At 36.0% G+C, this 72089-nt stretch overlaps 1 protein-coding gene across 5 annotated transcripts; it reads left to right on the forward strand.

Moving 5' to 3' along the window:
* The first annotated feature begins 11097 nt into the window (after positions 1 to 11097).
* On the forward strand, positions 11098 to 46473 carry LOC149549295 (putative protein phosphatase 2C 26). Of its 5 annotated transcripts, none has more exons than XM_089792744.1 (12): positions 11098 to 11593; positions 15064 to 15115; positions 15341 to 15420; positions 15551 to 15629; positions 30588 to 30670; positions 32515 to 32594; positions 32718 to 32815; positions 44801 to 44939; positions 45041 to 45123; positions 45283 to 45331; positions 45451 to 46093; positions 46206 to 46473. In XM_089792744.1, the coding sequence occupies exons 1-11, from the start codon at positions 11385 to 11387 to the stop codon at positions 45654 to 45656; spliced, it is 1158 nt and encodes a 385-aa protein (XP_089648870.1). In that variant the 5' UTR covers positions 11098 to 11384; the 3' UTR covers positions 45657 to 46093; positions 46206 to 46473. The 5 variants fall into 5 exon arrangements, with proteins under 5 accessions (XP_089648870.1, XP_089648871.1, XP_089648869.1 ...); XM_089792745.1 differs by having other exon boundaries at positions 30600 to 30670; XM_089792743.1 differs by having other exon boundaries at positions 11126 to 11593; positions 30600 to 30670; positions 45277 to 45331.
* Positions 46474 to 72089: the final 25616 nt, after the last annotated feature.

Consider the following 72089-nt stretch of genomic DNA (forward strand, 5'->3'; position numbering starts at 1 on the left):
GATGCTGTGATAACCACACATGAGATTATTCATTCAATGGAAAAAAAATAAAAGACCTAGAATGGCCTTCAAGTTAGATATCTCCAAGGCTTATGATAAGGTTCAAAGTGGGAATTCTTCTATGATGTGCTCGAAAGAGTGGGATTCAATGACAAAGTCATAAATCTAATTAAGATGATGGTAGACTCGGTTCAGTTTTCTATTCTTTTAAATGGCTCTCCCTGGGGCAATTTTGGAGCGAAGAAAGGACTAAGACAAGGTGAACCACTATCGCCCTACCTTTTTATTATGGTTGCGGAGTTCTTGGGGAGGTCTTTCTCTAAACTAGTTAATATAGGATGAGTAAAAGGGATCAAGCCTACTACCACTACTGATACTAAAGTGCTGCAACAATTTGTTGATGATACTTTCCTTTTTAGAGAATCCTCGGTTATGGATGTTGAAGCTTGGAAGACTATTCTCAGTAATTATGAAGAAAGTTCAGGCCAGGAAGTTAATTACTATACAAGTAAGATCTATTTCTTTAATACTGATGCCTCATTACAGAGGAAGATAAGAAACATTTTAGGTTGTCAGTCTGCCAACCTCCCGGATACTTATCTTGGCCTACCCTTAACCATTAAGGAGGTAACTAATGACTTCTCAAATACAATAGTGGAAAGAATTCAAAAGAAGTTGGTAGGATGGAAAGGGAAAATATTAAGCAATGCTGGTAAATTACAATTGCTCTCGGTGGCTCTACAGGGCATTCTAATTTACTTCCTGTCCTTTTTAAAAATTAACCAAAATATGGCAGATAGAATTGAGAGAATACAGAGGAATTTCCTTTGGTCAGGGATGAAGGTAAAGAACAAATTGAGCCTAGTTAATTGGGATGAGCTTTTTAAGCCAAAGGAGAAAGGGAGGGTGGGAGTAAGAAGACTTTGTGATATGAATAAAGTCCTCCTTACGAAGATAGGCTAGAGATTGGGAGAAGATAATACGAACTGGGTTAATATAATGAAAGCTAAATATTTGTCAAATTCCCATTTCACTTGGAATCTCTTCAATAATGATCTTCCGAGAGGCTCTAAAATCTGGATGAATATTGTCAAAAGTAGAAGCTTACTAAGGGAAGGGACAAGGTGGATTGTGGGGAATGGGTGTAATATCAGATTCTAGGAGGATAATTGGATGGGGGGGAATCGCTGGTCTATAGCAAATTCAAAAGATTAATGGAGTTACTAAAGGAAGACATGGGAAGGAAGGTGGACGACTATATTGACCAGGGGAAGAAGTGGAAGAAACTATGTAAAGACACTTACTCCCAAGAAGATATGCAACTTCTTAAGGAGTTGGAAATGTTGTTAGCAGCACAAAGACCCCCAATCCTTATCCAGGAGGATACTAGAGTTTGGGACTTAACTTCTAGTGGCCAATTTATAGTCAAATCAGCATACAAACACCTCTTTAGTAAGGACTTCTTCCTACCATCATGGATTAAAGTTTGGATTAGTAATCTACTCCCTAAATTTTATTTTTTTTCTGGTGGACTGTTCAGCATAGTAAAATTCTAACTCTAGACAATCTGAAAAGAAGGGGCTTTTTTATCACGAACCGATGCTATCTCTGCAAAGAAAAGGAGGAGGGTATCTCTCACCTATTCCTTGAATGTCACTACGCCTTAAAGATTTGGGCTATGGTGCGGGAGAAATTTGGTCTGAATTGGGTTCTGAAGGACAACTTATGTCAATTTGTGGAGAATTGGAGTTCTCCCTTCTACCACCCAAAATTGGTTCTTCTGTGGAGAATTGTTCCACCATATATTTGCTATCATATATGGAAAGAAAGAAACAACAAAATATTCTGAGAGGTGGAAAAACTTGTGGAGATAGTTATGGGAATCATGGAGAAATTTCTGAAGGAAAATATAAGGGTAGCCAAATGTAAGTTACCGAAGGAAGAGCCAAGTAGACAAGAAGGGCAGATTGCTGAAAAATGGGGTTTTCAAGAGGATTTTTATTTTTTTGATAACTCAAAAGTGTTAAAGAGACAAAAAATGAGATGGAAACCACCAACCCTAACACAATTCAAACTAAACTTCGATGGTGCTACTAGAGGGGGTATAGGAGTGGTGGATGGAATGCTAAGAAATGGGAATGGCGATGCATTGTTAGTCTACTCTAGGAAGGTGGGGGGTGGAAGTAATAACTTAGTTGAAGTTGTGGCTCTACTTTGGGGTCTTCAGTTGATTAGTGAAATGCAAGTTAAGGAAATAACTATAGAAGGGGACTCCAAATTAATTATTGATATGGTTAATGGAGTGTCCCAACCGGGATGGAATATTCGAACCATCATCACGGACATTAGGTATATTTTAGAAGCAATGGAGAAGGTCCACCTACAGCACATCTACAGAGAAGGAAATAAGGTGGCCGATGCGGTAGCTACCATGGGTTTTGAATTAACGACAGTCACGTGCTGGAGAAATATGGAAAATCTTAATGAGGATATTATGTCCTTGATTCAAAAGGAAAGAGGGGGGAGTATCAACTAAGTATGCCTACAAAATTTAAAGTCGGGGCCAAATTCAGTAATTTCTTCCTTAGAAAGTTGAAATTTACTAAATTTAATAAAAGTTCCAGGGATATGAGGAGAAGATGTGGCCATACAAATGGAAAAATGAATGAATGTAGATTAAGGAGAGTGTCATTTCACCATTATGGTAACATATTGCGGAATTCAAATTACTTCCCCTTTGAAAGTACAAATAATATCATTATTTAGATTGTCAGAGATTTTAGTGGTGTAAAAATTATGATGTTAAACATGCAAGATTCTCATAGTGAATTTGCATGGGATTTTGAAGTGTCTCGAAAATGGGCTTGTAAAACTATTTCACTCTTTGCAGAGAGGTCTAGGGTTAATAGTATTAGCAGTGATATTGGAGACAAGGAGGTTTAGATGTGTATCACTGAGGTGGAGGAATTGAAAGAAGGTAGGGGAGATATGGGTGGTGACTTGAATAGGCTGGAGCCCACAAAAATTGAGAACTTCAAAGACAGGATGGCTACCCGGTTCTTGTCAAAGGAAGGGGGATTTCTGCCTTACGTGTAGGCAATGGTAGGGTATGACGAGAATTGTGCCCTCCAATTCGTTAATGGGTGGAATGATCGCAAGGTAACCATTAATGGCATTACTTTTCAAGTTAATGAGGAAGTATTTTCCATGGCCATTGGGCTATCTATGAAAGGAAAAAAATGGAGAAAGGTCACAAAAATGGCTAATGAGGCCAGTATGAGCAGCTTTTTGGTGGAAGGCAAAGAACTTGTGTGCTATAGAGGAGGATTTAAGAGGGATAGGCTACTAGCTCTATGGGACAATGTCTACCTTGTGCTCATGAGATATTTGACGTTGGAGGGTAGGTTTGGCATTTACTACTATTACCATTTTCCCCTCTTGAATCATTTTAGAATTAGGGATTTTATTTCTATCCTATTTTTTCTGCTACATTCTCTAGAGGATATGGTCAATGATGTTAGGGAGAAGAGGAAGAAAGGGAAAAACTTCACCATTATCCACCAAGGCCTGATTTTTTGCCTATACCAATTTCATTTTTCCCTTTGCCCCCCTAGGGTGGTGGTGGTTGACAACTAGCGCCACCACCAAAGTTCCCACCTGAGTACTAGTACTAGTACCAAAATTCATACCCTACGGCCTTCCCCCAATTGTGAAAATAAGAAAAAGAAGAAAGCCAAAGTGGTAGTGGAAAAAAAGGGTAGTAAAAAGATTAAATTTGAAAAATTGGTGGAGGTGGAAGAGGAGAACTTAGAGGAGGAGGGAGGTGGAAAGGGTAGGAGAAGTTCAAGAAGACTTGCCAAATCCCAAGCAAGGCATAAGCAAAAGTCTAATAGATTCAAGGTTGAAGAGGTAGAGGAGAGCTCTAAGAACAATGAAAGGGAGAGGGAGGAGGAGAATAACTTTGAATCCAAGAGAGAAAAAGGGAGAGAGGAGGTAGAAAAAAGTGAGAATTTTGCAAACAATTCTGTTGATAATGCCCAGATGTCTATTGGAAATAATTAGGTGTCGGCTGGAAATGCCATCACCACTGAGACTACCCATGTTTCGGCTAGCTTCACCTTGCAACCCATTACCTTTTGTGAAGATAGTAGCAAAATGGATACCTCCCCCATTACCATTTCCTCCCCAGTTAAGGAAAAACTCAAGGTTTTTACTAACCCAAAGCTTCTGCAGGATGATACCCAGGCGGAAAAAGCTAAAGAGGAAGTTTAAAAGGTGGGAACTGAAAACAAAGAGAAGGTCGAGGAGCAAAAGGAGTTGATTGCCCAATTGGATCAAAGGGTTAAAATTTTAAAGGAAGGATTCTCCACCTTCTCTAAATTTTCCCTAAAGGTCACTCATGTTGCTGCAACCACCCTCCAATCACTGGCACAGGAAAAAAAAAAGAAATAGGGATGGATATGGAGGATCATAAGCTCCTCTCTAAGTTTCTTGCCAATGATTGGGCTCGGGTTTTATTGGCTGGGAAGGGAAAAGAAAAAAATGAGAAATAAGTCTATAGTTTTAAGGGATCATTGGATCCTAGTTGTTTTATGTTTTTATGTTGTTACTTGGTTTGTTGGTATCCAGCTATTACTCAGACTTTGGTTGGCCTGATGTTTCCAACCATTTTTTTTTATGAACTTCAATAGTATGGTAAACTTTTTAGACTTCTACTATAGATTAGTTGTTTCTGTTCATAGTAGTATGTTGGTTAGTAGTTTGGGTAGAAATATTGTGGTTAAGTTACTCTTTTCTCTGTTTTTGCTTCAGTAATGTTCTTTGTTGGTATCTACTGGTGATGTGTTGGCTACCAGTCTTTTGGTTGTAAGGGCTGACCCCCTTGTTTTTGGTCGCTTTTAATTTCAAAAACAAAAACATATAATAGAATACTACAAATAAAATCAACACTACATTACATGATTTTGGAAAAATATCTTTTGTTAATTTCGAATGATTTTAAATTATATGAATTCAATCAATCATTGTTATATTTTTTTTATTAAATTAACAAAGAACTATTTTATTTTATTTTTAGTGTTTTCCTTCATTCATTTTTTTTTGAAGAACTATAAAATTTGCTATTCATATTTATTTGAAGAACTACAAAGTTTGTTATAGTAATTTAAATATAATATCAATATTAATAATAAATAATATTTATTTATAGCAATATAATTATATTTTAATTGTATTTATTGTTTATTTTATAATAAAGATATTTAAATATCAATATAGTTATTTCATTATTATCTATATTTTTATTAGTTATTTAATTCGTTCACAAGTGATGTCATCTAATTAAAAATGTTATTTTTATTTGTTTACTATAATTTTTTTAATTATTGAAATATTATTTTAATTAATTATATGTACATTGATTACTTTTAGTTTTAATTTATAGTTATGGTAAAAATTATTTTAACTTTTTAAGCATCAAATGTCAAATTTTATTTTCTATTTTAAAAAACAATTGAAAATTAAAAACTAAGTTATATTAGTTTTGATTTATTTGGATATAATACAATTTAATGTTTAATATCTATATTGTAATAATATGTATCTAAATTATTTACTATATTTATTTTAATATTATATATATATATATATATATATATAGTAATAGAAAAGAAAAATTATTAATTTTGAAATAAATAATATTATATTATAATACATATAAATAATAAACTATAATATTATAATATAAAAATATTAAATATTATTTCTAAAGACTATATATAAAATAAAATAATAAATAATAATAAATACGAGTAAAACAAGAAACATTAATAATAAAAACATATACATTAACAAGAGCTCTTTGCAAACTTTAGTCCCTGCCTTTTGGGATATCATCTTCGAACATTTATGTGAAATTTTAGTGTTCCAAGACTTTTACAGATGACTTTGTGCCTTTGTTGAGAATTATAATATATATCAATTTGTTATAGAGATTAAAATTTATAAAAACTACTCTGAAAAGAGTCTCTACTAGGTAGAGAATTTCTATAGAAAAGATGTTTGAAGTTGTCTAGAAGAGGATCATATGGGAGCACCTAAACCTAAGGGCTAGAGGGAGATGAAGCCGGGCATGAGCATTATATTGGACCATGAGCTTATATATTTCTCCTCTTCATGTTGACAAAAGCACATACTTGCCTCAATCTCCAAGATGCCTTGCAAAACAGGGCAACAAGTGTTGATAGCATGATCTCCAATGAGAACGTGTACAAGTCCTCCCAACACATCTACACATGCTCCTAATTTTAGTGCATTCAAAGGATAGCTTGGTGAAGATGATGAAGAAGGAGAAGAGGGAGATGACTGGTAATGGCGTGCTTTTGCTAAAGAACCCATGTTCATTGCCAAACACATCATACCCACTGCAACAAATACTACATCGTTTCTCATCTTCACCTCGAGAGAAAATGAAAAGGGAAGAAACACAAGGCAAACAAGAACCAAACAGAGCTACTACAAGTTTAGTCTTATAGGAGGAAGTCCCTGTTTTGGGTTTTATAGCCGCCCTGGTCTTGATTTCAATGATGAAAATTTGCTCGCTTGTGAAGAATTTTCCAAGCTCATGCTCTACATGTGATATAGTGTTTGGCCAACTTGTATTATTACATTTAATATAAGAACTTGAACTTGACAACTTAAACTAATGGCAATTAAGCCCTGTAACCCTTGTGCAACTTACAATCATTTGTGGAAGCCATAGTAAGACACTACCTACTCTAAATATGTAAAATGAGCACAGCTAGATGAGCATGAACACCAGATGAAGCCGAGCAGGAGCAGACATAACCAGACAATTTGCACCATAAGTGGCTAGCCAAATGACCAAGACAAAGTAGAAAAATGTAGAGGCACAAAAATTCAGATCGACCAAGAAATAAACAGGAATAGAGAAGAGAAACATAATGATTAACATGAAGGGAAAGAAAACTAGAGCATTTGCAATGATGTGGGAGGAAACCCTATAAGCCCTGCTTTTAGAATCTCGCACTCTTGTTCTTCAGCGCTCTCAGATCTGTAAAAAAATGGACACTAAGCAGACAAATGGTTAGATTCTTTCAAGGCAAAGGCAGGGAATGTTCAAGACAGTGGGAGTGAATGTTTAGAAAAATATTATTTGGAAAAGGATGCCAATAAAGTTTTTAAGAATTCTAGATCATTCTAAAGACTTTCTTCTACTCGGGCAGCTGACAGCTTCTTTATTTATGTTCAATATTAATTTTTGGTAAAAGATGAAAATCCCCAGGAAAATGCACTTCACCAATCAGAAATTTTGAATTTGCAGTTTATAATCACATTTTTTTAATCACATAGCAATAACCTTTGAAAATGGAGCACGCTGCAAAGGGAAAATAAAAAGAGGGGGTAAAAAAAAAATATTAGTTGCCTGCCTTTAAAAGGCGGGGACTAATAATAAACTGAAAAAGTAAAACTGCAATCAAACTTTCCCGCATCTAGATCTTTAAATTTTAAGTTTTAAAGTTTTCACGTTGGTGGCTAATAGCACTTTGTTTGTGAGCCTAGTTAAAGTTTCTTTTGTTTCATTCGTCAGCATTATCGTGGGTCACATTCCATGAACGCATGTTATATTGTGTGATCATACATATCATTTTCTATGTCAAATTTATACTATCCATGTCACTTTTTGTGTCAAGAAATAGCGCCAACTTAGGAGGGTCGGTAGTTATGGGTAAAGTAAAGTAGATGAACTTAGGGAATTAAAAGCATTAGTATTTATAAATTTAATTTATTTTGTAGATATTATAATTTGTTGAATAAAGTTAAATGTGCAAATGGTGAAGGTATCTAGAGAATATTCTCTATTATCATTTTGAAATTTAAATGTTTCATTTTACTGTTATAGATGCTCTTTTGGGATTTTTTTTTTTGAAACTTAGTTTTTTGTAAGAAACTTTAAGGGGGAATTCCAATGGTTTAATGGGTAATGTTTCAACTTAGGTAGGTGATGTTAGAGGTTTTATTGATGTGTTTAAAGTGTGTTAGCTGAAGTCTTTTTAGTATTATTTAACTATATTTTGATAAATCCATTATATTTATTTGACAAATTTAAATGCAACTATAGAAACCATATCATTTGATCATCAAATTTGATTTCAATAACTTGAGGAAATATATCCATAATCTAATTTGAACTTCTTCATGCATCAACATACCTATAATAAAATCAATCATCTTGCATTCAGAATTGAAATCTAGGGTTACCAAAGGTTGAATTGCGAAACAACCAGAGTTCTATATTCATACTATTCCAAGCAATTACAAGAGATGTGCAATGAAATCTATTTGCCATCTTCTCTTTTCTACTATCCAATGTATATATAAGCATCATAATTCTTCATATTACAATAACATCTACATCATGCAATTGAAATCCAATAGGTCTCAATAGAGATACAATTTTTTTATTTACAAAGGTAACAAGATACATTGAAAATCATCACAAGAAGAAGTCTCTAACAAGATTGAAGGAACACTACCAAGGCTCCAATTTTTGAGATGCTCCATCATAAGGAACTATCCAAAAAATCTACAATTATACAAGGGCAACCATGGAGATTTCACCTCCCATCTTAGGCCCTGATAGGCCACCCACCAAGCTAGAAGAACTAGTAACCGACCAGATGACATTTAGAATCCAAACACAATGACATAACTCAACATACAATTCCCATCAAAGGTATGCACAACAAGTTTCACAGTGAACCTATGATTAGGGAGAAGGTGGATTTTTCCAGGTAGGAGAAGTCAATGAAAAATGCAAATCATATGCCTCTTCCAAGGCTACCAAATCACATAAACTTCAATTTCTTTCTCTCCTTATTTCACCAAAACAAACTCAGTTTTGCATTGACAAGCAAGGGCCCATAACACCTTGCTTCCTCCCTCTTCTCAACATGAGAAGATACTTTACACTGACTTGGAGTCCAACTAAACCCTTCCCCAGTACATGACCACTTCTCCCCTATCCAAGGGTGAGTAATGCCAACATTCCCTTTACGGTTTTCCCAACAAAATAAAGAGAAAAAAACATGAAATGAAGTAAGTAAAACCCACAATACCCATCCCTCACATGATACAAAATACAAACATGCTACAATATGCAAGAAATTTACACATACAAGTAATGAACAAACGAACCTAACCATGGCAACAGAGAACCTACATTCACAAAGGTTATGTCAATAATGAGTATTGAGGTGAGCTAAATCCTCTCCTTTTTGCAATTCCAAACTTGACTTCTCTAAATGTAGATAATGGGTGAACAACCCTCCATTCTTCAAAATGGCCACTGAATATCTTCTAAACTTATCTACCCAAAATAACAATAACTCTAATCTTGACTTTAAGCCTCCTATGGTCTTCCCACTTGCCCCTTCCATCAAGACAACTCTTTTGCAAGAGTGTAAACTTGGGTAACTTCATGGAGATGGTTTATTTTTGCACAAAAGAGAAATTGAGATATTTTAAGGATAACAAATGTTGGTAAGAAGTTCTAGAAGGGTGGAAAAGATTCCCAAACCATACACATACCACTTGGGGACTTGAATAACATTAAATTTGGCTTCTAGGATCAATTTATGACATATACAAGTGGCTTGAAATATTTGATCTCCAAAATCCTAAGGACGCAAGCTTTCCACTAAACCCTAATTAAATCAGTCTTAGGTTAACGGGTTACATTGCTAACCCTAATTGACATGTTAGTACACATGCATATAACGAGTGTCAAATGACACCATAAGATTTACTTTAACATAACATTTGACACGTCACAAAATACAAAATGATACACATACATTCAGATTACGATACACATTAAACACTTGACAACGAGGTTCAAATCACTTTATTGGATTCAAGCTTGGTCTCACAGTTTGCACATAGGGTCAATTATTGTTTCTCTGATTAATTCCATGGTTAAATTTCCTGCACACTTAATGTGAATATTAGTAGTTCGATAAAATCACATTCATATATTTAAACCGATTTTGCATAATCACATTTGATCAAAATATTAAAACTTTCATTTAAATAACTTTCCTCATTTCTGCATATAGATTTAACATCACTAGTTGCATAGTTAAAATATTGACATATTTATAAGCCTGAATCATTTACTGAAATACACCATCATAATTCATGCATATACATAAAACATCAAATAACATAATTAAGCATTTTAAAGCAAAACATCACACAACATAAATAATATAGATCATGTCCAGTTTATCAAATAATGTCTCAAACATATCGAGTCATAATGTGTCAAAATAAAATGTATCAGATGTGCTATGATGAATCGGGGTGAGGCCTCACAACAATAGAAATGGAGAAAACACAAAAAATCCAAAAAATGTGAAAGGAAGCCAACAATATATGTTAAAAAATGTGATAAATACAAGTGTCAAAAATAGAACCAATTGCATTCATGGCGAAGTTGTAGGATGGTGTTGCGCTCAAGTTTTAGTCCCAAATAGATAGAAGATTCCAAAAAATACAAGATATAAAGGGATGAAAGATGACACAATTGTGAGGAGGTACACATAGTAAATGGTATATGCATTCATAAGAGAAAGTAGGGTGGTAGAGTTACGAGAGGCGATGTCTATTAATTGTGGTAGGACGTTGTAGTGTAAGGTGCTGACGATAATTTATAGTGATGGTGATAGTGGGTTTGGTGGTCATGTACATATCCCATTTAAAGCATCAATCTTTTTCAACATTTCTAAAAAATGAGCTCACTGACTAGACATAGATGAATCATCGACATAAATTTTGATTTGGAGTTGCTAACTAGATAAAACACCAATTTTTTTAAAATTTAAAAGTCTGACCCATCTTAGCCCTAAATATTAGAACACACTATGATTCCTATCCTTATATTGTGAATTTTGCCACTACACCATAGGAATATAATTTGTATGCAAGCAAGAACCTACAATATTTTTAAATCTATGAAAAGTTTAAATTTTTATATATAAGATTGTTGAAAAGTGAGCCGACTTAAAATAGTTGCATAAGAGAGCTCATTGCCAACAGCAAATTTGATCTTCTAATCTGATTTTGAATAACAACAGTTTACACGTTAGATTGTTGCATAAGAGAGCTCATTTCCAACAGCAAAATCTTCTTATCTGATTTCGAACTGCAATTCGACATTCGCATATTCTTAAAACCCAAAATACATCATCTTCTGAATTACGATTCGACATTCGCATAATCTTAAAACCCAAAATACATCATCTTCTTCTTTATAATTCGGAATCATGTTTCCAGACCTTTTGCGTTTGAAGCAGTAATTTCTAATGGCCATGGCGATGACAATGCCGATGGCCTTGGGGAACCTCAGGAATCTAAATTCACGTCAATTGACACACTTTTCTCGTGCGAGTTCATTCTTTTTCCCGTCCATTTGTCCTATGGTCCAAAAAAGGACACAATGCAACGGGAAAATTTGCAGTACTTTTCCTGCTGCTTCTGCTTCTGCTTCACAGGAGAATTGTGCCAATGAAAGGTATCCCGCCTTTGATAGAATCTTACTCTTTAAGAGGCATGATATTTCCACAGTCCATAATTGCCTTATTTTTTGGTCTGCAATTATCTTTTCAGGGTTTCTTTGTCGTGCGAATTTGTTTCCATTGCTATGCACATTTTCTCGTAATTCTTGTTACTTTTCATTTTCCGCTTTTAGAAATTTTAGAAAAAATTTAACGCGTTGTTCAAATTGTGACAAGTTCTACAAGATAAAATTATTAAATTACCGAAATTTATGAAATCTCCTAGTTTTCCTGAAAGGAAATTAGGAGCAGCTGTTTTTGCTTTGTTATTATTAGAATTATATTTGATAATTAATTGGCCATTGCTCGATCAGTTTCTATGTAAATTCTTAATAAGCAATTTTTTCCCTAAACTGTCTATTAAATCTAAAGAAATAGTTCCGTACAAAATACTCAGAAATTTAATTTAGTGACGTAAGATATCGGATAGGGCGACAGGAACTGTGATGCCTTCCAAATCAGAGCATGGAAGTAAATGATTACGCCTATTGCTATATTGTATATAAAATTAGTCACCTGGAGATCCTGTTACAGGTAGATAGCCGGGGACAGGCTCCTCGTCACTAAATTAAAGCTGTAGCGCAACTTATCTGAATTTGAATTAAACTCGAGTCCACAGTAAAGTCAAAACTTATGTGTAAAATCTATGTCTTGAGATTCAAACTCCATTAAAAAGAGCATTCTATCTCCTTTAAATGGTGTTACCTATATGAATTTGTCTGGTCAAAACTTTTATTCAATTCCGAATTGTGTTACTAATTTTATTTTTATTAGAATCCAAATCGGCCATTTAATCTTGAGGATTGGAGGCATGCAGTGCTGAACACGTTGAAGCTGATTCAAAAAGACGATAATCCTTGGAAGACGGCATCTACTCTTGATTCTGATTTGTTCAAGGGTCTATGACAATACACATCCTTATGTCCCATGTTTCTTTGGCACAATTAAGTGAAGAGAACCATATGGAGATGTAGACGGAAAAATGTCTCCTTGATTAAACAATCGTTTTTAAAGATTTATGGTGGGGGTTGTATAGCAACGCCTGTCTATGAAATAGAAATTACTACAAACAAATCATAATACATCAAAGCTACATAACACACCTTTGAGAATATTGGGCCTACCCAAACCTATAGAAGCAAAACAAATGCTACTATGATTTGCCAAAAGCCCAAAATAACCCTCCTAGCCTGATTGATACACAGAAGCAACACAAGCAAATTACAACCAAGAGAGACAATATAAAATTTACTACACTACTCTATATTAGTCCCTTTAACTAGGAAATACATGTCTTGTGTTAACCATTTCTTCAACCAAGGGCATATTGACATCCCTATTCATCCCTCTTAAATGACTAATAAGAGAAGGAAAGTGTACACTACAACATATCATTGATCACCACTGAGAATAAGGAATAGATGACCCACAAATGAAAATAATCATGTAATCATTGCCTATGTCCTATGTTTGAACAACTCCAATACTGGTGAATACGCAATGTAGATAGAGAACGACCAACATCTTCTCAATATGCACATAGGATCCTTATCTTAGATTGCAATTCATCTTTAAGAAGGGGAATACTTTGACAACGCCGTGAATATACAACTTCCACTTCTAGCTTTGCTTGCATGGTTAAATACTATGTTGACATGCTAGAGGTTTGGTTAGGTAGGAACATTTGAAGAAGCCTGAAACACACTTCTGCATTTGGAACATAGCGAGCCAGATTGGAGATAAAATTTCCACAAACTGCTGCCTTTGAGTAGTGACCATTCACCAATGCTTATTTCCCCTAGATAGACTTCACAAACCCTAGAGATGTTTGGGCTTCAATAGGAAAATATGCATTGTAAATGGGGGGCTTGAAATGTATGCTTGCGATAATTGATTCCTATCTCGATGCACCAATGACTGGCTCTACATCCCACCCAAGTAAGCAGCACAAAGATTGGGAGCAAGCTAACTATTCCAATATATTGTAGTCACTACCTTTGCAAAGAAACAAAAATTCCAACATCTCTAACCTTCAAAATACTGCAAATCTTTGTTGTTCACATAGAGATGTTAATGCACAATCAAATTCTCAAGAAAATTCTTGGGCTTGTGCATCATCATTTTCAGAAACTGCATAGCTGTGGGGCACATGTATAGGCTGGGCAGAATATGTCCATGTGTTGGGATCGAAATGCTTGGGTGGAAATTGCTCTTCTCTTGGGATCAAAATACTCAGGCCGAGATTGCTTGATTGTGGGGCTTGTTCATAAACCAAGGTGGTAATTGATGAGTTCTTGGGCTCCTTCCAACCTTGGGCAGAAATTGCCCACTTGTTGGGCTCTATCAACATGGAGTTGAGTGGAAATTGTTCATGTTGTTGAGCTCCTGATTTTGACAATTCGAACAATATCACCTTCTTGGGCAAGCACTCCCAAGTGCTTAAGCGGTAAATGTGATGTTGTTGGGCGCAACTGTTTGAGTGAATATTGCACTAGTCTTGGGCTCAATGCTCAAACTTGAGTGGACATTGCTATTTCTTGGGGCTTGATGACAAGCAGGTAAATGCCCAGCTGCGGGCCTCACGAATTTCTGTATTCGCATAGGAGTTGGGCTCATACATCATCTTATCGGAAATTGTCTTGTGTTTGGGCTCGACCCTCCTGATTTTGAAGTTGGTTTGAAGTTCATCTAAGTGTTGAAAAGCATAATGAAGGCTGGTTTATATCAGATTTGGTTCCAACTTGCTAACTTTACCAGCAAGTCCCCTCGCTTCGTAAATCCCCCTAATCAATCTCTAACCTTGCTTTGGTTGCCATGTGGTATTGATTGGAAACTCGACATCCCTTATGGTGGTGTGATCAATTCAAGACCTCTTAGATTTTCCAAACACTTCATATTCGTGCTTTCTCCAATTCAAGAGCCTTAACTAAGGATTTGGCATTTGATCTTCAATTGTAAACTCTTAGCTCCAACAAGGTTTCGACTCTCACCCACGACAAACGCTTTCCTTCGTCCTTGCACCTAAGACCACTCTAAGACCTTGACATGCCACTATGACCTCGAAAGGATGCCATACTGCCATCAAGACTACTAAGCTTCTGGCTGCTAAAGCAAAAAAAGGGGCTTCCCATTTGCAATGGGGTGATGGTGTGAAAACCTCACAACACATAGTAGTATGTTGATAATGTCAACTTAATTGAAGTTTAAAGAAATTACACCTGAGTTTTCCAAAATGTGGATGTCGACTTGATTGAACAACAATTACACCTGAGGTTTCTCAGATGTTAATGTGGTTTATTTTTCGAAATAAGACAATCAATTGAACTTAACTGCCAACTGTATATTTCACTTATGGTTTACAATGTCCTATTAAAACATTTAGAGTTATACAACGGAATTTAAGAACTAATGGATATACTGATCACAGGTTGGAGCTTTCATTTGTTGTTGGCACGCAGCTCATTCCACATCCTGATAAGGTGCCATGTACTTTTCTTTACATGTAAAATTTCCTGTGTAGCTGTTAAATGATTTAAGTGCTACTATGTTGATCTATGAAGACTTATTAGAAAAAAGTTATCACGTATCTCTGATTTGGACAGACTATATAGGAGTTTGTTTAGATAATGCCATCACTCATTGCTTGCATGATATCGTCCTCGAGGGACCAACATTTACTTATTTTCAAATTGTCCACGAACCAGGCTGATAAAGGTGGAGAGGATGCACTATTTGTTAGTAGCTATAATGGGGGCGTTCTTGCCGTTGCTGATGGTGTTTCTGGGTGAGATTTACTGTTTAAACAGATCTGTAATATTTAATATACATTTTTGTTCTCTGTCTGTTGTTCAAAATTTACTTTTTAGTTTATTTTTTCAGAATATTGACCAGTCGTCGATGATTTTTCATGGCAGTTGGGCTGATGAAAATGTAGATCCAGCTGTCTTTCCTAAGGAGCTAATGGCTAACATATCATATAGCCTTGATGATGAGGTACAATCCCACATTCATCTCTGTGGTCTTGTTAGTACCAATATCAGTACCTCTATGAAATTTTTTTTCTCATGTCAGATTTGTAGACAGTATTGCTGTTATGCTAGTCAGGTTATCCTCTCATTCAATCTGTTATAAGTGATGATCTAGTTTGTCTACTTAGTACTAAGAGTGTTTGCAGATCATTCTTGAATAGGGAATGTAAAAGTATGTTTAGCCAAACTTTCTAAGGTCAAAAAGTCCACCACAAAACATTAGATGATACATTGACAAAGACTGAAAGGTGAGGACAATGTGAGAAAATTATTTACAAGGTTTCTTTAACACTACATTCAAGGAAAAAAAGGACATACGTGAGAAAGGGTAGAATGTGAATGACAATGCCACAAGGGAAAATTATTCAAATGGAAATTTTGGTCGAAAATGGCAACTAAGGTGGCAATGGCTTCAGAAAACTGCAACCAGCAAAAAATATTAATAGATGTCATTCCAAAGCGGTGAAGCTTAAGAGGTTTGAGGCAAAAAGTTGAAGATGAAGCAAGGATAAGTGTGCTGTGCTTTTCAAGTTTTCAAGTATCATAATTGGCATAACATAGTGAATTAATTGAATAAGGAATTGTAAAAGTACAATGACTCAAGGAATGACATTCTTTTTTAAGATGGGATTGTAGATGTGCAATGAGTCAATGAATTGCATTTTTTTCAAGAATGAAGTTGTATAATTTTCTTGTGGTTGTACCAACATGTAGTGGCACTATAAGTGACTGGATTGGAGAAGAAAACACAAGAAGTTGGAACCAAATTTCACTTGTGTCAAAGCCAATGCAAAATCATGATTTAAGTGGTTGGAAAATTTGTGACTAACAAATGTAAGTTTGACATATTGCCATTCATAATTGCAAACCAGTTGGTAGTGAGATTATAAAAGCACAAGCTATGTTGTGTTTCTTTTGTGGCAATGCCACTCTAAAATGGTCACTAAGTTGCAATCAGAACTTGAAACCATGAAAGGAAATAAAATTAAAGTTTAAATGGTGCTTTCCTAGTGGTAATGCTTTTGTAAATGGCGAATCACTTGACAATATCTTGAGAACATGATAAGGAGTTAAGTTGGCCAATGATAAATCTAAATGCCCATTTCCCTTTTCGAAAGCAAGAAAGCACATAAAGTTCCATGGTGCCCTTATCCTAAAATAAAACAAAATTTGAAGCATATCAAGCCTATATGTGAAATGTCCTCTCGTTTTAATCACTAAGAGACCTTTGCTTCAGTTGTTAAGAGCAGAGGACAATCCTATAGCATTGTTTTTGTGGGTTTTGGAAGGCAGAATTAAGGCACCAAAATGGAGGTTGTTCAAATTTGAATTGTCATAGTCAAGCTTAATTCTGAATTACATGCAATTGCTGCTATTTTGCAAGATATCCTAGGTTGCTGCTGTCACATACTGATTAAAACTGATTTTTTATGTTAAGATGGTAAAATGGGACAAGTGTAGTATATGTAATTAGTTTCCAAGCATATATGGATTAGGGCATTTGAGTTCTTTGACTTGAGTTCAACTGATTCTTACTATTTGTTGGCTAATTTTTTTATAAGTCACTAGGACTACAATTAACAAAATGGTAACTTTAGGCAATGATGTAGTGAGATAAATCTCTCCTCTCAGCAATAGGGGAGATTCCCTTCTTACTGTAAGAGGCTACAACAAAAACCTGACTGAAATTGACAAATGGACGGTTCTCTGAATCATTTCCTCTTTTTCCAGGAATGATTTCATGGTAACAACAACTACTTCCAAATTAACAAAAGGAATCTACTGCTACAGTAATACCATTGGCTTAGTAGTTGACGTAAGAACAACATTTAAGACAGTAGTTATAACTTAATTTGTTTGGTTGAAAATAAGAATGCAAAGTATCTTACGATCAATCCTTTTGAAGAATAGAGTGAATAACTAACAAGGTGCAAAGTCTCTTGCTAGCTATCCAAATTGAAATAATATACTAGAAACTAAAGCACAAAGGTTTTAGTCCCTAGTACTTGTAGCCACTAATAAACTATAACAATCCCATTTCCATAAGCTCAAAGTCTCCAGGTTGCAAAACCGAACACTCAAATGCTTCACAGATGCAGATTATAAATTGGAACAAAGATAAATTGATCAATGCAGCTTAAGAAAACATTGACCAATTTCAAGCCTCACAACCAAAGTTTGAGAAAACTGCTTATTTATTCAATTCAAAAAGTTTTGTATCTAGAAACACAAAGTTTTTGAGTTACAAACATCAGCATAGCCTTCTTGTATAAAGCAAAAGATGATTATTTAGATGAGCTCTCTCCTTTATATAAAAAAAGAAGAGAGAGAAAGGTGGATAGGAAAGGGGAAACCCTTAATCACCTTGACTTATTCTACTAACAAACTTATAGCTAACTGACTTATTCTAAGTTGCACGTCTAATGTTGTTGCAACTTGATTACATGAAGCATGTATACATGTGCATGTTTCCTGTATTTACAAAGTACATTGCTTCTACATGTAATTTGTCAAACCTATTTCTGTCTCTACAAAACATAAGAAAGAAGTGCTCAAGGCACTTAGAAAATTCATCACAACGTAGCCATGAACTCATTGAATTTGTGCAACGATTCTTGCAAGCTGTCGCATCTAGTTCTCCTGTGCTTCGTGCAACAATTGACAACTTGCGGATGACATTTGGGTTCTTTGCAGTAACATTGATACACTCCTTAATCTTGCTTTGGAGATCATGAAGTGAGAATCTATAGCTTGTGAGGGTATCAATCTCTCCAAAATCAAAGTCCTCCGCCCCAAGCTGTAAGCGAATAACTTCCTCAAACTCTGTTCTGAGAACTCCCTCATCAACAAATTCTCCATCTTCAGTGGTCATTGCACATGTGAGCTGCTGAAAACCATTGCTGATCACGTGCTCTTGGTCTTGTAAACATTTCACTGTTGCTTCACCTTCAACCACTAGGCTTTGCAACATTTTCTCCCTGTTGTCCATCAGATGCAAGGTGTTGTAGTACATCTCTACTGAAGAGAAAATACCGCAATTATGCAAAACATCTGATTCAACTTCACTCATAGGCCTCCACTCATTCAGGTCCACATCAAGAGACCTAAGGTGATAAAATGAACTAAGAAGGTCCTTCAACCTAGCTGAAATGTCTCTTCCATATTTGAGTATTCAAAAGCAATCTTTGATCACATCATCCTCTTGGGTCACTAGATGATCACGCTAGTTGTTGATGGCGTTGGCTTTCTTTGCAATTTGCACTGCATGTTCTGAAGATTCAACTTTCAAAGAAGAAGCCTTCATCTTTTCAACAATGTCCTGTAGTCTGACATTCTCCATCTCAAGCTTGCTCTTCCTTTTCCACAGCTTACAATTCTTTTGTGTGAGCATACTAAGAGCATCATTGCATCTTGCTGACAAGCCTAGTGAGATTGTTTTTCAAGTTCAATGGTGGTGAACTTGTACTTGCTGACAAGCCTAGTGAGATTGTTTTTCAAGTTCAATGGCGGTGAACTTGTAATCACTTGTTTGCATCAATTCTGTTGGCTTTTCAACCAGAGGCTCAACTACTTCTATCCCTTGGCAGCAGTGGTAATTAGAATGGACACTGAATCAACCTATGAAACTGTAGCTACAATAGGTGGGGTCTCAACCATAATCACTACAGGAGTTGGGTTGCTATGTGTGAGCTCTGTGATGAATTGCTTGAATTGTGTCGATGAAGTACCCATCAATGCCTTGGAGAGAACCACAACATTGGGGATAGACTTGGCGTATGCATTAAACACACTCTAAAATCTATGATATTGCTCCACGGTTAGGACTACAAGAGCAACCGAAGAGATAGGCTTAGCCGGTGTGATCAGAGTTGGATCTTCATGGAATGGTGCCTGCTCATTGGATCTTCGTGGAATGGTGCCTAGAAGGAAAAGTGTCCATGGCAGCATGCAAGGCTGAATCTACCAAAGCTCTTGTAGAAGAATTAATGACATGTTTTTAAGGAGGAATAACACATGCATTTGCAATTGCATGTTTTGTTGGGTTTAAACTCCCCACCTATATGCATTTTAACACTAACTCAAGTTAATAGACACATCAATAAACTTTACAAATGCAATACCACGTGGGTTTGGATTCAAATTCCCCACTTATAAACACTAAAATTAAAAAAACATGCTATTGCCTTAAAAAGGTCCACTTAAATGATTTTGGGACATATATTTATTGGCGTGTGGGGTTTTAATAGGTGTTTAGCATGTTGATATATGCTTTGAGTGATAAAAACCCCACCTTCATGCATTTTAGTGTCTCATGTAATTGAATTTAATAAAAACTATAGTTTTTGATAAAGTAACATGAAAATAGACTTAAAAAGGCTATTTTTCATAAAACATTAAAAACTATGGTCAAATCAACTCGAGCAAGCAAAAAATTTTAAATGGGTGTCAAAATCCACTTTAAATATTAAATACAATTTTATTTCATGCAATTACCAAAAAAATGCTCACTTTTGGAAGTGGTTTTTAATGACGATGTGTTGTTGGCCTGAAAACCCCACCTTTTCCTTTATTACTTAAGTTGGACAACTCCATTTGTTTCAAGCAGGATTACAAGGGCTATGATCGTAAGGCAAAAACAAGACTCAAAACTATTTACAACAATAACAAAATATGATTCTAATGAGAGATTGATAGAGGATAAACATGCTCGAACAGCCGGTGAGATAATAACAAGGAAACTTCCTCAATGTGTTCCTCCAAGAAATACTGATTACTATTTATTAAGCAATCACTAAGTGATCTACCCAAGCTCTGTAGTATAATATGTAGATAGATATATTCTCGAACAAAGAATAATGCATAAAGAAGAGCCTCTTGACCCATGGTCCTAAATATCAATGGTACCGTCGATGCTTTGACGAAACTGACAATCTTTTTAAGACAAAGTGGTAAAGAAGAGAGTTGCAATATTTGTAAGTCCATTGCGGTGAGGGTGGGCAATGGTATGCCACCACCCATTATCTCCCTCCGTGCAAGTTCGAAGGTGCCAACTTAGCTTGAAATTGTTGGTCAAGGAATTCAAATCCGAACTTTGATCAGTAATATAATGGGAATGCAAATATATATATTATATGTATGCATGTATGTATATGTATATGTATATATTAGTATGTATACGCATATATGTATATATACATATTTATGTGTACATGTATATTTTATGCTCCTTGCTTGTATATATATCCATATATATTTATATAACCATGAAATTATCATTATATTGTTGATTGAATAGTTAAGTTTTTTTCATTATAAGATTAAGTTGTATATCCAATCCTTTATATATTTTTAGTAAAATTTCTCTTCAAATGTTTGATTAGATATCTAAATAATAGGATTAAACAAGATAAGGATCGCGTTAACTAGACCAATTGGATGATTGACAATTTACGACGATTGACTTGGCTATATGGCTCTAGAGTAACCAAACACTTAAGGTAAACTTATCTCTTGGCTCTTAACAAAGGTGGCAACTTCGGCCTTTCCATGTGTGCGCCTCTCTCCTTGATGATACTCTCCCTTCTCTTTTGCACAATGATCCAACCTCCTTCATCCACTTAGACACACAAAGTTAGACATAATCTTTTAACCATACAAGGCATTTATGTAGCAAAACATTAGATGCTAGCATTTCCATCATAAATTCCATTAATCTATCAACAAATATGTACAATATATTTCAAATAACGACATCACATCTCTAATCATGAAAGTTCAATAGTAATATAAAAAGTTCATGAAGGAGAGACATAACACTTTCAACAAACTTCCTAATGTTGCAAAGCATAAATAGTTTGTTGACATTGTTTGAAGTTGATATTTGTGTGGCAATTATGGATAGACTCACGATATTCAAGGAAGGTTGATGGAGAGAAGATTACCAAGACAATTTTGACATTGTCTTTGCAAAGAGAGTTGTAGAGATTGTTAACGTAACCTTAAACCTTAATTTAAATTTCAAACTGAGTCCTCTATTTCTAAATTTAATATGTATGTACTTTAATTATAAATCTGTATCTTGAATTTGTGTGTGCTTTGAGGTGTGAGCCCTTGGTAGGATTGTGCTTGGCTTATGGACATTGAAACCCAATTGGGTGCATTTATGAGGCGATGAATAGGGCCAAAGAAGCCACCCAAACAATTATCGAGGGGATAAAGATAGATTTGATCTTATTTTGTAGACATTACTAAAGGTGGAGTTGATCATTGATCTAAATGGAACAATCTACTCGTCCAGCCCATTCATGTAGTGTGGTATAATTCCAATCCATGTTATGGAGGGCCTTCCAGCATGCATTAAGAGGGTGGAAATTGAGTTTGAGTTGAGAGACCTGATTATTATAGAGTTGTAGAATTACAAGCAAGCTAGGGGAAATCCCTTTTCTTCAATACTAGGTATTTGAGGGACATCCATCTAAACATAGGTCATAAAAATTGGGGTCTATAGATATCTCATAAGTTACAAAATACAATTATTAATAAAATATTGCTTTCTTACAAACTTTTGAATATAGGTGTTTGATGAGAATATGGAGGTGGTATTCTTCCAATTTTTCAAGAATTTTTCTCAAACCTTGCAGTGCTTCTAGCTACAGGTGCAATTGGAGTTTTCTCAATGTCATTTACATTAAAAAATATAATAAGTTGACTCTGATGCTCCAATGACCTAATTTTTGTGCAATACAACCTTTAGTTTCAGTCAAAAAGTGTGGATAATCTAGAGGAACTTAGTGATTGGATTGTGCAAGATGAGGAGTCTTGAATATAGAGGACAAGAGCACTGATAATTAGAGGTAGTCTATGGAGAATATGGCTACAGTAGTAGCAAGAGAGTTTGGAGTGGATGACATCAATGTTGTAGAATTGGAGACATCATCATCTAGTAGTAGGGTGGAGCCATAAGTGTCACCTTCTAGGCCAAACAAGGAGCTACAACCAGGACAACTAAGTACAAAGTACTCCCCCAATTTTCCACTAAACAAGGAAGAGGAAATTGTAAAATCTTGTAATTTGTAACTTGTCTAGAAATGCAATTTAAGATAATATTTTTCAAAGAAAATCATCGTAAATAAATTCATAATAGTTATCAACTAGCTACTATATCTGCATGATGATGTGATTTTGTATTCTATTTGTATTCAAATCTAATAGAACTTCCCCAATGTTTTATAGACTTGTTGGATTCATTTGGTAAATAACGATTGCACAAATTTTGTGTTTTAAAAGAAATTTAAGTAATTTTTTATGCTGACTAGTTTTGCTGAGTTTTTTGTCAAGTCAGAAATCTCTTGTAATGTCGTCGTGTTTAGCAAGTTTTTGCAATTGGCTAGGTTAGTTCACCATCGCGACCCTCGTGAGCTGGTAGTAGGATTTGAGGGTCTCAGTTATGTGGTTATAGGCTTTCCAACAGCCTATGGTGTTTTGGTTCCGTCTGACGGACTTACTATTTATAGTAAGTCAATTTGTTGGTTCCGATGTGCTCAGTTGAGTTAGAAGAGTTGAGTGATGCTCTCAGTTTTTATTTCAAGCTTCTAGTTTGGGCTCCAAGAATCTTGGAGGGAACGTCTATTTTTAGTAAGTCACCCCATCAAGTTCATTCATCTTCTTTCATCATTAAGATCACTTTGGTGTTGTTAGATTTCGATTCTGATGCTTCTTCAATTCTTTTCGCAAGATCGGTGAATTATTATTATTATTCATCTAAATACACTAAGGTTGCTATTTTTGTTGGTGTTTAATATTGGTCACCTCAATCTCATAGCTCGTTAGAACCGGGATGAAATGTTTTAAATCATGGGCGCAAGAAACAGTGGCCTCGAGTGTCAAAATATTGAGTTATGGTGGAAAAGGTCATTTTTGGGAGCCAAAAGTAATTAATAATTATATTATATGGCACTTTGTTATATTTTAATATTGTATTGAGGAAGCTTGTGAAGTTGCATTTGGGAAACTTTGTGCCATTTGGAAATTATAAATATGAGCCCATTTGATGAGTAAAGCATCCGATTGTTTGATTATCTTATTTTGTTTTGTCGTCTTTGTGATGTTCTCTAAGGTTATTTCCTTTGCCCTTGCTGAAGTATAAGGGTTTGAAGCTTATTGCGGTTTTCCACTACTGAGGTATAGTGGAATTGGTTGATTTGCAAATCTGAATTAATGTAACTCTCTTACTGTAACTACTGTGGCTGAGAGGTATTCAGTTGCTGAAGAATTTGGTGAAGAAGTTTGATTTCAGAATGCTCATTTCTTTCTCTGTTTGGACACCCAGTTATTTCATACTGTTTGGGCTTTGATATCATTTGCCACTAAGGCACCTGCTGCTGCCTTTTGATGCCCAGCTTTCCAGTGTTTGGGCTTTGTTTTGGTGCCTAGCTTGTTGGCACTTTAATGCCCTTATCATCTGCTATTGGCGTAAGATTATCAGTGGTTTTGAAGGGTTCAATTTCCCTTATCGGGCTGCATTTGACAAACAACCTGGTTTGGATTTGGACTAGCAAATTAGGGCAGGCCTGTGTGCTGCTAACAGGCGTCTTTCATCTGCATATCGCTGCCCAGATTTTCAAGCAATCTGCTGCTGCAAGTCGTCCATGAGATGAGAATATACCAGGTTCATTTTCATTTGTTAAAAAAAAAGATTATTATTAATGTGTTGTGAGATTTTCACACATTGCCCCAAATCTTGGGGACTCCCCCTTTTTTTAATCACCTTAGCAAATTTTTGGATTGCACTAAAAAAATTTGAGTTTTGAAAATTTCACGCCTTGGCACCTTCAGGACAAATATGGGGAGGCTTAGCTTATTTTCACCTGGTTTCAACTTGATTTTCCAGAGCTATCAATTTTATCCCTAGGCCAAATAATTTTCTAAGTTAATTTCAACTTGGCAGGATAAAATTGTGAATTTTGTACTTAGACGTTTTCTTTTGAAAATTTGGTTTTAATTGTGTAAATTTGGATGATTTTCAAAAGGGAAATTTTAATTAGACTTAAGTTTTTGGAAAATCTCAAATTTTTCTTTGGTGAAAATTTTAATTTGTTGAAATGAGGCTAAATTGCAAAAAATCAATTTTTGGTTCTAGATGCAATTTTATTTTATTTTTATTTTAGCTTGGCAAAATCGATTTGGTAGAAAATTGCAAAAAATTGGCTTTAATTGGATTAATTTGCCTTGAAAGCTTTCAATTTTTAATGAATTTGGTAATTTAATATTGAAAAAATGGCTTTTGATTAGCCAAAATCCAAATTTAATGACGTATTAATTACTAAATCCTCATTAAACGGAAATATTTAACTCCCTCAAGGCCATTTAATTTCGTTTTGCAATTTGGAGCTAATTGGCAAATTTAAAAGTGCAATTTTCTTTTGGCAAAATTAATTTTTTTTGAGCTAAGTATTTAATTGGGGGCCTTAACTTGGATTTAATTTTTGTTTTTTTTCCTCCTCCAGGACCAGGTCGACCAGCTTAGAGGGAAAGGAAATTAGGTATAAAGGAGACCCCAACTCCCATTTCTTCTTCACAATTCATTTCTTCCTCTCTATCCTTGGGCAAATTTCCTTGGGAGCAGATTTTTCCAGACTTGGTGAGTTTGTGGAAGGCAGTTTTCTTGCATTTGTTGGGCAAATTTCCTTAGGAGCAAATTTGATGCTTAGGCGATTTTGTTCGAAAGCAGATTCCTCTCCATTCTTGGACGATTTTGCTTGCATTTAGCCATTTCCATGCTTGGGCGAATTAAGGACTGCATTTTCTTGGCGATTTTGTTGAGACAAGGGATGCATATGGAAGTTTGAATTTTGTTTGTTGAGCAAGTGTTGGATAGTTTTAGAAGTTTAAATTTCTAATTTGCAAAGGGATTTGAAATTCTTGAAAGTCATATCCTAGGTTCCGAAAAGTCGTTGTAAGATTATTGGTTAAGGTGAATTTTCATCATCTAGAGTTGCAAGGGGTGCTTAAGCTGACATCCATCTTTCGTTCTAGTCTAAGGATTGCTCCGCTTGGTTCTTCTTGCCTTCTGGTCCACCACTCTACCATCCCGTAATAGGGCGACGAGCATGGAGGATGGTAGTGCAAGTAGGAATCCCAAGCGAGCAAACACTAAGAAAGACAAAGAGGATATGATGCCCAAAACTTCCTTCTTCTTGAAAATGAAGAGAATAACCGACACCAATATCGGTACAATGGACATGATACGGATGAGGGACAGACTGAAGGAAGGACAATCCCCCTTGGCAAAAAGGATATACAAGAGCGGAATTGTACACGCAGCGGCTTTTCCTCCCACATTGCCCTGTCCAGAATTGATTGTGGAATGTGCATCCAGATTTGATCTAAACAGTAATTCCATCATTTTTGATGAAGGGAAGAGAGTGTTGGCCAGCATTGGCGAACAAGCAATCGAAGAAACATTCAACATTCCCCAGTACAAGGGCATGACGATTGTGATGATGGACCAAGCAACTAAATTATTTCAAGATAACCAAGAGGCCTATTACACGCATCTAAAGCAGAATTGGATACGCGAGGGAAGGAAAGGAGTTAACAGATCATCGAGGCTCACAATGGCAGATCTCAAACCAGAATATGGTGATCTCGTTGTTCTGCTCAGTCGGATCATGGGCCTAGCTCGAGGGATGAAATTTGAAAACTGGATGTACTTCTTCATTGATGAGATTGAGAAAGGGAAAAGAAGGTTTGATTGGGCCAAGATCATAAGCGAGAACTTAGAATTGCAACTCGAAACCGTGCAAAACCAAAGGCAATTCTACATGGGCTCCTATCTGTTCTACCTAATTGCTAGATTGTACAAGAGTCCGGGACTTAAGGCCTTAGGAAAAGTTGGCAGTGGACCGGGACAATATTTGGTACATGAATGCTATTTGCAGCTCCATTTGCACAATAACAAGGATAACAAGATATTTTGCAATGCCTTCGCCATGAAGACAGTAAGGGTATTACAAGGGACACCTGCTAAGAGACTTTCATCGGAAGCAGAAGCAAGAATTAAGAAGTTTGGGAGTTGGTTCATCCAATTTCTGCAGTTTACATACATTAGAGTGGCAGGAAGTATAGTTTGTCCCAAGAGGCTTCCAAGGTACCCACCCGACAAGGTAGTTTTGTTAGAATTGGCTAGGCAACTTGAGCACTATGATAGAATAATGAGAAACGAAGAGAAAACAGGCATTTCATTCTCAATCGTAATTGGCAATGATAGTTGCCCAAATCAGGCCTCCTTTGAAGCCGCAGAGAAGGAATTGGAATGGTATCATCTAGGATGGTACAGAGCAAGGCAAGGGTTTGACCCTAATGGTCGTATCAAGGCATCTCATGGAAACGAATTTGAGCATGTTCCCACCATAGAAGACTTTTGGGAGATGACTTTCATGTGAGAAAGCTAGCTTTCTCAAGGCTGACGGTGAACATGATGAGGGCTATTAGATGGAGACGCCTCAATATTCCGGATCCACTGGAGGATGATGGAAATGTGTTGAGAGAAGACTATGATACAGTAGAAGGAACAAAATTGAATCTAGTGGATTGGGATGACCATCAGGATCCTTCCTTGGAAGCAGTCACAAGGGTAGTGGATTTACATACCGAGTTGTGGTATAATGAAGGACTAAGGAAGCTACAAAGACAAAGGATTCCCCTTACCTATGAGATGATGAAACCAAAAGAGAGACGAGCAGAATTAGTCGGACAAAAGAATGAAGGAAATAGCCGACAACAGGAAATGATTAGAAATAGCAAGAAGAAAGTTTTGGAGATAGAGAAGGGCAAAGAACATCCAGCGCCTCCAGCCAAGAGACAGCATGCAGCGCCATCAAGAGAGAGTATAATTGAGGCTAGAGGCCAAGAGGTCAATTCAAATGATAAAGGGGTCATGGTGGAGGTGAGCTCTGATTCGGAATCAAGTGGCTATAGTGAAAGCACCGAGTACTCCCCTCTCTTGGAGAACCAGCAAGGAAATGAATGGAAGAAACTAGTAGAGAAGAAGATGGACCAATCGACATCGAGGCAATAAGTCAGGAACCCGAGGCCGTTGGTGATGCTTTGTTAGTCGAACCAAATCCAGATTTGGGGAGATGCACTGCACTACTATGGTTAAGACAAATGCTTATGCCAAGAGGCGTGGTGATAACGACCCATACAGCTGAGGACATCCAAGGGTTAATGGAAAAGGGTGATAGCGAGAACCAAAAACAAATGGAAAGAACAGTGGCAAGGGTAATCAGGAGCGATAATGATGATCACCGAAAGGTTCAGATTGCTATTCCAACAGTCAACAAGGCAATGAATGAGATTGTGGCCCAAGAATATGAGATAGTGGACATAACTTGGGAAGGAATACAGATGATATGGAGTGTGAGGAGGTCCAGGAAGGTATAGCATCAATCAGAGAAAGGTTAAGGAAGGCAAATGAAAGGATAGTAAAGTTGGAGGCTGAGAACAAATATTGGAGAGATAGCCAGCCCATCCAACAGCTGCACCAGGCAGCCCTTCCTGAAGACAGCGGGAGCAATTCAAGAGAGATATCAGCTCAGCTACATGAAGTCAGGGATTGGATCCATGATACAATCCAAGATGGGCGAAATTTCTTGCCTTCCTTCATCTCGACATTCCAGTCATTAGTGGCCATTAGAGACAAGTTCAGGTTATTCGAAGAGGAGTGGAAAGGTTTCCTTCCCATCAAAGATTTGGCTATTCCTAGGCTACAAGCGTTCATTGGGCTACCAGAGGCATATTTGCAAAGGGCCAAATTGGTTGATGAGAGAGGATTGAGTATAGTTGAATCTTGGTTTGTTGCATTGACTACCAGATTTAGAACACTTGAGGAGATACATAATGAGATTGCACGACACAGTCCAAGCGTCGACACTTTTATTTCAACCATGATGAGCGACGTTGGGGTGGCACTTGATTTTGAGGATATTCGAGAAGAAGATATCAATGAGACAGATTTTGGATCAAGATTGGATGAGTTAGGAAAGGTTGCTATTAAGAAAAAACATTTGGGCACCCTTTCCTCTCTTAGCGCTTTTATTGAATTTGCAAAGGAATATGAGAAGGATCACGAAAAGATACTACAAGCAGCGAACAATGTGGCGAAGTCAATGAAACTCAAGGTGAAGCACACACCTTGTCCTCCTATGGAAGAAGTTAACGAAAGGCTAGCTAAGTTCATTGCCTTAGCTAAGAAAATGAAAGAAAAGGGAAGATTTATATTAGAAGATCATTTGATGTAAGCCCAAGTGGCAAATTTCCCCTTTCTTCTAGAATAGGACAAGTGTCTATTTCTGATTGGCCACCATTTTGGTGCCTTCTCGTTGGTCGCCACTTTTTGCACTTTTTTCATTGGTCCATTGATGAGGTGGCGTCTTCTCATTGGCCGATGGGGTGGCAACCCTAATTGGGGTTTTGAGGATCCAATCTGGATCGTTGATCTTGTTTTGATCTCCACCGTTCGTTGTATTTTTGGCCCTATAAAAGGCCATTTTCTCTCATTTGTAAAGTGTTGGACAAATTGTTGCGAAGATAATACCAAAATTGCTCTCTTTTTCATTGTTGCGATTTGCATGTTGATTAAGAACATTGGGTGTTATTGCATGTTTTCTACTTTCACTTAGTTAGATTTCCTTTCAAGTTGTTAAAGTTGGTTGCATTTGAAGTTGTTTAAGTGAAGTTAAAGTAGATGGATAGTTGTATGGTAGCATTGGTAAATGTTTGATAGGGATCAATACTAGGCCACTAGCATCCTAGCGGCTGGTTGGGAAGCTTTGTGTGGTAAACTAGTTTATTATTCCTTCGAATCATTGCACCTGTGGAAGTGAGGCCGCTGGTCAGCTCTCATTAGGTTCGATCTCCGTCCATTTGCTAACCTTCCATTCATAGGAGTAGAATAGTGAGTAGCCGGATAGTCGAAGTTTAGAGAAGGAAGTTAGGGAAGTTAGTCAAATATCATAACACATCCATTCACCTTCCACCACCACCGCTTTCTGTCAACATCACCATTGGCAGACACATCCTCCACCATCGTCACCATCAACATTATCTGCCTCCGCACGTTTCACAAACTGAGCCACCATCACCTTCATCCCACCAAAGTCCAAGTCATCCTCAACAATTTACGTAAGGCCGCCTACATGATTACCAGCAAATCACATCGATAAAACTGAGCGAGTATCCAACGGTGTAAGGAACATTGGAGTTATACTCATGTCTCATGAGTAATAACTTTTCAAGAGAGGAGTTGCATGTTTGATATCCCATATTGAATATTCAATTGCTAATATGTTATGTAAGTGATACAAAACTCGCATCAACATAATGCAGCACTCAAATTTGATACATCCTAAATTGTAATTGATCTTTATCTCAGAGTTAGGAAATTAATTGCAATTGTTGCTTCCGTATCAGTTCTTTCATTTCATGTTTATTTGCAAAAAACTCTTGAATTGAGCACAAACCACTGAGAAACCACATATCTAATTTGTCAGAGTTTGTTTGCCAAGTGTTTGACAAAATGTCAAACCATTGAAATGTGAAAGAAATTGATGCTTGATTTAGCTATAACCAAACAGGGTTATTACTTTCTGGTCCACTGAGTTTGAGTTGAGCCCAAGAATGTGAACTATGTTTTCAAGCGCCATTGATATGTTTGTTTTCGTAGATGTTGGTATATTTTATTTCTTCTTCAACATGGCTAGCTTGTGCTTTGTAACTCTACGAACCCTTTTGTTTTTTAGATACCTGAAAAGGTCATTGTTGCTGCTTCATTTATGTGTTTTCTTTTTAATAAAACTTTGGAGATTTAAGTTATATAGGAGAGCTTGAATCTGTTATTTACTTATTAGCAAGTTTTAAAAAGTTCATTAAACAGGTGAATGGCGATCCCCAATCTCTACTGCAAAAGGCACATGCAAAAACCTGTTCGACTGGTTCAGCTACAGTGTAAGTTTTGCCAGTTCTGTAATCTGTTTTGCCTACATGTATAATTTCTTCATCTTAGCTAACATTCATGTCAATTTTAAGTGCATAACAATGGCATATTAATATTGCATTAACCTAGAACACTTCCAAAATTTAGAAGACAAGTCTATGGTGCTTGAGAAAAAAAGAGTAAAATGTTGGTATCAGGTCAGTGAGATACCAATCAGTTTTCTACACCAGGAAGTCCACCTTAGTTCTCTTTTTTAAGCTACAGTTCATGTTGGTCTCCTTTTGGTAAGCTTTCAAGGAAACAAACAATTAGGGAAATCAGAACGGAGTGCTTTATCTATTTATCTATAGTATTCATCTACCAATTACATAAATTTTGGGAATCAAAAGATGTTTGATGCAACTCTAGATTTTGTATGTTAATGTGGAAACCATCAAAATTTGAATGAATCCTTTTGTGTAATATGATATTCCTTGAGCACAATTTTATTTACACTCAAATGCAGTCAAAATTCTTATATATTATAGCTAAGTTACCAGATTATCTCCAGCAATCCTCAAAGTCTGGTTCGATTCTGTCCAATGTCTGGTCCTTGTCAAATTCTCCTGCAGAGCCACAAATTTGCTGCAAGTTTTGTCAGAGGAACGTGGGCAGAATTTGCAGCAGATTTTGAAGAATTAGCCCAATTGCCAAACCTGGGCTAAATTTGGTCTCAAAACATTTTCTTAGACTTTTTCAATGTGCTTTTTTATAGAGGAAATCCAAATTGACAATAGGTGACATCCAAACTGACGATCGTAGAGGAATCTCTTTAAAAATGATATGATGTCTTTGAATCCAGGGCTTAAAATTTGAATGTCAACTTTTGATCTAACTTGGTTAGAACTTAGAAATTCTCTAATTGATACAAAATAAAAATTCAGATAACTGCACTTATCTTTTGACAATTTCTTTCATTCTCAAACTGTCCCCTTCATATGGAAATATGTTCCATGCACATGACCAAGCAAGTGTATCATATTGTATGTATGGCTAAATGATGCAATTAATATCCTATTGAACTGAAACATAGATATGGCGGTGTATTTTGCTATGTTGCTTTACTACTAGCATAGTGCTGTATAGACTTATTTGTTGTTGCATATATATACACAGACATACATATTTTTAAAAAAATATAAGTTTTTGTATGGATGAACCCAAAACAAATCTTGAACCTGCACCCGTACTGGAATCCAAACTGTCAACTTAGTATTATAGTGAAACATACAGAGAAAGGAATTTTGACAACATTACAGCAACGTGTGTGGACCTTTTGAGTTTATCTGGAATATAAATAATAGGCATGAACTCTGGAGTTTATGGGTGGTTTAAATTCTATGTTGCAAACTATGATATTGTGTTTGAGCATAAAATCTCCTTGTTTCAAATTATAGGATTTCATTGAGCCAACATTTTCATTGAAAACTTACAAGCTTCTTAGCGCTTCAAGTTTATATTGCTGTAGCCACCTATAGACTTTCATGATGATATAATCTTCTGATATCTTCCATGCACACTTTAAGAAGATCTGAAATTTTGAAGCACTCCAACTGATGCCATCTCTATTAGGTAGGTTATTGTGTTGTTGATGGGTTATATATGTCATAACATGTTTGTTTCACTCCCAAGAATTGTTTCATCCCAAGGCAGATTATTTTCCAACTTTACGACTGTTACAGGAAATGTGATTCATGCTCTAGGATTGTTATGACTTTTATTTGTATCCTGTTTCTTTCTCAATTTAACTGCTGAAGGTTTCATTCCAATTTTGTGTCATTTTGTGGTTTTCTTATGATTTTGCCCGCAATGCTAGAATTGTTGCAATGATGGAGAAACATGGGACACTTAAAATTGCAAATGTTGGAGATTGTGGACTGCGGATCTTTCGAAAAGGTATTGAATTTGGAAACAAAAATGTTATTTCAAGAATTTGCTTAATAGCTATTTGGAAATACTTAAGAGAGCTCAACCATTGTTGATATTCTTCTGCATATAATAGATGTTAGGATTTTGCAGGCCAGGTAATATTTGCTACATCTCCACAAGAACATTACTTTGATTGCCCTTTCCAGTTGAGCTCTGAGATTGTTGGCCAGACATATAAAGATGCAATGGTGTGTTACTTTTTACCTTGGCTTGCATGATATGCTAGGCAATCCTAGGTTGAGTCCAATTATTAACTTCTATTTTAGTAATATTTCTAGTCTTTTCATCATTAGAAGCTGCGCTTATGTTCCTATTGCATATTGAATGGAAAGCATAAATTTTCTTAAATAATGATAAAGTACAAATGATTCTCAACTGTGAAATCTATTGTTCTTCCAAAATAATTTTAAAAAATGAAGTGTTATTTTTTTGTTCTTGTAAATGTTGTTTATAGTTTTCTTGGCCTACTCAATATTATATATCTAGAAATGTTTATTTATTTTTGATAAAAATTGAGAAGCATATTTTGTTGAGAACAATTGATCTATTTTGCATGACATTATTTATTTTTAGTGATTTTATGACTCAAAATTTAATCCTTCTTGTTCCTGTGATAGTTAGCAGTCAGGAAGTTATATTTACTTATCATTTTCATTGTTGATTTAGAATGGCTCAATTTGAGTGATCCTAAAAGTTAATAGTTTTTGAGCCTTGGAACCAAAGTTGCTTGGAAGTGGATAAAATTGTTTACATGGACATGGTATCAGTTACAGATACGGATTTTTTTTTCAAGATTGCAGTGAGCCTCAAATAAGATAAAAATGTAAGACTTTATCAATTATATCAATCATATTGATATTAGTTAATCAATAAATTAATGTCTTGAGCTATATTATATTGTGTGGTAATTACTTATAATTTAAAATAAAATCAATTTATTAATTAATAACTACATATAAACTAGTGAATTACAATAATATTAAATAATCAAGTAATGAAATAAAATTATTTAATAAAAAATATATAATACATGAATGACATTTATAAAGGCAAAACATGATAGGATAAAGGGTTGCGACGTGACAAGACCTTTCCCCACACACACACATATATATATATATATAAAGAAAAACAATAACAAGATAGGGGGCAGCAGAAAAGATCGAAGCCATTCACCTTGAATATAACAGGAACTCACCACTAACAAAGAAGCCAAAAAACATTCAACGTGAATAGCGTGAACAAAACAAAATAAAGAGGAAGGAAGATAATTATACACTATCATCTCCATATAGCCATTCCCTTCAAACAAGGACTAAGTCAAGTTAGTTATGAGATTAATTACAACATAACATTCATTATAAATTAGAAAGTACAAGAAGGCACATATAAAGTGGGACCACCAAATACAAAGGAAGGCCTAATAAACCCGAAATTATAGGAGGTAAGAGATTTGAGGTATGTGATGTTGAAATTAATGAATTTTATTAATTAGAAAAATTAGATTTATTAAAGGGTTATTATTAAATTTCCTTTTTACATTATTTAAGGATATGTATAAACATATATTAAAGAATAATACATGGATATTATTAAAGAATGAAATCATGATACATGTAGAGTTAATTGAATTTGTTATAAGAAATCAATATAATATTTTATTGGGAGAGATTGACTCAAATGCTAATAGTGTTAGCATGAGGGGGAAATAATCTCCATCTGAACGATACATCCATATGGTCTCTATAATGTTGGTATGTGAGATTAATGATCTCCATCTGACCAACATTCTTGAGAATTAAGGGATCTCTATAATGTTGGTATGTGAGATTGAGGATCTCCATCTGACTAACATGCTTGAGAATTAAGGAATCTCTATAATGTTGGTATGTGAGATTGAGGATCTCCATCCGCCTAACATGCCTGAGAATTAAGGAATCTCCATAATATTGGTAAATGAGATAAATAATCTCTGTCTGACCAACATGCTTGAGATTTCATCATCTCTATAATGTTGGTATGTGAGATTCACATAATCTCCATCTGACCAACACGCTCGAGATTGATGTGTTAGAATATTCTGATGATGTCAACATATGCATATGTGAATCTTAAAGGGTGTACTCTAGAGAAGATGGTTAGATAACCAAGGGTTAGGAAACCTGATCTAGTGACGTCTTTAAGGTTTGGATTAAGTTAGAGGGAAGAATAGTATAATAAGACATGTTATTGTTTTAATTCTATTGATTTTGTAGGTATTATTGTCCCAAATCAAACCCTAAATAGAAGGGGACATTACAAAGATCCCCTGTAGATTCAACAAGTCCACAAATATGCATATGCTCAATCATTAATAAATTCATAGCACATATTAGGATATATAACATAACTGCAAAAAAATTGTGATGTGAATATCAGGATTTAACTATGTGATTTTGAGTCAAACTCGATGACCCGTGTTTCATGAGTAGTGATTCAACATGAATCCATCTCTTATGAGAATAAATGGAACATTTAGCACTCATTGGATCTAGGTGATGCTCACAAGGGTGAAGCACCGAGACTTCCCGGGAGGTCACCCATCCCAGTACTACTCCAGCCTGAGCGCACTTAACTACAGAGTTTCCTCCATAGTTAAATCCAAAGCTTGCAACCCCATTTGCAAAACCTTCACCAAGTGTTGTGCCTTGCAAAAAAATTATTGATATATTTTTGTATTTTGTTTTATACTAGTTGTCCAAGTGGATGGTATGGGTTTGTTCATATGGCGATTGTTTCCTTGGATTGTTGGTATGGTTAATTTAATTAATATACAAGTTAATGTCTAATCAGTACAAAATACAATTAATAATTGTTATTTAGCTCTTCAATGAGAGTATTACTGTCATCACTTAGTTCATTTGAAGCGTAAACAACTATAGTGTGAAACCCACTAGCTACATCTTGCATACGAGCCTGCTCATTATCTAAAGCATTTGTCGAAGGGTGTAGAAAATAAACATGGCATTTCCAATTTAGGAAAAAATTATTATGTTGATTTCAAACCAAGGCCAATGATAAATTTTTGATTCAATTCCCATAGTTATGGTATCATGTTGGCCAAAAGATTCCCAAAGGTAATATCTGATGAAGTTTATGACGCCTTCAAAAGAGAGGAAGTTGACTAAATAAGAATTCTCAACCTTAATAAAAAAAGAACTATGGTTACGAGTTTTAATATTCAGATTTCTCAACACGTAGAAGATTAGGAGATAGCTTAAGTAGAAGTTAGAATTGAATAAATTAGGAGATTACAATGATGATAAGAGTTGATATTTATAAATGATATTATTAATATAATATAATAATCCTGTATTTTATTTAAAATCATTTATTTGCTATAGCAATTTAAATAAAATTTAACTTATTAAAGTTGAAAAGGGGAGAAGTAAAAATTCCCTTCAAGGAAATATAATGCTGAACCTCAAGTTCCAGTTAAACCTAGTAATAGGAAACAATAAATGCTTATCCTAAGACATAATGACCTTGGTCGCCTAGGTTGCATTAACTCTATGATGTCAGAGCCCAACCCTTTGGATTTTGTCTTCAGACATGACCATTCAACATCCCCTTTTTCGTGGTGGTACCTTCTCCCCTTTGTAATGGCCACGATACTCCTACGTCCAATTTCAAAACAAGTAGTTAGACCAATTCACTATTTTAACAAAGCATTAATAACTTTTGACTTACATAGTTTCAACATGTATTACATCATAAGATCATGCAATTTCATAATTTATAAGAAATAATCATTTTTTCTCTCTAAGCATTTCATATGATGAAATCCATTGTTTCTATGTGAACCATTTGGGGCATGAAATGAAACCATTCTTTGCGATTAAAAACTATCTAGGCACAATTCGAACAATACCACTAGTTTTTATTTACAAAACCACTTAGGGCGTCAAAACCATTGTTTAAACAAATAAGTAAAACCACTTAGGGCTTCAAAACAATTGTTGAAGCAAATAAGTAAAACCACTTAGGACAGAAAAATCATGTGAAAGTTAATATAGTAGTTCAAAAAGGGGTGTGACATACCTTTCCCTTATGAGTCATCATCCTCAATGAACAAGAAAAACAAATTTGATTGAATATTTACATTATCTCAACATTAAGGTTCATTCTAATCTAATTGACTATAGATATTGAAAAGAAAGCAAAATTGCCGATGGATTTTGTCATAATCTTCCCATGTTGCACTTTCTTCTAAATACTGGTCCCATTGGACCTTGTATTGCTTTACTTCCTTATTGCATATGTGAAGCCTACGTGCCTTGAGCGCCTTGATGGGCTCGACCATGACCACCCTTGGGTTTTGTATCTACAAGGATTTCCAATCAATCATATTGGAGAAAGCTGACATATACTTTTTAAGATAATACACATTAAATACATTGGGCATCCCAAACATAGCTGGGGGTTGAGCAATTTTGTAAGCGTTTGGGTTAACAATCCTTAAAATTTCATATCTAGGCGCAAGTTTAGAAGATTTTGCAAATGTAATGACACTCTTTTAAGGCTTCACCCTTAGGAGCACTTTCTCTCCCACTACAAAATGTCAGGGTATTTGTTTAGCATCAACATAACATTTTTGCCGATTAGTAGCCTTGAACATTCTCTGTCGGATCAATTGGATCTGTTGCTCCATTTTAATAACATTTTCGGGCTTAGCACTATCCTATCTTCCAGCTTGTCCCAAGTGATAGGAGTTCTACACGTCCTGCCGTATAATGCTTTAAAAGGAGCTTTTTTAATGGAAGACTGATAGGTATTGTTATAAGGAAATTCTAATAACAGTAAGTAGTTGTAGTAACCCCAACCAGTTATAACTTCGTCAAACACCAATTTTTTCGCTGGTGCAATTGTTTGACATTTCATCAAACACTTTGCAAGCAAGCTTTGATACCATTGTAATAACCTGTGCAATTTTGATTTTCAAGCTCTAATACCACTATAGTAACCCCAACCAATTATAACTTCCTCAAACACCAATTTTTTTCTCTAGTTCAGTTGTTTGAAATTTTGTCAAACATTTTGCAAGCAAGCTCTGATACCACTGTAATAACCCCAACTAGTTATAACTTCATCAAATGCCAAATTCTTCTCTAATTCAATTGTATTTCATCGAACACTTTGCAAGCAAGCTCTGATTTTTATTTCCAAACTGTTAACCTGAGAATTTTGTCAAACACTTCGCTATATATATATATATATATGCCAAACTTTAATTCATACGCTTGCAAAACTTCAAACAACCAACAACAAATGTTTTGGTATTTTTTGAAACATAGAGCATTGACTATAAATGAGAAAATATGCATCTACATCAATATGACATTAGGGCAACAAATTCTAATGTAAAACTCTGATATAAATGAGATTACAAATGATTTCTAAATTCTTACACATGCCTTAAAATATTCAAATCTATCCTCCATGCAATACAAATGAAATAGATAGGAACCTAGAAAACTACTCAAGGAAATCTGGATTTTACTATAGTGAGTTCCTCTAGCAACGACACTGTAGTGAATTACTATAGCAGATCACTGTAGCAGTGTTACTATAGCAGCGTTACTGTAGCAATATCCAACTTATTCCTTCAATTTTACTCCACGAATTTGGCCCTAGGCCACAAATTTGACACAGTAAAAAGATTGATCTGTCTTCTCCAACAATAGCAGCCCCTTGAAGGATCTTTCAGCAATATGCTCGAATAGAACACCTGTATGATGTCCTCCCAATACCAAATTCATTGGGTATTTCACTAGCTCAAATGGAGCCAAACAAAAGAACTATGTTCTCTAGTGGCAAATGTCAAAACCCTTGGCTCCACACAACTCATCAAATGTAAATGACAATAATTGGATGATAAGAAAAGAGCCTCTCATGCCCTTTTATTCTTTCCTTGTGGGAACTCACTTACTTTTGACATTCCAAGCAACTGGGAAAGGATTTTGTTGCATCTCTTTTCACGCCTTCCAAAAGTATAAGGGTTTGACATCAACTAAGAGTTTAGTATCCCTTGTATGTTCGGAATAAGGAGCCGAATGAATATCCTTCTAGATCAAGTTCCTTAATTTAATAAAATCTGGAATATACATTTGCCCTTCAAATATGAGCAATCCATCTAACTTCAAGCAGAACCTGTCATATCTGTGGTCTTGAGGATTCACTCGTAATGCTTCCTTAACCTGGTTATTATACTTGTCATTCACAAAATTCAAAAGAACCTATTGTCTAAACTTTGTTTGGATTGATGCTATTGCTGATATATGACGCTTGCAACTTAGAGCATCCGCTACCCAATTTTCTTTTCCTCTTCTGTAGTTGATTTCAGAGTCATAGTCAGATAGCGATTCTAACCATCTTCTCTGAAGAACATTTAGGCTAGGTTAGGTGAAGATATATTTTAACCCTTGGTGGTCTGATCTAAGCTCAAATGTTTTCCCCATCAAATAATGTCGCCATTTCTGCAGAGTGTGCACTATAACAGCTAACTCAAGATTCGTGAGGAGCTTAGTTCAATTTGTACTTCTTGAGTTTCCACAACAAATACACAATCACTCTACCATCCTGCATTAATATGGCTCCTAACCCTTTCCCAGGCGCATTAGTCACTAAAAGAAATTGCCCTTCAGGATCTAACACTTTCAAAATTGGTGTTGTGGTCAATTTCTCCTTAAGAGATCAAAAGCTTGTTGACATTTGCTAGACCATCCAAATCTTTTCCCTTTACGTTGTAAGGAAGTAATAGGATAAGCAATATGTAAGAAATTAAGAACAAACTTTTTATAATAACCAGCTAACCCCATAAAACATTGACCTCTTGAACATTCCTAGGACAGGCCATTCTGCTATTGCCATAATTTTTTATTGATCCACTACTATTCCTTTCTTGGAAATTATGTGACCTAGATATTGAATCTCTTTCTAGAAGAAAGCACATTTGGATAGATTCCCAAATTTATTGATGTTCCTAAAGTCGTAGTACAAAATGGAGGTGTTGAAGATATTCCTCCTTATTTTTTTGAATATATCAATATATCATCAAGGAACAACAAGGACAAACTTATCCAAACACTTGTGAAACACAATGTTCATAAGGTTCATGAAAGCGGCAGGAGCATTGGTTAACCCAAATGGAAGAACTGTAAAACTCGTACTGACCATAACAAGTTCAGAATGTTGTCTTATGAATATCCTCATCTTTCAATCTTAGTTGATGATAACTCAACCGTAGATCTATTTCGGAAACAATTGTGGCTCCATACATTTGATCAAAAAGATCATCAATGCGGGGTAAGGGGTACTTTTTGATAGACACTTTGTTCAACATCCTGTAATCGATGTAGAGTCTAAGAGTTTGTCCTTCTTAACAAAAATAACTGGTTCTCTCCAAGGTGAAATACTTGGTCTAATTAGGCCTTTATCCAATAGTTCTTGTAATTGAGCCTTTAGCTCAACTAGCTTTACAATAGTCATTCAGTAGGGCACTTTGGAGAGGTCCAATTGTGGGTACTAAATCTATGAAGTCAAAACACCTATTTTGGAGGCAAACCTGGTAGTTCCTCGAGAAATACAACTTTGAAGTCCCTTAGGTAGGGGTACTAGTTTTCAAAAGACTCTTTTATTTCATTTTTTCTTTGTTTTAGTATTGAATTACATATAGCCATAATGATATATGATTTATGCAGGTTTCTCAAGTTCTTCCATCTTGACTACAAAGAGATGACACCCCTCCTTCTCACTGCACCTTAGTTAAGATGCAGTGAGTTGCCTCAACTTATCATCTCGTTTAATTCCTTACATAGACACAACATTACCCAGATCATCTAAACATTCAACTATTTTGCTAAAACAATCCACTCTAGCCCTATGTTGCCACAACTATTTCATGCCTAACATAATATCGTAGGACTCTAGGGGTGCAATAGACAGATTTATTTTTGTTGCAAAGTTAGGGAGTTCTACTCTAGCCTTAACAAACAGTGCTCTACCTGAGCTCTAGATTGGTTTGCATGCTCAACAGACCATGCATTCTTCATAAATCCAGTCCTTTTTGGGAACCAAGGATGTCGGGGGATATGAAATTTTCCAAAGCCCCCGTATCTATCAAGATGGACATTGGATTACCATACAATATACCTGTCACTTCCATTAGTGTGATCTGGAAATCGGCTTGCATGTTGTCCACTGCAGCGTGAATCCTTTGTTGGAAGGTCGTTTGCTGATTCAGAAGAGGATTCCTCTTTATCTGTCCACCTTGATTCTTGGTGGGACATTGGTTGGCATAGTTCTTTCCATTGCAGGTAAAACATCCTCCTGGTGGACCCTTCTTTTTAGATGCCTTTGACATTGAATCAATTGTCTCTTTGTTTCCAACAGATCCTTTATTGTTATTATGGTTATCCTTTCTATCTCCTTTATACTTGTTATCTCCCTTGTGGAAGGTCTCCTCTTTGTCTGATTTTCGTTTAAAGGTTTGGGAAGTTTGTGGCCATTCCCTTTCCCACGACTCTTTTCTCTGATGGAGTGGTCCCTCTTTAACTTGAGTTCTTGCCACACTGCTTTCTCATAAGCCTCTGTTGTAGTGGCTGGGGCTAACACATCCACCGGTCCCCCTATCTTGTTGTTTAATGATTTAATCCCATAATATACTTTGAGAGTCAGTAAGTCTCATTGTCTTAAAGCTTAGAAATGTACTTCAATAACCTATTAAATTGCTCTGTATATTCATTGATTGACATATCTCCCTGTTTAAGCTCTTGAAATTTATATAATTTCCGCTTATAAAAGAGTTGAGGCAGTGACCACTTCCTGAGTTCAACAAGCATCGACCATGTAACACTGGTTTGTTTGAGTTTTATTTCAGCCTTTTTACTTTCCCACCAACTGGCTGCCTCTCCGGTTAACTGGTAGGAATCCCATACAACCTTTTGAACCTCAGTGTAGTTCCTTATTTCAAAATACTTTTCCATCCCAATGAGCCATGCTCCAGCAACATCACTAGGCACCAATCCATCATACTAGGGAGGTTTGACCTTTTTCATGTCTCCGGATATGATTCTTAACCTTGGGTTATTTTTTGAACTATGAGCTTCTCTATGGTTACACTCATCCCTTGTAGATGTTGATTGATAAGACTGATCAATTCTTGTTCTTGGTCTAGACTTCGATTCTTCTCGTTCGGTATCCTCTATACTTCTCAGTTTTTCTTCCAAGTTCTCGAGTCTAGCCTGGCCTTCCTTCATCATTAGCAATAGCTAATCTAATTTTCTTGAGGGTGAACTAGGTGGCTCATCTCTGTTTTCTACCATTTTGAATAATTTGGGACAAAAGATAAAGATAAGATAAGATAACTTTTTAATGTCCAACAAGAGACCACCAAAGGGGCCAGGGGACTTAGAGTTACAACCAATAAACAACCAGCAAAAGGAACACCAAATGCCTAGGAGAAAGAAAACAACCAAGAAACTGAAAGGAAGAGCAAGAACAAACAACATATGAGAGTTACGTTATAACACTCTAGTTCTAACTATGTTCAAACCACTTGCTTGGGAGGTTTCACGTTAAATGGCAGCCTATGTGCTGAAGAATGCACAACGGGTAGTTCAAGCTTGCTACCGCTGTGCACAAAGGTTGCCGATCCTAATTTTCTTGCCTCTGGTATAATATATGAACCTAGAACATTAATATTCTACACTGCTCAGAATGGATAAAATACTCTGTGAGTCCTATGCATTGGAACTAGGAATGAGAAAAAGAACCAAATTCTTATAAACTATGTTGCTTCTAAGATTTCCAGCTCCCACCTTCACAACCTGTAGTTTCTTCAACATGCACTCGTAAGAATGCCCGCCTATGTTGAATTCATTCTTATTAAAACCTATCCCCTCCCACAATATCACTAATCTTTTCACAACTATCTCCAGCCATTCATCGGCATGACTGGGCACACAATTCTTGCCACCCTCTATCATTTGGAAAATTAACACGTAGTTTCGAATTTAGGATAAAATTAACACAAGTCGATTTCAAACCAAGGCCAACGATAATTTTTTAATTCAGTTCCCACAGTTATTATATTGTGCTGGCCAAAAGATTCCCAAAGGTAATACACGATAAAGTTTATGGCATGATTCTGAAAGAGAAGAAGTTAACTAAATAAGAACTCACAAGCTTAACAAAAAAGGAACTGAGGTTATGAGTTTTAATATTCAGATTGGTCAACACATAGAAGATTAGGAGATTACTTAAGTAGAATTAGAATTGAATAAATTAGGAGATTTCAATGACGATAAGAATTGAGATTTTTACATGATATTATAAATATAATAATCCTTTAATTTTTTTAAATCATTTATTTTGTTATACCAATTTAAAATAAAATTGTTTAACTTATTAAAGTTGAAAAGGGGAGGAATAAAAATTCCCTTCCAGGAAATATAGTGCTAAGAGTCAATCCTCAATGTTCAAGGATGAGAAGGATTGTGAATGAACCAAAGAACAAACAATTGAGTTCTAGGTAAACCTAGTGATAGGAAACGATAAACGCCAATCCTAAGACCCAGCAACATTGGCCGCCTAGGTTGCATTAACTCTATGATGTCAGATCTTACCAACCCTTTGGATTTTTTCCTTGGACACAACCATTCAACGTCCCCTTTTTCCTGTTGATACCATCTCCCCTTTCTAATGATCACAATCCTCTGCATCCAATTTCAGAACAAGTAGTTAGACCAATTCACAATTTTTACAAAACATTAATAACTTTTGACTTCATCAAAATTTACTTCTACTTAATAAGAATAGTTTCACTTTCAACTTGTATTACATCATTAGATCATGCAATTTCATAATTATAAGTAATGATCATATTTTCAACTCTAAGTATTTCATATAATGAAATTCACTGTTTCTATCTGAACCATTTAGGACACAAAATGAAACAATTCTTTGCGATTAAAAACCATCTAGGCACAATTCAAGCAAAACCACTAGTTTGTATTTACAAAACCACTTCAGTTATCAAAACCATTGTTTAAGCAAATAAGTAAAACTACTTAGGGCATCAAAACTATATGTGAAAAGAAATATAGTAGTTCAAAAAGGGATGTGACACTCGTAGGTTTCTTTCTTTCATATAGTAGATAAGATCTTAGTTGTGCTTCACTTATAATATTAGCTTCATCTTGTTTAACAATATATTGGAGAATTATCTTATGTGGGCAAAAACATCAATTTGCCTGCTATTCATAGCATGTGGATGAGCTTTCAGTCAACTATATGAGCTCTTATATTTGTAGGGGCACTGACTACCACACCAAAGACAACTGCGCCTTAAAGCAAGTGATGCTCAGTGAAACTTGAATGAACTATCTATACCTGGGCCTAGCAACAACCATTTTGTACAGATTTTTAATATGAGGAGAAAAGTATTGAAAGTACAACTGTTAGGAATATTCTTTGAAAAAGAAAACAATGAAACAAATACAACCCTATAATGTCGGATCAGAAGGTAAGCGCAAGGTACCAATCGAATTGAAGGTGTTTATTAGCAACTGCTTGCAGCAGATTTTGAAACAAAGAAAAGTTGTGCATATCAAAATGATTCATTGAAAACAATTCAAAAGCTGTTTCTAGGTTTTCTTATTATTTTAGTCATCAAAGGATGGGTTCACCTAATCTATGAAGCTAGGAAATTCCAGATCCTATATTAGCCCTGAAGTGAGGTTTATTGATGATGGTGGTGGTCTTTCTTCTATTGCTTCAAGTATGGATGCAGACATATGATCACACTTGTGTCCTGAATTGGTCTTTGCTTTAGTCTGCATCTGCTTTTTGCTTCCATTGGGCCATCCTCATCTTGCTTGGTTGTTTACTTATATTGCTTATGTTTACCCATTGTGAACTTAATCTCCTCTTGCTAGTTTTTTATCACTTTAATGATTGAATTTTGAACTCATTCCCTGTTTTCCTCAGGTTCTCTTCTTCCCTGATACATTACTATTGTGGCTAGATGTGTTTATTGTTCAATTGGACCTATGTTGATCACTTGTGGACATTCTTTAGTGCTTCTAAAATCTGTCCCAAATTGACATAGATAATTGTATTCATGAACAAAACAGGTGTACAGAACTGATATAATGGAGGGCGACATTGTTATCCTGGGATCAGATGGGCTTTTCGATAATGTTTTTGACCATGAAATAGAGAGTGTGGTTAGTAGGTATCAAGGTTCTGACTCAGAATTTGTTAAAAAGGCAGGTAAGGCTGCATATCCTTCTTCTCTTTTATCCCTAGCTTTTATACAACATTTATTTAATCCTCTTATCTTTTTATGAAAAAAAAAAATTGTTGTCTTGCAGCACATGCATTAGCAGATCTCGCAAGCACACATGCAAGGGATAGAACATTTGAGTCACCTTACTGTTTGGAGGCTAGAACCCAGGCATGACTAACAGTTTCTTAGTATTCATGCTTTGAATGGCCACTAGGAAAAATAGTATTTATTGGCAAAGAATTCATAACTAAATCAAGTCGTTCCGAAACTGAGCTTAAAATTGATGTATATTACTTTTCTACCACTGACTTAAAATCTTAGGTACAGGGATACGACATTCCAATGTGGAAGAAGCTACTCGGAATGAAATTTACAGGCATGGCAAGCATTCTGTTTGAATCCTGTTTCATTTATTGTACATGTCGTCGATGTGCTGGAAAAATTAATTCATTTAATTATTGTTTTTGAATATTATGCAGTCTTCTTGTCTTGCAGGAGGAAAGCTGGATGATATTACTGTAATAGTGGGGATGGTGGTTAATGCGCGAGTGTTATCAGAACCAAATTGCCATCTTGATATAGTCAAAGATATTCCAAATACATTTTCCAAGATTGGTGAAGCAGAATCATCACTAGATGACAAGAGTGTAATAAAGGAAGGTCAACCAAATATTGGAAAGTCAATTTCAAGTATCAGTTAACAGTCAGCCCTCTGCAGCAATATTCATAAAGAAACAAAGCATGATTTATAATAGCATTTATTATCATCCAAATGTAATTTGTCTTGCAGAAATTTGGGTAAAACGAACATTAGTGTTCTGGGCCTTATAAGGTGCTCAGAAATAGCAAATCAATGAGCGGTTTTCATCTACAATCCATACTGATGTCAACTACCAGGCTATGAAAGAGGCACCATACAAGAGGATGAAAACAAAGCATGATTTTTAATAGCATTTATTATAATCGAAATGTAAGTTTCTTGCAGAAATTTGGATAAAATGAACATTAGTGTTCTGGGCCTTGTAAGGTGCTCAGAATAGCAAGTCCCTGAGTGGCTTTCAGCTACTGCCAATATTTATGTGAACTACCAGTTCTGAAAGAGGCACATACAAGAGGATGATGGCACTTCGCAACTTATGTAAGTGATTTGACTATACAATGTTCAGTGAAATGACAATCAATTCACGTCCTTTGCAAATGATAAATTCAAGAAGATCTTCTGATATGTCATCAGTTTTCTTATTATGCAGATGGAAAACATTGCCAATCCATCTGAGGAGCTTCAGACTCGGTTAATCTTTAAGAAAACTATGCTTAAGCAATCTTGTTTACAAGCAATAGAATTTGCATACAGAAGTTTATAACCTGTAATTGTTTTTTCATTTGAGGGTGTTGAGAACTTGGAGAACTTACTCTTGAGCATCCAATTTTACATCAATTAGTTTCCAACAATATATGTAGCATGAGAATGACTCTAGCATGAAAAAAACATCAGAGGTTTCATGTTTTGGCTCTTTAGCTCTCGTTTTTATCTTTCAAAAGTGATGCACATGGGACGAATTTGAAAATTTGACTCAGACAAGACCACAAAGCAAGAAAGTATCGAGTAAATAGCAACAATTTTGTTACCAAACATATCATGATCTCCAGACATTTTTCTTAGGTGTTCTCTCAAGTGATTTAGACACCAATTGTATGGTCGTAATTTTCTCTAATAATCTGTGTTCCAGCAGAACATTCAATTTAATGAAACTATATTTTTGTTGGCACCTAGAATGATTTATTCTACTGTTCTACTTTTACGTTGGATTCTATGAGGCCACATTCCAATCAAAATAAATAAATATCATAGCATCACAATAGGACAATAATGCAAGATCCCCAGCTTGGATATTGTCTCAAATCTGATTTGGGGTTTCAATTTTGGATGTTTGACGTTTTGCCAAACACTTTGCATGCAAGGTCTCATACCACAGTAAGAACCCTTGCAGGTTCAAACTTCACTCTTGCTAAAATGTCTGTCTTGTTGATTTCAGACTTGGGAGAACATTGTCAAACACTTAGCATATGTTCCCAATAACCAAGATTATACGTTATTTCTCCTCAATCATTTTATTAAACACTTGCAATACTATGATGATCAGATATCACTGTGAGATTATGGTAATAATATTATGAAATTGGTCATTCAGTCTGTATAAGCATTATGACAAACACTTTGCATGAATTAAATATTTAGTTGTTGTCATTACAAAGTCATAACATTTTGAAAAGCCACTCATACAACAGCGTCATTTTGTCAAACATGTTGCATGAAACACAACAAACTAGAAGTAGCTATTACACTAATAAACCTTCATTTAACAAAGTCTTCAGCCCTTGCAAACAATTTTGAAATTAAAATGTAGCTGAAAATCATCAATCTCTACATCAATGAAATCAATCTTTGCCACAGGATGAAGCCAAAGCTCTTGAACAATTCATTGGGTGTTTCGCCGATTCCGTATGCTAATATAACTTGGAAGAATTCACAATTCTTTGAGTTTGAAATCTGAAACCCTTGTTTCATTTTTTTTCTCCACTCAAAGAAAGTAAATGTACAAGTCGTGTAATATCCCTGACAGGATATTTGCTTCAAACCCCTAATGGAAACTTGGGAATTTTAAACAAATAACTTCATGCAACGACTTTCTGAATTTTCCAGCAGAACTACTCCAATAAACAACAAGATAAAGCAGTCCCAAAATATTATTGCATTAAATCTCCAATAGAAAGTGTATATATCTTATTGAAGTTCTTAAATAAAATAAGCTAGAAATTCAATTGTAGATACAAAAGCTACAACAAGATTTGATGATAGAAAGTTGAACTTGGATTACAATGTGAAACACTTAAGTGATGTCTTCAATTGACAATGGGGTTGCGTCCACTGTCTTCTGACACAAGCATTTTCATCCTCACTAAATGAAAACTGAAGTTTTCCAAATAAGTCTCCAAGAGAGAGACTGAAAGCTAAATCATAAACCAAGCATATTGGACATGAGCTCCATCTTCCCTTGTAAGGACAAATAGGTGACTCTTTGCATATGATTTCTGTTTCTTTATTTCCTTTTTGAATAAATATGTTTTTCCCCACTTAAGAAAATAAAGTGCACATAGATAATAAAGTGACAATAACAATATCAGCTTAAGTTATAAAGTTACTTTATAATAATTCTATAAAATCTTCAAACATTTAAATCTCGCATCAAACGAACTCGGATATGCATGCTTGATAGCTTGTCTAAAAGCTCTCCACAAGACACTCCTAGTCCTACCTTGAAATGCCAAGAATGAAGAGTTTGTTGACTTACTAAAATAGTAAGTCCTTGAGAACTCCACTAAAACAATCTCGATTAGCCCACAATTGAAATCACCTACCAAAAATTGCTGTAATTGTATAGAAAATCTAGTTTGACCAAGGGACCTATTGGTTTCCAAAACTACAAATTGGAATCCAAGAGTTTGCCACTTCTTCAATAGGATTCTGCAACCAATTCTGGCCAACGAACGAGAATCACCTTGATTCCCTTGCACTTCAGGCTCCGCTACACCTAGGCAGGCAGACTTTCTCCTTGAATCTGATCATTAGGTTTAGAGCTTTTCTATAGCGAATTTAAACTTTGGAGAGTTCTTTGGTAGGCAAAGTCCTTGAACTCAATCAAAATGGGATTGAATGTGGAATGTTTGAAATAATTGAATGAACTGTATAAGGTTTGTCAATGATGGATTTGATGCTTGTAAGAAGGAAGTTATAGATTTTCTGACATCAAACATAAATCCAATAGACTAGTGCTTTAATTATTTGAGCAACTGAGTCAACTATAATGAAAATTTTCACGTACAACTTTATAATGTTCTACACACATCAACTATAACAATTTAATGATCAGGGTGTGATAGATCATATATATATATATATATATATGCAATTCTAAACTAGTTCAAATTGTGCTTTAACTCCTAAGGTTGGGAGATAGAGTGGACGCAGATTTGGAAATAGTTATATTTCACAATGTGTGTGATGATTGAGCTTAAAATGCCATAGATGACCTCATCCACTTATTTGACATCAATTGTTCACAGAATTGAAAAATGATTATAAGGACCAATCAAGTGCAGTTTAATTCTCCATACCATTTAAATAATTGAAAAATAGCAGGCCTTTATAAATCATTAAAATATAAATTTTGAATTTATATTACAAAGTCATATTGTTTTCCTTATTACTCCATACAAATAAAATATATAAAATGTTCTTTCTTTGTACAATGTTTTTTAATATGTCTTACTTCCCCTTCTGACTTGTAATTCTTCAACATTCTCATCATGTTGATCCAATTCAATTGGTTAAGTGAGTTCATTACATTTGATTTGAGAAATCCTACTATTGTGAGGTGAATTAGTGAATTTGCTTTCCTAGACCCAATTGATAATGTTGTTAATGTATGTGTAAGAGTCATCAATTATTATGTTGTCGTTGATGTCAATCCTTAACTGGTTAGACATAATGCTAATTTATTAGAGTGTCATATCATTTGATTGATGAAGAAGATTTGAATAAATTATTTTGATGTAAGTGTTGATTAAGTGTATGGTATTCAATGGGCACTTGAATGAGTTGGACTCTAATACTATAATGTTAGTTTAATTTCTTTACATGATCTTAAGAAATATGTATATAAAATATAGTTTAGTCGGTGAATGAAAGAAATACAGTATTAACCAAGCTATTACAGTTGTCAGTGAGCACTTGAGAAAGAAGTGAAGGAACATAGTGTTAACTGAGTCTAGTATTGATGGGGTGAGTTGTAATGTTCACCGAGCATGAACATGAAGAACAAGTTTTAGAAAATATTAATTTGAGGCTAACATTTGGTGAAAATTAAGAATGTCCAAGAAGTTTCAAGGACGACGATGAAGTTAGTTATGAAATCAACGGCTGGAGAAATTCAATGAAGATCTAATGGAGAAGATTTATCAATTTGAAATGAAGCACAAAGTTCAAGGTAGAACTCTATTTTCAAAGTGTTTAGATTCAATGAATTAGAATCTTGTCAAGATATATGATTGTAATTAAGCAGAAAAACCTGGAAGATTCTAGAATGCCAAAAGTTTTCTATTTAAAGGTATGCAAAAGATGTTTTTTGGTTGTTGATTGTTGCTAATATGAATATTTGTGATTAAAGTGGAAGAAGAAAGAATAAGGTAAACTAGGCAGAACAATATTGAGAAGATCAAGCTGAGGAAGTGCTAAGTGGAAGTGTGAACTGTGTGAATCAACCAAAAAGCGATCTAAAAAAAGAGATTGGGAAAAGCAAAGATTTGTACAACAAAGGTAGTACTAAAACCTAACAGATCATTTCATTGTTACTTTCTTACCATTGTAGTTCAAAAATCTCTTGACCGAGTGGACCTAATAGTATTTTGAAATCCTATATTGTAGTGCCTCTCCCATTTAATTTCTATAAGTCATTCTGGTGGATGTAACTGTGATGATCTTACCTTGTGAGTGGTATATGCCTTTGGGGTGATCTGATTATGTTATTGTATCAACTGGATTAATTTATGCTTATGCCTAATTTTTCAGATTATGATGTGTTAGCTGGTTTCACTAATATTTGTGTTAGTGGTTACTAGGATTGATGTAGTATCATGATGTTGTTCTATGATTACCTTGGATGTGAACAGTGGTTGTACCATGTATTATTTGTCCTGTTACACTTGACTAGGTTCCAATAGCAATGTATACTCATGTGTTTGACCATGTTGACTTATATGTTTTTAGTGTTTTTTATATTGTTGAACAATTGTTATTAGTTCCATTACTAAATGCTTAAATAATTATAAATGATTTATCCATGTTTGATTCATTGGTTTATCGTGCTACGGATAAGTACCTTGTCTTTTTAGTAATTTATGTTAAATGGGTTATTTAAATGAAATTAATTAGATGCTTTAATTATGTGATTTCACATAATTATTTCTTCAGCTATTATATATTATGCATCTACACTTGATTGTGTTCATTTATTGTGTAGGACTTATATCCCTGGTAGTGGCACATGAAGTTAGTGATTAGACTTTTCATATTGAACTAATATCCATGTATGGGTGATGTATCTTTTATTATTATTTTAACTCTCCAATAGTTGGTAAATTTAGATTCACAATGTATTATGTGATTTGACTTGTAAGCGTGTTTGTACATTTAGGATTTTGTGGTTGCCATGGAAAAGATTAAATTAATGCTTTTTAATGGCTTAGAGGGATTTTATTTGATTGGTTTAATTTATTTTATTTTCCCAACTATTATGTCGTAGATGAATTCCAATTCAATTGGAATTGTCTAATCTAATTTGGGAAAAGGGAGAAAATAGATTATTAAGTGAATTAATAATCTATTTTATAAGTCACTTGATAAAGTTCTTATATTATGCCAAAAGTGGGTTCTTATACTCACTTTTCTATTTTCATGTTTTTGAGAAATGAGGGATTTCCTCCAAAACCCTCTTGGAGAAATTCCTTCATTTTCTCATTGTATTCATGGTAGAATTGCTCCACTTCCTCGATGGTTTTGTCCAATTTAGTGGTCCATTTATTTCATTGTGGTGTTTCCCATTTTGCCACTTGGCTGTGAGGTAGGGCTTTCCCATTTAATTATTTTGGATTTGTTTTAGTTCATGATTTCAATAGTAATTTGATTGGAGGTTGAGAACTAGTGTTCTCCTCCATTTTGGTATGCTAGTTCTACCCGGTTGGGCAGGTATGAATATTTTAATATTTTTGAGAGTTTTAATTTGAAGTTTCGTGCCGTTATGCTGGGCATTTTTCATATGAGCTTGGAACTCAATTTTTATTTTGTTTTTGAGAATTTGGAAACCATTTGGATAATGGATTTTAATTTTGTTGCTTTTTGACAATGTTAATTTTTGGGCGATTTTCACATTGTAGTTTTCTTGGGTGTTTATAGACATTTGTTTTGGTAGTGGATATGGAATGTACATTAGGTTTTCAATCCAACTATAGTTTTACTTGCATCATTGGGATTCATGTAGAATCTATACTATCGAATTTAGGTCGGTTGAGTGAGTTCATGATGTTGGTATTTTATTACCTCATTGGAATTCCTATAGAATCCATACTCCTGGATATCGGTCAATTGAGTGAGATTATTACTCGTTTCTTTTTTTGCATTTCTCATATCCGACCCTTGCATTTGTATTACTTAATTCTTTCGTGCAATTGGTTGTGCCCACACACGAGCATGTGCACATGCACTCAATGGGTTCCTAAGAGCCCTAAACTCTCGAATATAGATTAGTTGAAGATTTTTTATTTGGGGGTTGGGTTGGAAACTTGCATTGCCTTTGGGCACTCATCGTACATGATGATAATGGGTATATAGGGTAGGCAGTGGAGTGGCTTCTCTTGTTACCCCGAACTAGGGCCGAAAAGGTAACATGAAGAGGTTTTAAATAAGTGATAAAAAAAATTAACTAACGAGTAATAAAACCTAATTAAGATAAGACACACCTAAACATTCTTCGATGTGTCACTGTGAGGGTGTGTGGTGTTTGTGCATTCTGCAGTCTTCCATAGAAGCTATTGCGAGGACACATTGCGATGGTTTCCTAAGGGATTCCTTTCGCACCATTTATAACTTGGGCTTTCCGATGTCAGGTGACTTACACTCCACTTGAGTCCCTACATAGTTATCCTTAGTGGGTCTGACCAATGGTCTGATGTACTACATTGTTTTCATGATCATATAGATGTTGGTATCATATCTTGATTGGTGTGAGTGTTAGCCATGGGTGCTTGTCTTACGTGATTGTGGTTGGGTCCTTATCTCTATGAGCACAATGGGTGTGGACCTACGAATAGTATCATGTGGTTGGGAGATGTAACCACCTATACCACTACTAGGGACTAGTGTACAGAGATGGTCTACTTCCAATTTAAGGCTAGTATTAGATATTCACTTTGTACTTTGGTGTGTCCTAAGTATGTTCTCTTGTGAATTATATTTTACTTTGGATGCATTTGATATCAGGTATAGATGATGTTTACTATGTTTCTTGGTGCATTCCTTTATCACGATGTTGTATCTTATTGCTTAGATGATGTTTCTTACAACTGCTTTGGTTTAGTGATGCTACTGGTATATTAGCATGCTAGATGTTTCTTATTTCATGTGATGGTAATGGATGGTTAATTGGTAAGAATGATCTCATGAGATAGCTCCGACAATCTTGTTGGTAATTGAGATTCATGCTCGGGGGTATGGTTAGGGCCCTTGAGGTCTCATGATGCCATTACGGTAGGGAGCAAATGAGGCATATGATTTGAGTTGGTTATATCACATGTGTGTACTTTTTGTTGAAAATAGATTGATACAAATATGATAAATGTGTTTCAATAATTTTTTTATTACTGATGTCAAACCTTCTACTTGTTGGTAAGACAATTTCTTATATTATTTGAGTACTATCATTTGTTTGATTGATGAATAGGATGTGATCAAATGAGGTAACAATAGCACCTAGAGGAAAGATTGAGTTATGATATGGAAAAGGAGTACAAGAATTAGTTAAGACAGTGATATTATAGTGCATTGATAATCTACTTAAGGTTACAAAGGATGGTTACATTGATTAAGTTCAAAAGAACAAGTTAAACAAAGTGTGTTTGTCAAGCTTAACATTCTGCACAGTAGGTGTCGAGCAGAGTAAGTGTAAGTCAAGCAAAAAATTAGTTGGATCCGAGCTGTTACCCTTCTTTTACACCAACATTCTAAACTTTCAAGTCAACTCCCTAAAGTAAATTTTGTCCATTTTTTTATCACTGATGATAGTTTATGAAATATAACCTATGAAGAAGATAGAGTTATGAAGATATGTTGAGGTGGAACCATTGAATTCAGCACTTCAATTTCTACTTCATTTTAAGATTGGGTTTGCACAAGGCTGAATTGTTAATACATTCCAAGGTGCAGCATACCTGTGCGAAGTTGAACTCAAACTTGAACCAAAGGTTTCAACTTCAAGTTCGAGTTAAAACTTTAGTCTGCAAAATCAAAGTTCAGAGCTCAAATTTATCAGTACAGATGTGCAGCCTGGTTTTCCAAACATAAATCTGTGTTCTCAGAATTAGACTTTCATGCTAGATCATAGGTGAAGCTTGAAGGATTTCCTTTGTAAATTTCATACCTTTTCAACAAGGTACAAAGGTTCAACAGGTTCAAATGGCTTAAGTACCCCAGATTGAAGCTCAGCTTCAGATTTAGAGTTATGTTCAGAGAAATGATCATGGGTGTATTTCAATGGTTCAAAGTTTCAAAAATGTAAATGTGCAAGCAAAACTCAGATCCATAATTCAGAAGACAGATGTTGAGGCATAAGTGCATCAACTCAGGTTCTAAAACATAGCTTGTTGGTTTCGAGTTGAATGATTCAGTAATGCAGGTTTAGTGGTTCCATAATGCACTTTTGAGTGTCGAAGTTGAAGTTGAACCTTTCGGCCAGTTCAAGTTCAACTTCAAGTTCTATCACTAGCGTGAAATGTTAAAAGTAGGCCAGTCATTCTCCTAGTTATCAGCCTTCCTATTCACATATGGGTAAGTTGAAGTTGAACCTTCAGGTCAGTTCAAATTCAACTTCAAGTTCAAAGTTCAACAAGGTTCGTGGTTTAATATCCAGGAATTCAGTTTGAAATTCAAAATCGGGTTACTTCAAGCTCGAAGGTCCAAGATCCATGGCCAAAAGAGGGTGGTGGATAATGAGATGTACAACAAGTAAATTCCAACATGTGATTAATGTGCAAGTATTGGTGTATATATTGTTATCATTTTTAATACAGCCTGTAATCATAGATTTTGGTTAGCATTAAAATAACAGTCACAATGCAGGGGGCATAACTTTTAGCTCCACTGTTGGATCTGATTTAATTTTGGATATGTTTCCCAAAATCAAGTTTTCTAAATGTGCATCGAAGCGATCTTCAAAATTTGGCCAAATTCAAAAGTTATAATAGACTGTATGCAGGTCTGTCAATGCACCAGCAAATACAAATGTGTTGTAGTAAAAAAAAAATCATGTTGCGGGGCCCACAACTTTTAATCTGACTGTTGGATTGAGCTAAATTTTGGATATTTTTGAGGAAACCTAATTATCTAAATACTCTCCAAGATGTTTTGTAAATTTCATAACGGATCAAAAGTTATGACTGTTTAAGTGCAGCAGTATATCAATGACAATTACAAGATCATGACAAAAATCTATTACCAGCATACGCCACCTGTCCAATATGCACATGCAATCCATTTTTAAAAAAATTTGACAGGTGTCCATAAGTGGAATTTAATATTTATTAAACATTATGTTTATCTTTGATACATTACCCTTCCTCAATAATAGACAGTGGAATACGAAAGGTTATTTAAAGATCATATGAGGACGGAATAATATGGGGAGATGTGAGCAGTTTCAAGAAATAGTTATTCAAATTGAAAAAGAGCTGATAGAAGGAGAAGATAAATAGTCCATAGAATAAGGAGAGGAGGGTTCTTCTTTTCCCAGGAAGTAGTTCTATAGCTATAGCTACAGGGAGAAGAGATTTCTATTTTGTAACAGAGGAAGCAGTTTTTCTTTATGTAGATCAACTGTGATAAGGGGATTGAATAGTACTATTATTGTTTTATCATGTTTCTAAAATAAAGAGGGAAATTAGTGTGTTTGATTTTACAGTCATATACATTGGTGTTTCTGATTTGGAAGGATTCTGAGCCCTTTTATTTCTATTTTAGATGTAGTTCTTTATTACTATGTCAGATGTGATATATGTAGTCTTATGGTTATGTATTCACGTTTTTGCATAAAGATGTTTACAGCTTTCTCAATTTTCTTTGTAATATGAAAATATGGTAGATAGTCCTATGGTTGTTTACTAGTTTTTCATTCATTTCCAGTTTAGCAATCTGTTAATCACATTTATTCCATATTGATGGATGAATGTCTGAAAAACCCTTCGTATCTTCAGGTTAAAGACATAACCAAATATCACATTCATTGAATATCTTTTATGAGGGAGCTATACATCTCAATTCAGAGGAAGATTATCAATAAAATGATAATCTATCCAATTGTTAGTGCATTTTTTTCTTCTTTTAAAACATATTGAGTCATTGTTGCATTTCTATCCGAAGGACAAACTGTTTACTAACACGAGCAAAGTCAATTTCAGTGTAAGCCGAGTAAAGTTTAGTTGATGTCGAGCGCCAGTAAACTTTAGTTCGTGTCGAGTGATTTGATAAAGGATGTTGAGCAATGCAGTATGTGTCGAGCATTAGAAGCCAATTAATGTTGAGTGAAGGATTCCATGAATCTGAGCCGACAAGTTTGATTTCTTGAATTGTGTGAACTGTGTGGAAGATAAGCTTGATGAGCTAGTGGCACAGAATTCATAGTGAACCATTTTGAGGCAAATTCAAAGATAATTGAAGGAGAAGTTTCTAAAAGGGAATGAAATGAAATGATGGGTAGATTCATTGAATCCTACCTAATCCAACCTAACCCTAAAATGGATGAAGGAGGATGAAGGGCAAAAGATCTTAATTCTCTATTTATAGAGATGGTTGGTTAGAAGCAAAGGTTGTCATGTGCGAGAACCTGAGGAAGACAAGGAGTCTAGGGTATTACTTCATTCAGTGACCTAAGAGAAGAGACTGCAGTGGGAAGAAAGGCAAGAAGGCTTAAGGGTATGGATGCTTGAAGGGTGAACAAGCTATCAAAGCTTAAGTGTGTGAAAGCCAAGCAAAATGGAGGACTAAAACAAAGATTTGTAATCTCCAAGTGAGTTGTTTGTTATCAAATCAAGCCTTATTGTTGCTTTCTAATCATTGTACCAGTCTAGGTTAATTCTTTGGATTAAGGTTGACCTAAGAGTCATTTGTAAATCCTTTAACCGAGTGACATCCAAGTGAATGATCTAAAGTCCTCTAACAAGGCTCACTCCTAACAGGATGATTGAAATCCCTTAACCAGGTCACATTTAATAGTGTGCACTGTAACCTTTAACAAGGTTGGTCTTTCACAGGACATGACTTCATAAGAATGAGAATGAGTAGCATGTTTTTGGTGGTTTTTCTCAAATTGGGTTTTCACATTAAATCATTATATCAAATGTGTTATTGAATCTGTTATGTTTCATGCTTACATTTCTGCAAAGTTGATTTGACAATAACCTACAAGTTTAAGTGATTGTATGATCTAATGGATGCATGCATGATGATGTTTTATGGATATGGGTTCACTAAGTTGTGAAAAAATTTAATTGTACATTTAGACCTTGGGTAATTGATTCACCTCCCCTCTCAGTTATTCTAAAGAATTCCAACAATTGGTATCAGAGTCATCTGCTTAAGATGACTAGTTTGAAGGTACTAGAAGAAAAAATATCAAGATGTCAAAAAGAGAGGTACCCAAGCTTAATAGAGATAATTTTCCTACATAGAAAATTTTGATGAAGGTACACCTAGGATGTCTTGGAGATCATGCACAATCTACCATTGTTGTTGAGCATGTTGATCCTGCTGGAGCCCTAACTACTAAAGATCTGAAAAAGAAGAAAGAACACAACCAAGCAATGTTGGAAATTTCCTTTGCCCTAAGTTATACAGAGTTTGATCATATCAAGGTTTGTGACAGTGCAAAGAAAATGTGGGATGCTCTTCACACCATCTATGAAGGTGACAAAAATTTTCTATGAGCCAAAGTTGAAAGTCTTAGAGGTAAGTTCGATGATATGAGAATGCAAGAAGGAAATAATATTGCTCAATATTGCTCTAGGATAAAAGATGTTGTTAATGCAAAAAGAGGAGTTATTGATAAAATAGATGATGATATTGTACTAAGTAAATTTTTGAGAACATTATTGCTCATCTATGCTATTATAGTTTCTACAATACAAGAACTAAGATGTATGCTAGGGAATGATCTAACTCTTGAAGGTCTGGTAGGTAGGCTCACTACTTTTGAGCTATCTAATTTTGATAATTACAAACCCGAAAATGTTGAATCTATTTTCAAAGCTAAGTAGTCATTGGAGGAATCTAATGAGAAGAAGAATAAAAAGTTAAAATATATGTCTAGTGATAGTGATACAGATGAAGAAGACATAGATCAACTTGAAGCACTACTAACAAGGAGATTTCACAGAGGTAAAGGCAAGTTCAAAGGTACATTACCTATCATGTGTTTCAATTTCAATGAGGTTAGTCAAATTGCTACTAGATGTCTAGAGAAGAAGAATTACATAGGTGATGACAAGTACAAAAGTAGAAGAGATGAAGACAACAAAGATTACAAAGAAAAAGGCAAGAAGTCTTGCTACATTATTGAAGAGGAAACAAAAGATGGATTTGATGATCATGATGATGAAATGGTGTATGTTTCAAGGAAGTATGAATCTGATGAGTATGAAGCAATTGCACTAGTATCTTGTGTGAACAAGAACAATAGATGGATCATTGATAGTGGGTGTTCACATCACATGACTAGAGACAAAAGTAAGTTCATTAACTTGAATTATTATGATGAAATAGTGTAAAGTTTGGTAATGATGCACCTTATCTGATAAAAGGAAAATGTTTTATCAAACTCACAAAAAATATTTTATGTCACAATGTTACTATGTTGAAGGACTTAACTATAATTTGTTGAGTGTGTCACAAGTGAATAATTCAAGTTGTAAGGTTGAGTTTGAAAACAAGACTGCTAAGATATATGATACTGATGGAAAACTAATTGGAAAAGTTGACCAAACTAGAGGTAATCTATTCTACCTTGATATAGAGGATGCTACTTGTTTAATCATAGAATTTGATGATGTGTGGCTATGGCACAAGAGTTTATGACATGTCAATTTTGATAACTTAGTTAGTATCAGTAACATGAAAAGAGTCGGAGGTTTTCCTAAGTTGAAGAAACCTAACAATATAATTTGCAAACAATGTTAGTCAGGCAAAATGACAAAGTCAAGTTTTAAAAGGAAGACTCATACCTCTAAAGGGATATTAGAGATTGTTCAGACTGACCTGTGTGGACCAATTGAAGTGCAAAGCTACAAAGGAGATAAGTACATTATGCTACTTGTTGATGATTATTCTAGAATGATGACAGTTATGTTTTTGAAACAAAAATTTGATGTTTTCCAAATGTTTAAGTGGTACTTAGCAAGAGTTGAGAAGGAAAAAGGTAAAAATTTGAAATGTTTGAGATTTGACAGAGGAGGAGAATTTACATCAAATGAGTTTGAGATGTTTTGTAACGACAAAGGAATCAAAAGATAGACATCTGCTCCTAGGACCCCTACACAAAATGGAATTGTTGAAAGGAGAAACATATCTATAATAAACTATGTTAGGACGCTCATGATGGATAAAAATGTTACTTTGAAATACTAGAGAGAAGTTGTAAGTACAGCTATCTGTACCTTGAACTACGTGCAAGTCAGAAAGGTACTCATTCCACACCTTTTGAATTATGGTATGGATACTCACCCAATGTAAAATATTTGAAGGTATTTGGAAGCAAGTGTTATATTCTCAAAAAATTTAGGAATGATCAATTAGATGCAAAAAGTGAAGAAGGTATATTCCTTGGTTATTCCACAAGAAGTAAAGCTTATAAGTGTTTAAATACTAATACTAACAAAGTTGTGGAAAGTACAAATGTGAAATTTGATGAATATACAAAAGTATATGAGGCTGAACCTATGAAGGAACCAGAAGAATATAAATCACGTGCATACTTTTATGAAGGTATGTCTTTTGGGGAAGATGTTGTAAATCAAATTGCAAACTGTCGTCACAAAGGTTTGCACCCTTGTCCAAAGTTTTTACCTAAGGACAACCTTGTGAAACATGGAAACAACCTCCAAGCTATGGGACTTGAACTATGAGGTTGAGTCTCCGGAGAAGGCAGGCTTCCTTTACTATTAGGGTGCACCTAACTACTCTTGGAGAGGAAAAGGGAGAAGGGATAAATGAAAAGAAAATCTACCTATTCTAATCTAAGGGGGTGATGCACCAAAATAGAATGTTCAAACCAATCTCTGCCGTACATGCACTGTTGAACCATCATGACACCAAAAGATATACACATTCAGACTTGCTTTAATCTAACAATCACGTGTAGATTAGAAAACCCAAATGAATTACACAAGGAAAGAGAGGATTCACTTATATACCATCCATAGGCCAAAAGAGACACGGTCATGCAAGATTGCAGATCTCTACAATACACCAATGAGAGGCAAATAGTTCTTGCACTTTACATCAATGGCTGAAGGAGATAAGACAGAATGCCATACAGTTAAGAGGCAAAGGGAATTTACACATGAAATTACAGAGCAATATCAGAGAAGTCAGAGAAAAGTCGACACCTTCAAAATCTACAAAATTTGCGTTTATAGATCAGGCATAACTAAGATATTTTCCCAACTAAAATTACTCCACAACCAATGTCATTAAGCCCTACAGGGAATAATCATGGAGATCTGAAGAAAATCTAATCTGAGCACGGATCCAAATGCAATGATAACTAATCTTTGTTGGAACAGGGCCCTGAGAAGACAGAAACGACACCATTAAACTGTTCTAACCAGGTAGATGGATAAATTGGGGAGGTGGAGTGTTTTCCCAAGTTCATTAAGTTCAGAATTTATCCAAGAGTGGTTGGCATTGATCATAAGGATCAGATCACGCAACAAAACTCAATTTCCCCTATTTCTAGCTTGTGAATCAGCGAATTCAGTAGGTCTACCTAACTCCTACACCCGAGATAGGCCATGTGGGCCAATCACTTCATTTCATTTTTCCACCCCATAGAGTCTCCACGCGGTTGACCACATCTTTATAAGTAACTGCGCCACCTCCTCAGAACCCTGACCACGATGTTACATAACTGTCAGCCTCTAACTGTCACCATCTAGCTGCAACATATCTTCTTGGGCCCACAAGGACACGTGTCCCTCAGGCACTTCCCTGCAATGTTTAATCTTCATGCACTTCCATATTGCAGACAAGCGTTGATCGTCGATCTGCAGAAGATCAACGATTGGGAAAGATTCTTTGTATACTATGCTTGCTCTTCAAAATTTTGGGCTCACGAAACACTTAGCACAACTTGGCATCCAACTCAGCAACTTGACATCCACCTTGGTATCATCCTGCGGCATATGAAACAAGCTTGGCCCCATAAGGACATGTGGCAACAAGGTGCTTGCCCGCATTCCTTAAAATTCTTACATCTTCATATTGTAGGGAAGCACCAGCTCTTGATTTCGTTTGAATCTACGAGGATCAAAGCTCTGCAAAACTGCATACCCGATTAGATGGATGGGCCAATGAGATGCCCTCATTGTACTCTAAATCACCTAACAACTACCACGGGAGATGAGTTTTCATTACCTTATGAGAAAAGTGGGCCCATGATGTCACACCATGCCACGTGTCACAAAGGGGCATGCCCACAATGTTTAATTTTCTTGCAACCTCATCTTGCGGGCATGCACCAACCATTGATCTTGGGAGATCTGATGGTGCTCGTAACACACACTTTCTAAACCTGTGTAACTACCCTCTATGATGTCACATGGACGCATGTTGCCAGGGCACTTGCCCACATTGTCAAAAAGTCCAACAAAGCTCAGAATGCGGGAAAGTGGGCACCAATAGAATCACCAACTCACTAGCCACCTTGTCCACCCTGTCTGCAGTGGCTCAAAGAAGATGGACCCACTTGCCATGCAGCTGAAAAGTGCTTCCCTACATTGTTAGGAAATCTAACAAAACTCAAAATGCGAGCACCAATAGAATCGCCAGCTAGAATAACCCTCCTCCTTTCTACAGCCCACACAAAACTAAAGGAGCCATCGATCCATGTGTCACAAAGGGGCTTCCTCGCATTACGTAAAGGTCATGCATTTGGAGAATGCGAGAAAGTGCCCACCGTGGATCTAGGCAAGATCTAATGGCGTGAAAAGTTGTAGACTGGCGGAAACAAACTTAGGGAATATGGGAAATACTATAAGGTTTTGATCGTTTTAATTTTTTGTATTTCCATGACATCTAAAATAATATTAAAAAATGGAAGGTGACTGTTGGGTGGGGTTTGCATTCAAAGTTCAAATTTTTGTGGGAGGCAAAATGGGTAACATTTCTGGTGACTTAGAGGGGACGCAAGCCAGCTATGCATATGACCAGTGACCCTATGCATCCATTGGGCCACAAAGTCAAAACAATGTGGATTAGTGTATTGTGAAACCCTAACCCTACCTCTGTAGTAGCAAAATACTGAAACTCTAGAAAACCTGCCCTCTACAACTGAAACCAGAGACTGAAAACTTTTTGCAAAACACATATGCTCGTGCACTTCTTGGAAAGCTGGAAAACAATAAAAAGGAAACTACTCTAATATGTACAGAAAGCTTCAAGCCCTTTCAGAAACATGGTTTGAGATAGATCCCATTGACTGGGATAGGAAAAATTTCACCACCAGGCTTGCTTAATTGAAAAGCATTGGCCTGCTTGCAACTAACAATCAGATAGGGACCACTCCATAGTACATCAAATTTTGAGTGTCTCCCTAGTTTTGCCCTGTCTGCATCCCACTTTAAAACTAAGTCACCCTCTCCGAAGGTTCTGACCCTAGCCTTCTTGTCAAAACTCCTTTTTACCTATTGCTGATGTGTTTCTAGGGTCTGTATGGCTTGACTTCTTTTCTCTTCCATCTCCATCAACTCTGCCATTCTTACTATCATGGCATCATCTTCAATTAACTCCAACTGATGAGCTAGCTCTAGGGATGGAAATTCTAATGAAATTGGAAGCCTTGCTTCTTTGCCATATACCAACATAAATGGTGAATTCCCTATTGACCTCTTAGGTGCTATTCTGTCAGCCCATAATGCAGTCCTCAACTTTTGATGCCAACACCTCTAGTTATCCTCTATAGTTCTTTTCATAATCCTAATTAGGTTTTTGTTGGAGGACTCAGCCAAACCATTGCCCTGAGCATAATAGTTTGAGGAGGTGTTTAAGTAGATATTATGGTCAACTGCTCATGCACAAATCTAAGCTCCCACAAAAGATTTTGCATTATCTGACATAATGGTTGAAGGGGCACCAAACCTGGTCACAATTCTATCAAGGAACTCAATAACTAAAGATTCTGTGGTGTTCTTCAATGCAACTGCCTCTGTCCATCTAGTGAAGTAATCTGTAGCAGCTAAAGTCCATTTGTGACCAGAACTAGAAGGAGGATTGATAGGGCCTATGAAATCCAATCCCCATTGAGCAAAAGGTTGGTCCACCTAAATGGGATGAAGAGGAAGAGCTGCAAGCTTTTGCTTATTAGAAAAGAAAGCACATTTTTCACATTTCCTCACATACCTATGACAATCATGGAACAGGGATGGCTAGTAGTAACCAGCCCTCATGACCTTCATTGCAGTTGTTCTTGCTGAGAAGTGACCACCATCAAGACCATCATGAAGCTCTTTGATCATTCTTTCAGCTTGGTCTATGTTAATGCATCTTAATAGGGCTCTATTAAAATATTTCCTGAAAAGGATGCCATCAACCATGACATAAGGAATTGACTATAATCTATATTGTCTCCTTTTGGTTCTATCTGATCCTTGGGGGTATCCATTGCCTAATAAGAAATTCCTCATATCATCCATCCAATTCCTTGGGTCATCATTTCTTGCTTCTTGTTGCTCTGTTAGTATCATAGAAACTTCCTCATCTTATTCCTGAAATGATATCATCTGTTTACACAACCCTTTCCCTCTTACCAGCTTGGTGATCTAGATGTCAACATCATATTCCATTACTTTAGTGATCTAGCTAGCCCTCTTCTCACTAATATCTTTGCTTGAAAAAGGAAATCTTTCACACTGGCATGGCGTACTAACAGATGAATTTTATTATGAGACATGAGGTGTTTGAATTTCTTTAAAGCTCTAATGACTGCAAGGGCTTGCTTCTCTACATAGTTGTATTTGTCTTCATACTCTTTAAGCCTTTCACTAAAGAAGGCTATGGGCTACTCTTCATCTTTACCATTTTTTTGAGTCAAGACAGCAGAAATACTTGACTCACCACCTAGGGTATAAAGGATGAAATCCTTTTCAAAGTTTGGATTAATGACAGTAGGGGCTGAGGATATGGCTACCTTGATCTCTTCAAAACTTTCCTTCCCTTCCTTGGTCCATGCAAAAACCATACTTTTCTTGAGCATAACCGTAAGGGGTTTTACCATGGTAGCAAGATTAGGGATAAATCTTCTCACAAAATTTATCCTACCAAGGAAACTTTGCAACCCGTTCTTATGTTTAGGAAGAGGGAGAGAAAGTATTGCTTTTGTTCTTTCTGGATCAATGGTTAAACCATCCTTGGATACAATGTGTCCTAATAATTTTCCTTGATTGGTAGCAAAGATACACTTGCTCAAGTTAAGGGATACCCCAAACTCTCTACACCTTGAAAACACCTGTCTTAAATGATCAACATGATCTTCTACACTCTTTGAATACACTGTGATATCATCAAGGTAAACTAATACAAACTTTTCAATCACATTTTTGAAGGCCATCTCCATTGCCTTCTAAAATGTAGCACCTGTGTTGGTTAGCCCAAATGGCATCTTACAATAAGCATAGATACCCCACTTGGTGGTAAATGCAGTCTTGTATCTATCAAACTCTTTGACCAGTACTTGATTGTAGCTAGAAAATCCATCAAGAAATGAAACCTCTTTGAACCGTTGACCTCGGACAAAATCTGCTCCATGGAAGGGAGGGGATGGTGATCTTTAAGGGAAGCTTGGTTAAGTTCCCTAAAGTCCACACACAATCTAATTTCTCCATTCTTCTTCCTAACAGGGACAAGGTTTGCTACCCGTGATGAGTGCTTGATGGGGAAAATTATATTGGCCTCAATCAATTTGGATAGCTCTTTTCTCATTAACGGTTCAATTTTGGGATTCACTAGCCTTTGTTTTTATCTTACTAGTTTTACATTATCAATTAAATCTATGGTGTGCTAAAATAACCTTGGGTCAAAACCCTTTAAATCATCATACATCCAGGCAAATAAATCATTAAATTCTTGACATAGATGAACAAAACTTTCTTACTCAATCTCAGAACATAGCTTCCCCATGTTTAAGGATTTTCCATCAGCAACCATGACTAGGGTGTGATCATCTTCATCAGTGGCTAAGTTCATGATTCTGCCTCTTGCTTGGTCATCAAGATTAAAAACACTCTCTAAAGTAACAAGACCCCTAGGCAACTTGTTGGAACTGAGGTTAATGATTTGATCACCATACTGATTTTGCAGTCTTGACTGGTTTCTATCTGAAAATTCTGCTTCATTCTACAAGAAGCTTACAACTTGTTCATTAGATTCATACACTTGCCAATGGATGTTGTTGTCAGGGACGGCAGGCCTTACTACCATCTTGATTTGTTGCTTCTTTTTCTCCTCAAAATTCCCTAGCAAATCATGAGATGCACCTATTGTTGCAAGTCTATCAGCATGTCTATTTTCTTTTCTAGGGATGCTTTGAATATTAAATGCATTGAAACCTTCAAAAAAATTCCATACCCTATGTTTATAAGACTTGAGCAAACCGTTCTTGGTGATATTCTAGTTTCTCACTTGATTAACCACCAACTCACTATCTCCATATACACTTAAGGCTTGAATTCCTCTTTTCTCAACAAGCAGGAGACCTTGAATCAAGGATTCATACTTGGCCACATTATTAGTGCAACTAAACTAGAGCCTGAAAGAGAAGTAGTACCTTACTTGTGTAGGAGAAACCAACATCACGCCAGCCCTTGATCCGTTCTTATTCCTTGATCCATCAAAGTACATACTCCATATCCCACTCATGTCTTCTTTAGTCTCCACAAGGTTGGGAACTAGAGCATTTTTCTCTAATATACAATATGTACTGAGGCTTGTCTCAAGGGTTTCTAACATAGGATCAAATTGATGTGCATTAGCCCATTCATCTAAGAGAAAATCAGGTATCTCTACTAGGGAAGTAGTAGGCTCATTCACTATGTCATTCTCATCCACTTCTAGGATAGTGCAATTTATGTTGATGAGATTAGTGGTGTAGGGTTCAGTATGATGGAGGGCTAGAGGCTCTTCTCTGATTGAAGCTTTGGCCCCATATCTTGTCCTAAAAAGCATATATGACCAATCAGAAGATATATAACCACATATTTGGGCAGTGAAATCTCTTGACAAATAGATGGCAAAATGTGCCCTGACTTTAGCAACGGATATATCTTGAGCTACAGTACAATTTGGGCATGCATGCAGGGCCATCTCCACATTCCTAAGGATCCCTACAGTCTTGATAGTACTACCATCCAACTGTAATACATCCTTAACAATGGGCTCATATTTCATTTCCAAAGCATAAGCAACACACCTAAGCATCACTGAACTACTAGCCCCTGAATCAATCATGCAATTGTGGACTAGTTTATTCCCTATAATTAGAGAGACATAAAATGGAGGGGGTCTAACCTTTTTACTTTTTTCGTCCTCCCTTGATGGTTTTTCTAGGCTCGTGGCACTTTCCATGCTGGGTGGTTGATCCTTTGGTTCAATACTTTCCAATTCTTGCTGCAGCAACCTCTTTCACATGGGTATAGTAGCAATAGCATCCCACATGGAAATATTCACATTTTTCTTCTTCATTTGTTCTACCACACTAAATGGTGTAGTAGGTACTTTGGTAGAAACCTTGGGGGCTACATTTGTAGGAGGTTGAGATGGAACAAACTAAGGATCACTTACATCTTTTCTGCCATCATTTTGCCCTTTTTTTTGAGGGGTATTTGACTGATCATTTACTGCTTGTTCATGGGGTATTGCATTTGAAGTCGAGCCTTGATTGGGAAGAGGAGGGGTAGCATCTTCAATGGCTCTTCTTTTGCTCCTAGTGTTGTGGGCAATGGAATCCTGGTTTACATTACAATGTTCCTCCACTTGATGGTTCATAAAGGAGCAATCACCTTGTCCTTGCATATATGAGGCCTCTTTAAATTGGTCCTCGTTGTATGATTGTCCTGTTGCAGGCTCTTGGATGGTCAAAGCCAAATAAGATTCAGCCTTTTGACACATGCAATGAGCATAGGAGTAGTTAGAAGAGGGACAAAAATCCAGATCTTGGGCCATGTTGTTTTTAGGTACTATGGCCCTACTTTGGTTTACATTTGAGGTTGAAGCATGGCTATTCTGCCTATTCTGATCAAAAGAATTGTTCCCATAATTATGATTTGGAGGCCTACCACTATTTAGAGTTTGATGTTGCAATTGATGAGCCTTACTACCTTGAGCTTGTTGTCTCTCTAAACTCATCACCTTATTGCTTATTTTCTACATCACAGAGAAACTATCCTCCAGTTTCTTTTCTTGGCCCTGCAATCTCTTATTTATGTTCAGCATCATAGATTGCATCATTTCCTTGATTTCATCTATTCCATTTGAAGATGTAGAAGGTTGAGGGACTAGAGCAAGGGATTGTGATGTGGAAGTTGTAGGAAGAGGAGTCATTTCTGGTTGGTGATTTGTAACATCAAGAAAGAAAGGTATAGGAGGCCTTGGAGCTAGCTTACCTCCTTGTATTAGGATGTTTTCTAAATTTATTGCTATGTCATAAGCATTAGGCAAGGTATCTCCTCCCATAGTTTGGATTGTAGTGACAATGTCATTGTTAAAAGCTCTGAGGTAATGCAAGAAGGCACTACCAGGGGTAGGTTTTATTGAAGCAAGTATTCTATCCCATTTCTTTTGAAATCTATAGTTGAAATCAATCATACATTCATGGGGGGCTCTTTTATAGTAGTCAACTATTCTAAAAGTGACAAATGGTCACTTTTGTCCTCAAAGTGTTTACATAGTCCTGCTCCTAATCCATCCCAATCTGTTGTAGAAACATGAGCCAAACCTCTATATAGCTATAGTGCTTTTCCTTTGAAAGATGAGGCTAGAAGCCTAACTGCAACATCATCTTCTATCATGGATATTGCAGACATTTTTAACTTCTTGAATTTGTTCTGAGGGAGAGATAGAAGTTTCACTAGTAAACTCTGGTATACTTTTGAGTGCAGCTATTGGTATGTCATGTCTTTGAGCCAATAAAAGAGGACTTCCACCATTAAAGTGGCAAAAGTATGGGCTCTAGGCTGTGCCATATAGACCAGTGATCTATTGATATGTGTTGATGGCAATCTAGGCTGAGATCTAATAGTAGGAGGAGTCGAGATAGATCTTGTAGGTTTATTTGTTACTATTGCACTCCTAACTGGTGATAAAGATACTCTAGTCTTCCTCCTTCTAGGATTTGAAAATGAAATCTCTTGGTACTGAAATTTACCTCTAGAAGATGCCCTTGTTTCAGCTTTGGGCATGAATTACTGTAACTTTGGTCTAGAACCAGATGTATTTGAAGCTCAAAGTCACCAAGTACTTGAAGAATGAACCTCTTGAAGGCTTGAACACTGAAGCCAATACTATCTCCTTGGTTGTTAATCTTGAAATCTTCCTTCTGACACCAGTAGACTTGAAATTTTCTAAATATTGTCCCACCAGGTGTGCCAAAAACTGTTGTCACAAAGGTTTGCACCTTTGTCCAAAGTTTTTACCTAAGGACAACCTTGTGAAACATGGAAACAACCTCCAAGCTGTGGGACTTGAACTGTGAGGTTGAGTCTCCAAAGAAGGTCGGCTTCCTTTACTATCAGGGTGCACCTAACTACTCTTGGAGAGGAAAAGGGAGAAGGGATGCATGAAAATAAAATCTAACTATTCTAATCTAAGGGGGTGATGCACCAAAATAGAATGTTCAAACCAATCTCTGCCCATACATGCACTGTTGAACCATCATGACACCAAAAGATATACACATTCAGACTTGCTTTAATCTAACAATCACATGCAGATCAGAAAACCCAAATGAATGACACAAGGAAAGAGAGGATTCACTTATATACCATTCATAGGCCAAAAGAGACACGGTCATGCAAGATTGCAGATCTCTACAATACACCAATGATAGGCAAATAGTTCTTGCACTTTAAATCAATGGCTGAAGGAGATAAGACAGAATGCCATACAGTTCAGAGGCAAAGGGAATTTACACATGAAATTACAAAGCAATATCAGGGAAGTCAAAGAAAAGTCGACACCTTCAAAATCTACAAAATTTGCATTTATAGATTAGGCATAACTGAGATATTTTCCCAACCGAAATTACTCCACAACCAATGTCATTAAGCCCTACAGGGAATAATCATGGAGATCTGAAGAAAATCCAATTTGAGCACGGATCCAGATGCAATGATAACTGATCTTTGTTGGAACAAGGCCCTGAGAAGACAGAAATGGTGCCATTAAACTATTCTAACCAAGTATATGGATAAACTAGGGAGGTGGAGTGTTTTCCCACGTTCATTGAGTTTAGCATTTATCGAAGAGTGGTTGGCATTGATCATAAGGATTAGATCGCGCAACAAAACTCAATTTTCCCTATTTCTAGCTCGTGAATCAACGAAGTCAGCAGGTCCACCTAACTCTTGCACCTGAGATAGGCCATGTGGGCCAATCACTTCATTTCATTTTGCCACCCCACAGAGTATCCACATGGTTGACCACATCTTTATAACTGACTACGCCACCTCCTCAAAACCCTGACCGTGATTTTACATAACTGTTAGCCTCTAACTGTCACCATCTAGCCACAACGTATCTCCTCAGGCCTACAAGGACACGTGTTCCTCAGGCACTTCCCCGCAATGTTTAATCTTCATGCACTTCCATATTGCAGGCAAACACTGATCGTCGATCTGTAGAAGATCAATGATCGGGAAAGATTCTCCTTATACTGCACTTGCTCTTCGAAATTTTGGGCCCATGAAACACTCAGCACAACTTGGCATCCAACTCAGCAACCTGAAATCCACCTTGGTATCATCCTGTAGCATATGAAACAAGCCTGGCCCCACCTTGGTATCTATAGTGATCAAAGCTCTGCAAAACTGCATACCCAGTCAGCTAGATGGGCCAATGAGATGCCCTCATTGTACTCTGACTCACCTGACAACTTCCATGGGAGATGAGCTATCATTACCTTCTAAGAAAAGTGGGCCCATGATGTCACACCATGCCACGTGTCACAAAGGGGCATGCTCACAATGTTTAATTTCCTTGCAACCTCATCTTGTGGGCATGCGCCAACCATTGATCTTGGGAGATCTGACAGTGCTCGTAACACACGCTTTCTGAACCTACATAACTACCCTCTATGATGTCACATGGACGCATGTCGACAGGGCGCTTGCCTGCATTGTCAGAAAGTCTGACAAAGCTTAGAATGCGAGAAAGCGGGCACCAATAGAATTTCCAACTCACCAGCCACCTTGTCCACCCTGTCTATGGTAGCTCAAAGAAGATGTACCCACCTGCCACATGGCCGAAAAGCGCTTCCCCGCATTGTCAGGAAATCTGACAGAACTCAGAATGTGGGAATGTGGGTGCCAATAGAATCGCCAGCTGGACTGACCCTCCTCCTTTCTAAGGCCCACACAAAATGAAAAGACCCACTGATCCATGTGTCGCAAAGGGGCTTCCCCGCATTACGTAAAGGTTGTGCATTTGGAGAATGCAGGAAAGTGCCCACCATGGATCTAGGTAAGATCTGACGGCGCAAAAAGTTGCAGACCGGCGGAAACAAACTTAAGGAATATAGGAAATACTATAAGGTTTTGATCGTTTTAATTTTTTGTACTTTCGTGACATTTAAAATAATATTAAAAAATGGAAGGTGACCGTTGGGTGGGGTTTGCATTCAAAGTTCAAATTTTGGCAAGAGGAAAAATGGGTAACACAAACCAATAGCAACTTTTAGTGATTGTCGAGTCACATACTATGAATGTCGAGTTGCATTCAGGAACTGAGCTAAATTCAAGTGTCAAGTTATAGAATGTAGTTGAGGCACATTTTGATTTTGAAATTAGTGTACATGAAAGAGATGTTGAACTACCTAATAGAGATGTACATAGTGATTTGAAAGTTGAAAGACCAAGTGAAGAAACTAGAGAAGGACCAAGATTGTCTAAGTATGTCAAGAGACCTTACCCTGCTACACAAATCATTGGAGATAAAGATGCTAGACCAATGATAAGGAACAAGTTGAGAAATTATACATGTTTTTTTAACATGCAAGAACCTAAACTAGTAAAAGATGTCTCAGAAGATGTGGACTTGAGTAAAGCCATGGAAGAAGAGATTGAACAAATTGAGAAAAATAAGACATGGACTCTAGTTCCTAGACCAGAAGAGAAAAACGTGATTGGTACCAAGTGGGTATACATAAAAAAGTTAGATAAAAATAGTGAAGTCATAAGGAACAAGGCAAGATTAGTTTGTAAAGGATTTACACAAGAAGAAGGGATTGACTATGGAGAAACATTTGCCCCTATTGCGAGACTGGAAGGAGTAAGAACTCTGCTTGCTTACTCTACATACAAGGGTTTCAAAGTTTGTCAAATGGATGTTAAGTCTATATATTTGAATGATATATTAGAGGAAGAGGTTTATACAGAACAACTAGAAGGATTTGTTGATGCTAACAACAAAAGCGTGGTATGTAGATTATACAAATCTTTATATGGTTTGAAGCAAGCACGAAGAGCATGGTATGAAAGGAATCATAATTATCTTGTGAAGATTGGATTTGAGAGGACTATATTGAGATAATTGATTTATTGTGTATTATCTTTGATGTTACACAAAATGTTATATCATTACAAGTCAGTGTATGTCAAGCTCACTCGAGCATTGAAGACAATTTTTTGTGGCTATCGAGCAATCCAGAGTTTGCCTAGTTTAGAAGGCAGTGTCTACCAAGTTCACTCAGGTGTCAAAGGAAATTCTGCAAAAGATGAGTGTTAACCCAGTTTGCTCAGTTAATGAAGGAAATATTGGATGGAACCAGTGATAA

Source organism: Cupressus sempervirens, chromosome 7, assembly GCF_028749045.1.
Source record: "Cupressus sempervirens isolate cs-2001-9-10 chromosome 7, ASM2874904v1, whole genome shotgun sequence".
Classification (NCBI taxonomy): Eukaryota; Viridiplantae; Streptophyta; class Pinopsida; order Cupressales; family Cupressaceae; genus Cupressus; species Cupressus sempervirens.

Excerpts from the sequence above, each read along its gene's own strand:
- LOC149549295 (XM_089792742.1), top strand. The coding sequence starts at position 11,385 with ATGGCCATGGCGATGACAATGCCGATGGCCTTGGGGAACCTCAGGAAT. Across the intron at positions 30,671-32,514 it reads TCGACTGGTTCAGCTACAGT|AATTGTTGCAATGATGGAGA; the intron begins GTAAGTTTTGCC and ends CCGCAATGCTAG. Across the intron at positions 32,595-32,717 it reads ACTGCGGATCTTTCGAAAAG|GCCAGGTAATATTTGCTACA; the intron begins GTATTGAATTTG and ends AGGATTTTGCAG.